The sequence below is a fragment of the Ruditapes philippinarum genome, unplaced genomic scaffold (assembly GCF_026571515.1).
Source record: "Ruditapes philippinarum isolate M1 unplaced genomic scaffold, ASM2657151v2 ctg4472_1_1_1_1, whole genome shotgun sequence".
In the NCBI taxonomy this organism is placed as follows: Eukaryota; Metazoa; Mollusca; class Bivalvia; order Venerida; family Veneridae; genus Ruditapes; species Ruditapes philippinarum.
In genome coordinates, this window is record NW_026858907.1 from 87687 (window position 1) to 140019 (window position 52333).

The window sequence follows — 52333 nt, forward strand, 5'->3', positions numbered from 1 at the left end:
AAATAGTATGCATGCACATTTTTATTTCTAAATATCCGAATTTGGAATATCCGAAACGAGCCCCGTTTATCTTTTATATTAGTTTTGTGACACAATAGTCTAATTTTAACTAAACTATATTTTTGATTACAATATAAAAGAAATATATTTCTATCTTTATGAGTTTAATTCAGTCAAACACACTAATTTATTAGTCTTGCATAAAAATTGTCGTCAAATTGTGAAGGGGAACGGTTCCACTCTAGAAAATGTGTCATAGATAAGTTTTGAAATTTATTTTTTTATTTCGATGAGGGAACGGTTCCCTCTTACCGTTAACATGGCTCTCAATTTCTATATTACTGCATTTTATTCTATCAATTTGTTATACATATACCAGTTTTGTTAAGGGGGAACGGTTCCACTTTAGAAAATTTGTTATAGATCAGTTTTGAAATTTATTTTTTTATTTTGAGGAGGGAACGGTTTCCCTCTTACCATTTTACATGGCTCTAAATTACTAAATTATTGCATTTTATTCTATCAAATTGTTATTTATCTATTTTGTTAAGGGGGAACGGTTCCCCTTTAGAAAATATGTTATGATAAGTTTTGAAATTTACTTTTTATTCGATGAGGGAAAGGTTCCCCCTTAATGCATCTCTTATTACTGCAAAATTGCTTTTTATTGATCAAAACATGTTGTATTCTGTACATGGCTTTTGTTCTTCGGGGGAACGGTTCCCCCGAAAACATTTGCAAAAGAAACAAAAAAAAAATTAAATTTGGATGTTTACTTTAGCTGTTTGTCTTTTACTTTTCACAAAACAATACCATTACTTTAGCTGAAAATAATGCAAAAATAGTGCCTTAAAAAGGGGAACGAGTGTATTTCCCCTTTTTAAAATATATCGAGTTACATGTTTTTGACATTTTCTAACAGTTTAAACATATATCTTATAAAAGAACCATAGTGTTTGGCTTTGAAACATTGTCTTTTGTCAAATTCTTTTGGTATTACATTTTTTTTGTTTATAGAACACATGTGGGGGTTATAACAACACTATTTTCCTACAAATTATCAAATTTTTAATAAATTACGTCGTATTGCTTGCAACTAAATTGTTTTTAACTGTATGCAGTATGTTCATTTTCAACTTAAATGCAGTATTATAACACAAAAAGCAACTCACCCGAGACCCTTATGATTTTATAATCCAAGGTTTAAAACAATAAAGCATGTGAAAGTCACAAACATTGAACTATGATCTTCCGCAAATATAACTTTCAAGAACAAAAGCATTTTATCATGTAACACAAAAATGAAGTAATCATGTTTGAAACGGACAGCCTGAAAACCGAGATGAACTTTTTGGGTTGGTCAGCGTATATATCTAGATATCGGTTAAAAAGTTCGTAACGATTGTCGATATGTTTTACCTAGTTGTGATTTGTATTGCCATTATAGCATTGATATGAAAATAGCTGTATGTTTGCTATTTGATATATTGACTTTTTTAATACACGATTTAACATTTGGTTACATACTAAAAGTAACAAGTAATAAATTAATTACTTCAAAACAATGTATAAAATGAAACTATTTAAAGTAAGAAAGTGATTTAATTTCCTCTATCTAAATTCTTTTAATACTCTGACGAATTTAATTTTACCTGATTTGTTGCAAAAAAAATATAACAACATATGTATCATTCACATCATTTTATACAATCATTTTCGCTAACGTCAATCATCAGATTTATCTAAAGATCGCCTTATCAACTATATCTGTAACTCAATAAATGCTTGCATGTTCGTTTAATAAGCTATGTTGAATTTATGTTATTCTTTCAGAAATATATTACATAATATTGCATAATTGTATTTTGACATCAGACATTTAAGGAAGATTATCTTTATCATTGAGTGAGTAAGTGAGTGAGTGAGTGATTATGTGGTTGAGTGAGTGAGTATGTGAATGAGTGAGTATGTGAGTGAATGAGTATGTGGTTGAGTGAGTGATTATGTGAGTGAGTGTGTGAGTGAGTATGTGAGTGAGTGAGTATGTGATTGAGTGAGTGAGTGTGTAAGTAAGTGAGTGAGTGAGTGCGTTAATGTGTGAGTTAGTGAGTATGTGAGTAAGTATATGAATGAGTATGTGAGTACGTATGTGAGTGAGTGAGTCAGTATGCAAGTGAGTGAGTGATAAATTGAGTGAGTATGTGATTGATTGATTGAGTGAGAATGTGAGTTATTATGTGAGTGAGTGTGTGTGTGAGTGAGTGAGTGAGTGAGATAGTGAGTGAGTGAGTGATTGAGTGATTGAGTGAGTGAGTGAGTGAGTGAGTGAGTGAGAATAATTCCACTTATAGAAAAAAAATAAAAAAAGCAAATTTGGTAATACATGTATTTTCTTTTGCAAACTTCCTGACTTTTCAAAATCTAAAATTCATTAATGAATTGTATTTCCTTTTCAACTGTTTAAAACCTATCAAAATTGGGACTTCTAAATTTTCAAAGAATCAACACGTATAGGAATCATATTATCGAAGCTAGATCAAAGAAAATAAACAATCAGAGGACCGTGACTCAGGGCTCTCGATTGACACAGGGATCTGGGTTTTGACTCGTGAAAATCAGGAAATACACAAATTTGACACGTGATAAAATCTGCACAAGAGTTAATTTGCCACATGGGATTTTTAGCTATGCAATAATTACCTTACATCCACACCTAATTACCTATCAAATCCTATATATGTTCAAATCACACTCAATAAAAATGTCACGTTGTATTACACACAGCATTGTTTATAGCGTGTGCACTGAAGCGTGATATCAGTGGATGTAATTTCACAGCTCTAAAAATAGCTCTACACAACTGATAAGAATTACATACCTGAGGTGTCAATTATAGATTGCTAACCCCTGACGTATGTTCGTCAATTTAATTTAATACGACGAAAAAGCCTAAATACATGATTACAATACAAGTTAATTAAAACATACATAAAATACAACAATACAACAATTGAACGATGCAAAAAAGAATTAATTTCAATTAAATTAATGAAATGAACATATCCTTACCACAGTGTCTCAATACAAAAAAGTAAATAACTTATTAATAATAAGTTATTTCCTATTAAAAAATCTATTAAATTAACTTATAGAATAATTGTAAGTACAACTGTATAATCTTAACTGGTAAGAGAAAAAACACGAAGTGAAGTCGAGAATGAAAGTTCGCGGGAATTGGGAAGAAAGGAAATGTAACTAATCTAAAAAATTCTCTCAAAACTCTTTCATACAACGTACAAAACGATTGGACATACAAAATGAGTTCACAAAATTGCACGAGATACAGACAGAGTTGAATTGCTTCGGCCGTTTCCGTGAATTACCGCTAATAAGCGTACGTTACGGAACAATCCGATACAAACAATAGCAGACGATAACAGACATCACGGAGACCAACGATAATCGAAGCATGCGTGAACATTAAAGATACATTTCCGCGACTAAATGACGAACAGTGCACGGCAAAATGAACAATTAATATAATAAATAAAACGGCAAGTGACATTCTCCCCTGCTAGGGGCAAAATGGCTTCTGACATTTTATTAACCTATTAAATAGCTGTCTCAAAACTGCAGAACCCATAGAATTAAAAACAGAACACAATTTGTATTGCATTTTTAAATCAGAACTGCATTTGAAAATAACATGTATCCATTACATGTGAAACATATGACTTTATAGAAAGGAAGTTTCTACTGTAAATATGTGTCTTTCAAACACAATGCTGAAATAAAAATAAGTTTTATCATCTGAAACATTGCTGATGAATTTAAAGGTACTTGTTCAGCTGGCAACTAAAGGTGCTTAAAAATAAAGGAATATACACAAAATAATTGATTTAAAGGTATAGGCTCAATATTGCTTAAAATAAAGGTATAAGCTCAGTTTATCTGAAATTGAAGGTTTGAACTCAGTATATCTGAAATTAAAGGTATAACCTTAGTTTAACTGAAATTAAAGATATAAACCCAAAATAGCTGAAAATTAAAGATATTCGAAATTAATGCGAAAATACATAAATATCTCCGGTACGGTAGAATTATTACTATACCTGCAGGAACAAAAATGTCATAATAAATTGCATTATAATAAACAACGTTAAAAGAGAGCTAAAAACAAAACACTTTAGTAATAGTACATAATCAACACTAATAAATGTTTACACATTTAAATTGAGTAAATTTATTCAGAATCAATGTTAATTTAAGCTGAAAAAAGCTGAAAATGGGAATAATACACATTCAATTGTTTATGTTAATACCCGTGACATTCTCCCATGCTATACAAAATAAATTTCACCAACTTGATAACTTGTTTAGTAATTTTTACAACAGCAGTGATTGGTGTTACCCACTCTTCATATATTATCAGTGCTCTCCGGACTCTTTGAGGTCTTTGAATGTCAATTGTGGACTGGTGCTGAGTCTGAATACTAGTATTGACACTTGGAGGCTCGGACCTAAGACCTAAAGAAAAAAATATTATTATCACCTTAAACATGAGATTCAGAATTAACATGAGAATTAGACCTAGAGAAATGAAAATTTTCTTAATGTAATAGGGGTGGTTCGGCGCAATTATATATAACTATCCGAGCCCCTGAGGGTCAAGTAAGTTCGGGATTATTAAATCATTTCAACAACAGCTGTGAAGTTCTTATATATTTATATACCAATCCAATCTTCTAATAAGGTTGTTACATCAAGTAGATTTGATAAGTACAAACCAACAACACTCTGAAATAAGTATATAACAATATGTAAATATAAAGTAAAATAGAGTAGAAACAATGCATTAATTATTATCATATCTTACATAATCAATTACATGTCTAGTGGCCAATTCAGTTCTTTACACTCAGCAACAGTCCTTAAATATCATATCATAGCTTATGGAATTATACACACAATTAACATATTTTATCTTTTAAACAATACACAATACATCACACATGTAACTTACCATCTGAGGGATGAGTGCAGTACATCAATCTAACTATTATCTCTTTGACTATCACACCAGTGACTGTTAACTGCAAGGTTAAATATTAATAGTGAATAAAAGATGAAAGGTGATTTGATAGATACATGTCATTCTGAAACTCATACTTATTTACAAATTTCACAATCAATGGACTGAACCAAAATACAACAGAATCACAATAATGCAATTCTACATATTTACAATAAAGCATTTAGCAGCAGTCAGGATAAATACATACCAACTTATGAAATAAAGAACTTGACCACAAACACTAATTTTTCTAACCTTTCCTTTACAACATAACAAAGACACAATGACTTTTCCCACCAAGAAATCACATGACATAAAAATAGCTTAAAACCAATGATCCATGAACCAATCATTTGAATTCTTAGAATACTGACCAATGTAAACACAAGATAAAATCAGTTAAAACCAATAGAGTAATCTCCCTTGAAAAGTATCAGACAAGACCGACGGATTTGTCTCCCTTTGCTACATTATAAAATCCAACAGTAAAGCAAGAGTATTGTTCCTTAGACCTGATCCTAAAAATAAGACCCTGTTACATTAACTAGGTGTACCCATCTGAAAAGATAACCTATTAGTATTAAAAACACTAGGAGTACCATCACAAATAACATAAGGAATGCTAGATGGCTGCCCCGGTCTGGCGAACGTGACATGGGTCTTTGGTACCGGTCTACTCCGAGCTGGGATAATATATTTCTCAGTGGTTTCAGATTCATGGCTTGAATCTGACTCTGTTGAGCTGTCCGGATCATCATACTTATCCGATGTTGTGGATACTTTTCTGGTTGTTTGACTGATCTTTGGTGAGTCAATCTTGGTATCTACATAAGGGATACTGTTAAGAGGAAGTAAAAGATTCCTGTAAAGGGTCTTGGGGTTGGTCCAGTGCAATTATATCTCTTTACTCTTTAGACTGGAACTTTCTGGTCTTGGATTGCTGTCACCAAGTATGTATCCCTTTGTTACTTGTCATCCAGCTTTCCAGTAGGCGTCACATTCTTGACTAGGACTCTGTCTCCTACTTGAAGAGTTGAATGGCGCACCTTACTGTCATAGATCTTCTTGTGGCGACAAAACTGCTTGGTTGAATTTTCTCTGGCAACTTGGTAAGCAAAATCTAAGCGCTTCCTGAATTTGGCAGCATAGTTGTCTCTGCTACTGGCTTGTGGGGTGGTGTGTCTGACTCCCAAAAAACGTCAATAGCAAGTCTAGGATGAAAAATTGGTTGTCCATCCATCTCGTATCTTCTGTAGAGTACGCTGTCTCTGGTGGTAAAGGATGGTCTATGTCTTTACAGCTTCTGTACTGCTTTTGGCTCATGGCTGAATTGGTGTTTGTTGAGATGTATCCTGTTGTCCACAATCTCATACAACCTGGAAATAATGGGGTTTTTGGCCTGTTCTCCCTTCCAGTTGATCTTGGAAATACCTGAAGATGAAAATGTGTATTCAAAAGGCTCTGACTCTAACACACCATTACCTGTAAGAAAAAATACTACAAATACCAAACAAAAATATCCTAAGACGCTGTGTTGTACTGAATATAAACTCTATCTAGATCAAAATCAATGACAAAAAATACAAACATATATCCATAATCGATTTACTCAGTAAAGAAAAAAATCGGAAAGAGAAAAAAATATCTCACGAAAATATATGACAGTTCAGTATACATATTCACAAAACAAAGTTTACAAACCTATATAAATATATATCACATTGAATAAAAGTCTAAACAATATTTACACAAAATAAAGTCCTAATCCACTATATAGCAAGAGATACCTGGTAAATATTCATTCAACATGTCTCACTGTTTCTCCATTTCCTCATCCCCGCGTTAGTCATCCGGTTCCCATAACTACACTTTGTAGATATTCCTCAATCCCGTAAAGTATAGATGTTGATCGATACTGAAGACGCCAGTGTGCACACTTTTAAGCAAAACTTTTACTAGCGCTAGACTTCACAAAAAATAACTCCTGATGCATCACATTTTCACAAATAAGGATCCTCCAATGCTCTGAAATAAATCCTTCCTGGTATCTTCATAAAATCGGGGTTCCTAACGGCTGTGCTGAAAATTCCTCAACTCTGGGAAAAAACGTGGTCGGATTCACGTCCGTGACCTGTAGAGTGGCTCTCTCGCTCAATCGCTACCGATGGACGTAAACACTTCCTCTGTCCAGACACTGTGGCTTCTCGTAGACCACACTGGCCACCAATGTCACAGGATAAAATAAATAATACAAACTCCTGGCGTAGATTCGTCAATTTTATATAATACGAAGAAAAAGCCTAAAAACATAAATACATGATTATAATACAAGTTAATTAAAACATACATAAAATAAAACGATACAACAATTGAACGATGCAAAAAAGAAATAATTTGAATTAAATTAATGAAATGAAAATATTCTTACCACAGCGTCTCAATACAAAAAGTTAATAACTTAATAATAATTTGTTATTTCCTATTAAAAATTCTATTAGATAAACTTATATAATTAATGTAAGTACAACTGCATATCTTAACTCGTAAGAGAATAAAGACGAAGTGAAGTCGAGAAGGAAAGTTCGCGGGAATATGAAAGAAAGGAAGTGTTAAAAAACAATCTAAAACTTTCATAACATTTATAAGTTCAGCAATGATTATTTTCTTGACTCAGTGTTTTTCCAATTTTGTGGTGGTAAATCATATACATGATAAATGAACGAGTGAAAAATAATACCCAATTTATAATGAACAGTTCTAAATGACAAACAAAATCAAAGGCGATGATATAATTGTGGTTTACATTATTATAAAATGGTGTGCACACATGTATATTTCAATATAACAATAGAATGTGTGAAAAACACATCTGTTTTTACCAGTCTTCTCTTTTATGATGTTCACGTATCAAAAATTACGTATCGTTCAAACAAATATGTTTAAGGATACAAAGTTTTTCTATACATCGACTATACGCCGTGAGATCCGCAAAGCTTGTTGCAAAAAATATTTAGTAAAGTATTTATTCACCTTCATTTTCTAAATTTCGCCCTTAATTCTGGATTTGGTGATAAATAGTGTATTTAAAAAAAAAATGTAAATACTCCGCATCCTTTAAATATTGAGGGAACATGTGTTTTCTCAGCCCAGTGTTGGGAATATTTCGTAATACATTAATTAAAACGACACACATCGTAGGTTCTAACTTTACTTTGTAAGTGTCAGCGGGTCTTTCCATAAATTTATAATGACGTCAACGGTCAGATAAGCGAACGCTCGGACTGCTTCAAGGACAAACACATATTTTATAAAACAGGGACATTTGCCTTAAGCTGCTAAATCAGTTAAATTTTGCTTTAACATCACCTGACAAAATGCACAGAAGTAAGAGTGTGTTCCTCGGCCGTCGTTATCGACAATTTCTTTGATAAACATCTCATCTCAAACCACTTAATGGATTGTTTTAAGGAAAAAAAACAAGTTTAAGTCTTTGTTATGTACAACATACACATTTAACAAGTAGTATAAGTTAATGCATATTAAGTTATTTTAGTTCGATTGTGAAGGATATTTATGCGTATAGACAACGTTCATGAATAAACCAATACTGAGTAATGAGTGAAAAGAGTCTTCCTCAAGGAAACAACGTCTTGCCCCTGACGGGTTTGAACCAAAACGCTAGTGATTATTATATAACTAGTCCGACGCGTTAACCACTCTGGTATGCCACAAGACCCTCCCCTAGCTAGAATTTAGCATACCGTTGTTGTCCTCTGCATCTGTTGTGATAATTATGCTTTTTGGATCAAAATAACCCGCCCCTGGGCCATTCAGTTTATAAAGACTTATGCAGAAAAAACAGTTAAGTCGTCCTTTGCGAAGAACTGTTATTTGGCATGAGGCATTGTCCAGTAAAATAGAGAAAGCAAGAATCCCTAAAGAAATCCCAACACGGCAAAATTGAAAACGTTAAAGGCTCGGTTTGATTGAGGCTTTTTTGGACGGTAGTGGTCATTTCAAAAAAAAAATCTGGAAACAAAGTTATCCCTCGGAAGCATTTATCACAACAAAATAAAAATTGTAGACTCGATTTGATTGAGTCTGTACATGAGTACTAATGAACAAGTGCAACATCCCTCACGCCCCCTAGCATCGGCTTGAGCGGTACACACTTCTCAAAATTTAATAGTCTGTTATCATTGATCCCGAAGGACCAGACATATATAAAAACCTTGAAGTGAAGTACGGGGCACACTTTTTACAGCTGCCACACGGTACTTGACACCTGCTGTAGTGAAGAATTAAAATCTGGAAACAAAGTGATCCCTCGGAAGCATTTATCACAACAAAATTACATTAACATTGCAGACTCGGTTTGATTGAGTCTGTACATGAGGGATAATGAATAAGTGCAACATCACTAATACCCCTACACACCGGCTTGAACGGTTCTCAATTTTCAAAATTTAATAGCGCTGGTATCAATGATCCCGAAGGACCAGACAAATTTAACAACACTGAAGTACGGGGCAAACTTTTGATAACTGCCACACGGCACTCGACAAGCCAACGTCTACGCCCCCTAGCACTGGATGTAATAGAATTTAACATTTTATCATGATAATGGTGAATTTTTGATGTTCAGTGATTGAAACATTGGCATATGTGTTCATAATTATGTCGTTTTATCATGGAACCTTCAATAGGACAAGTTATCGCAATTCCATGAAAAGCGGCATATGGTCCCACGTACAAATGCATGTGCCCTTAAGGAGAAAAAAATGGGCGGAACTGAATTAAATGGAATTTTGAAGGGGGATGTAAGGTTATGAAGGCTGCATAACTTAGATAAGCTGTCAAAAGATGAAAAGTGAAAGCAGGCTACGTATACTGAGGGTGAAGTGAAATATATTGAACCACCCGACTAGGAAATCAAAGAAACTTTAAGACTTTAAAGTACCAAACACTTGCACTCACAGCAAAAATGTCGTGCTGAACGATGGTCAAGGATGGAATATATAATATCTTTGTTTAAATATACGGGGGGACTCTAGTTCTGCAAATAATGCATCTAGGGTCAGAAGTGTCCCAGATAGGGGTCACAAAATTAACAAATTTTGACCATTAACCCATTACGCGATATACACTCCTTTTAACGCCTTTTTCACTCCCCCCATTTTGTTGTCTAAATGGTGAAAAATTGCCTTATTTAGGTCCCCAACACTTGTTTTTGTTTCAGAAATGTTGTTAAAAATGTGACCACTTTTTCGGCGCGGCCCCCAACCAAAAGATACATTTATAGTATTATAGTAATTTGAACTTGTAACGGGAGACTTTTCAATGAAAACAGCCATTTTTTCACAAAATGCTCATGAAGTGATGAGTTAAGGTATACGTTTTATTTTGCCGTCTAAAGCTACTACATTTAGCGAAACGCGTCAATAATAATGTCGAAGATAAAATACTTTGTTGAACGTTTTATGTATGTATAAGGTATAAATCATAAGCACAAATATGTTGTTACTTTAAAATAAAAAAAGAACGATAAATGAATAGAAATATTGATAACTTAATCAACAGAATCAAATAAAAGCTGTTGTTTTTAGTGTGACTATTCAATTATATGAAAGCAAATATGCCTGTGAACATTATCGTGGAAAGGAAAGTGGAAGTATATACAAGGGTCAATAGAGGGTCAAACTGGCTTTGATGATGATAGCAAAACATAGTACTTCATGTTAAGGCTGTTTTATGCTAAATAAGATGTAACGTAAATTACATATATAAATATTTTCAATAAGTCTATAAGCCACAAAAACATTATATAAATACTTTCAAGGGAGTTAAATTGTGTTGCTTAATGTTGCTGTGCCCGAACATATTCACAACAGTGGTCGAAATTTATTTAGTTAGATATATAGTGGTATACTGCAGTCTGTAGTAACGTGACACCGTATTACGATATATGAGACTATCCAACGTTGGGGAATCCCTAGAAAAAAGAGAATATACAAAATACAAAAAAATTGTTCGTTTCCCCGTTTTTTTTCTCTGTTCCCTGGGAAGGCCCTTTCTTAAACATAATTCATCAAAAACTAATTTTTACCTGGGTTCACTTACAAACCCTTTAATTAAAAATGGCCTTTTTCAAATTTTAAAAAGAGTTTTTATATTGTTTATCTTTTTTACCCCCTAAAATCTTCCGGCCTAAAGGGTTAAAAAAAACCCTATTTATTACAGTTAGTTATTGTCTTAAAATTGGGGATGTCAGCCTTAGTTTCCCTTTATAAAAAAACTGGTCGTTTTTTTGTTTTTTTGGGGTTTTTCTTTGCCAAAGGTAAAAGGCAATAACTGATAAACTTCAAGATCAACAATCGACATTCAATGTCAAGCTAGACAGTCAACATTCAGCTCAACATTCGATCTATAATAATAATCAAACAATTCTCAAAGTGAATGTTGAGCTAGACAATCAACACTCAGCTAGACATTCGATATTTTTTTTAATGTCGAGCTAGACAATCGACATTCAGCTCAACATTCGACATGTTATACTTATCAAAGTATTCTTAAAATGAATGTTTAGCTAGATAATCAACAATCAGCACGACATTCGAAAATTTCTTATGTCGAGCTAGACAATCGACATTCAGCTCAACATTCGATCTATAATAATAATCCGACAATTCTCAAAGTGATTTTTGAGCTAGAAAATCAACAATCAGCTAGACATTCGATAATTCTTTATGTCGAGCTAGACAATCGACATTCAGCTCATCACACTGCGAAAATCATGTGGATATACGGAAGTGAACGGAATTTCGTATATCATTGATATACGGGTAAGAATACGGGAAACTGGAAATACGGAGATGTACGGGACCGTATATTATGTCAGTCCGTATATGACCAATACACGGTGATCCGTACACTCGTAATATACGGGACCTTTGATGATATACGGATTTTTATAACAAGTCCGTATATTACTAAAATACGAAATTCGTATTCGTTCAAATACGGATTCTGTATATAGAAATAGCGAATGAAGATTCTAAATCGTCTATTACCTATAAGAGGAAAGAAATAGTCTGATCTAATGTTTGTCAGACATTTGACAAACAACATAAAACAGGAACGCTTTTACATAATGTTATCTTTTCTGGAGAGATTAACACGTCTATTTCATACTAAAAATATCGTCAGTGCACAGAACGTGTAAGACATCCACCTGTAGCATGCAGACAAAGAACGACAACGTATATTGAATTATCTTCTTTTGTATACAAGACAACTCGGTATTCTAGCTCAATACCGCTTGGTTTGCTTTTTAGCATACTGCCACAGATAAATAGCGAATACTTTACAATCTAGATTGATTTTAGATAGTACTGTTTGTGTTCTGCGTCTATGGTGAAATATGTTGTTTTTGTAATTTCTTTATCATTAACATTATAATGATTAAAAATGATAAGCCAAACATGAGAAAATGAAAAAGTTAAAATTGTGATGTTCAAAACATAAATTAATTATATTAAAATCGTGGATCTGTGAAGTTGAAATCGTAAAAGGTAAAATTGTGAAATCACGAAGATGAAATCGGGATTGTCCACACGCAGTATTTAAATTTTACATTTATATATATCCTATAAATAATTTAATACATGTACTTGCATATGTAAAAAACAACAACAATCATCGATATCGCATTAATTCATTCATTCATTCATTCACATTATTTCATTCATTCATTAATTCATTCATCCATTCACTCAACCAATCAAACAATTAATCATTCATTCATTCCTATTATTTGATGCAAACAATTTAGAGACTCCGCTCATTTAATTTATATTCACTTTTTTTTTAAAGTTTCTGTACACATGCTGTTATATTTCTTATTTATATTAACCTTCTCTTAAATGAATAAAAATCTGAAACAAAAATAGCAAACAAATATTTATTTTTTCATTTAAATCATTATACAATAAGATGAATCAAACACTTGAAAATAGTTGTCAGAATGTATTATTTACATTGATACAAAGAATGACAGATATATCTGTATAATTGCATGTAATATAGCCGACAATTGGTAAGTTTAACAGTTAACTGTTAATTCACTTACCCTTGGTGTCAAAAAGATATGTTTATTTCTACATTGATACTAAGCTCAGATCACAAACCTGTTGTCGGTGTAAGAATGTTAAAACTCGTGAATATAAAATATCGCAACGAACTAGAAGTTTTAAAAAGGTTTTGTTTGTATTGTTTTAGCATTAGCAAGATCGAATTTACTCGCAATTCAGGACAGACAATTATTGGTTTTCATTCGATATTCTTGGTTATTTATCTACGTTGTTCAAGATTACCCAGATTTTAAATTGCATATACATGAACTGTGTTTTCAACATTCACATTGGATTTTTTATTGGACATATTAAAATTTGAATATTTTTTCTTATTATAATCAAAACTCTTTGTTTAGTTTTTAAAATAAACATTACGCATAAGGTGATATCACATTAGAACAAGCGTCTGTTTGACGAAACATTTATTTAATATTTCGTTATACATAAACTTAAACGCTTGAAAAACTTTATTGAGCCTTTGTACATCACAAAATTTTCGACTTTCCAAATTTTGACTTAAATTTCACATAAAGCGATATTGTAACACACGAACTCACGCACGAACACACAAAAATACATAATATACGTACATGCACATAAAAGTGGACACGTTTCTACAGTATAAACACTCTCGCACATGTGATCACTTATAAAAGTGGACACGTTTCTACAGTATAAACACTCTCGCACATGTGATCACTTATGAAATATTTCCAATGTGCTCTGTATATTAATTATATATATAAGTTATATTATGATTTTTTTAGGACAGTGTACAGCGTGTTTAAATTTTCTAGAAATGCATTTGTGCCCTCTTTACAGCAATTATAGATGAAGCAAAGTATGGTAGCAAGTTATATAGATGTATGTTCACGTATATACATTGTTGTATTTTGTGAATAAAATAAGACAATACACGGATTGGCAGTTTCCGAACTAGCAGAAAAATTGCGAGTAAAGATAACCAATTGCGTATCTCGCTCAGTATAAAACGCATGTAAAATGGCCTGACAATTGGTAGGTTGAACTGTAAATTTAAATACCTTCAGTGTCAAATAATTTGTTAAAATATACATGTATACCGAGACGAAGCTAAGATCACAAGCTTTTCATTGATGTAGTAAATTTTAAAATCGGACATTAAATCACATCAAACTAGCGGTTTAAAAATGGCTAAATTTGCATTCATTTAGCATTAGAGATATAAAATTTCCTCGAAGATAAGGGAAACAACTTGTGTAGTTCATATAGAGACTGTCAATGGGTGTATTACACGGAGGTACTGTCTGTAAAGAAGAGTTACCCAGACTCATATATTCCCATCCGTACTGACAGCATGTGTTTTATTCTTTCTTCAGACAAAGCCCAAGTCAAATTTCCTTAATTACACGCATTTATTTTGATATGAATAAATGGGGTTATTATAAATACATTGGTTCTCTTTTATATGTTATTAGAATCAATTCTTACGTGGAATGATGTCACACTTCAACAATGACGTCAATTATGGCATTTAAGCATTGTGCTGCGCATTTGAAAATGCTAAAACATCCTTGCTTTTAATATTCAAAAATCAAATGTGAAAAATATAAAAAAACAACTCGAACGCACACAATGGTTTGATATAGATGCACTGTGCATGCCACTTTATTTTATTGAATTAGTTTTCTTTTCTAAAACATATTACTGTATCAAAAAGACGTGTATTTCTTTCAGTTTGATCACTTTAATATATGATAATGATAGTATTTTTTTTTATTTACTACGTGCGTAATCGATAAGTACGCCGCTCGCTTTGATGATGTGAGAGTGACGTTACATTTTCTATTGTATATGTACACTAAAGTTAACAACATTTGTCTGAAAAGGTATAACAGGGTTTTCACAAGCGAATATAATGTAAGATTAGAAACAGAATTTGAAATGTCTTGATGGCAAAGTTAGTAAAGTCATTAGAATGTCATACACATTAAGTTTTATCACGAGTTCGAGCCTCACAAGTTTTCTTACTTTTTTGCGTTTTTATTTCCATATATTTTTTTTTAATTTTACATTAGGAAAATGAATTGAGATATAAAGGCAGTTTTGTTATGGTATTTAATAATTAAGATAATCATATACGGATGATAATGATTTTACACTGTATAGTGTGTAGTATGTAGTAGTCATAGTACTTTTGCAGTGCAAGAGTATTTTGTGCAAACTAAACTATAGTTGAAACAGTCTGTGCACATTATCATGCATACCGTATAAGTTTGCACCAAATTATTAAATAGGGCATAATATAGCTACATTTAAAACAAAATGAGAGGTTAGTAGAAAATAGCACAATATTTATAATGTTTACAATATATAATACAACATTTTCTTACTTGATTGATAATTATAAAGCAATATTTTTGGGAAAAATGTGCAATCCGAATCTAGCTGTCTTGTATTGATATTTATCACAACCTTACCTACTGCATTACGCTGAGAAATGGTAAATTTGTTGATAATTTAACTTATATAGCTAGCCTGTTTGAATATAATAAACACAATATGATAGCTGTTTTACACCTGGATAGTGGAATTGACCACCTCGTCACTTAATTATTATACTAAACGCACAGTATTTGTGCGCACGTGAAAAATATTGCGTTGCTATGTGAATGTTTCCTATGTAATTGTATGCGATTGTCACATATGATACGTATATATTATTATCTGAATTTGATTTCATACTATCAGATTAATGGAGGATAATTATTTTGATTTTTTTTGGTGAGAATTATCACTTTATTTTTAGTGATGGCACACTGTTAGAGATTCTATTGTTAACTCACCTAGTAAAACAGTCTTAACAAAACAACCTATTCATCTTCACTATTGTATATTGAAGGTATTCATTCGTTGCTGTGAAATTGTGATGAGATAGTTTTTGAAATAATTGAAACTGAAATAAATAATAATTTGTTAAGATTTACATTTTTATATTATTGAAAGGTATAGCTAGACAATCGACATTCAGCTCAACATTCGACCTGTAATAATGATCAAAGTATCCTTAATGTATATGTTGAGCTAGACAATCAACAATCAGCTCAACATTCGATCTATAATAATAATGTCTAGCTCGACATAAGAAATTATCGAATGTATAGCTGATTGTTGATTGTCTAGCTAAACATTCATTTTAAGAATACTTTGATAAGTATTACAGGTCGAATATTGAGTTGAATGTCGATTGCCTAGCTCGACATAAGAAATTATCGAATGTCTAGCTGATTGTTGATTGTCTAGCTCAACATTCACTTTGAGAATTGTTTGATAATTATTACAGGTCGAATGTTGAGCTGAATGTCGAATGTCTAGCTCGACATAAGAAATTTTCGAATGTCTAGCTGATTGTTGATTGTCTAGCTCGACATTCACTTTGAGAATTATTTGATTTTTATTTTAGATCGAATGTTGAGCCAAATGTCGATTGTCTAGCTCGACATAAGAAATTTTCGAATGTGAAGCTGATTGTTGATTGTCTAGCTAAACATTCATTTTAAGAATACTTTGATAAGTATTACAGGTCGAATGTTGAGCTGAATGTCGATTGTCTAGCTCGACATAAGTAATTATCGAATATCAGCTGATTGTTGATTGTCTGGCTCATCATTCACTTTGAGAATTGTTTGATTGTTATTTTAGATCGAATGTTGAGCTGAATGTTGATTGTCTCACTAGACATTGAATGTCGATTGTTGATTGTTTAGCAAAGTTATTGCTAATAGAGACTAATACATTGAGAACATTATTGTTACCTCATTATGCCTTAAACAATTCTGCATTCCTATTTACATATACTGTCTAATGTACGAATAGCCAAAAATGTATATAAGCCGATTTGTCCAACTGTCTTTTGTCAATTTTAAATTTATTTACAGAAAGGTTTTCAAAAATGACTTTAATATATCTGTAAACAGTTCGTGTTTTTGTCCTTTTCGTTTATTTAACATTTTAAGCATTTTATTTCTACAGAGAAATTCATTTTCTCCCATTTATTGTTAATTTGAATGATTAGTCAAGCATTTTATTTCTCGCTGTTTTTTAACAATTATTGTGGTCATGTGATATAGTGTTGACTTGCACACGTCTTGTTACTGAGCAGTCAAAAGTGTACTTTGCTGAATTTTACTTTATTATTGATTTTCGATATCTTGGTGTTTCTTGGAAATTAAAGGTGGAGGTTGGTTGGTCTTATCTATTATTATTGATTCATATTTTTTGGAGTCACAAATGAGCAATTCCTTATCTGTATTAATTCAGTATTTGTATAAAAATGTTTACTGGACATATCGATGTAATCAAGATGGCAGCTTATATTTTAAATAATTTGGTAATTTATACCATCAGTATTTACCATCTTATATTATCAACTGCCATTTAACCATTTACAGTTGTAGAGCACCGTACGAAACAGAGAGTGACAGAGGTGTATTGTTTATATATAGCAGCACCTGATCAACAATTGGTATGTAAATATAAGTGTTGTTTGTGTAATTTCATTTAAGGTTAAGGTTTTTAAGGTTGTTTATATGTTTATTCATTATTTCAAGTATGGACTAAAGATATATCTAGGCTGGCTGACTTGACCATAATGTGAATTTATAATATAATATGGTTATATGCGTCTAAACTCATATATGTATGTATTATAATGTTGTTATATAATAATACGTTGTATTTGTTTGATTTACAAGGCTTAAGAAATATACAAAGTCAATTACAGCGGGACTTTGTTGTTTTGGGGCCAGTGTGGTTGGCAAATAGTATACTTATATATGTGCTGAGGCCAACTGGTCACATATCTTTTTTACAATTTCAGTAAATGATAGATTGATGATTATACTTTATGAATAATTTAAGCGTATATGTATGTATCGTTATACCTCGTTACCCTTACTTGAAGTAAAAAATGACATATACCGTATAGTAACGATCTGTTTCCACTTGAAAATAATTGATATATAATCTTGACACTATTTTAATGTCTTACAATGTCCATGGAATGTTGTTGTGAATAATATTTCCAGATTTTATACGTCACAAAAGCAGGTGTCATACGGTAGCTGTAAAAAGTTACCCGTTCTTCACTTCAGTGTTGTTATATTTGCTTGTCATTTGATATCATTGCTGCCAGCACTATTAATTGTTGAGAATTGAGAACCGCTCAATCCGGTGCTAGAGGACGTGAGATTTATTGCTCGTATTAATTATCCCTCATGTAAAGACTCAATCAAACAGAGTTGGCAAATTTGATGTTATTATGTTGCGATTTATGCAACCGATGGATCAATTTGTTTCGGATTTTATTATAATTAATAACAAAACAGTGATCTTGTTTTTGAATAAATTTAAGTTTTAATACATTTACGATCAATAACGCAAGACATAAACGCAATTATGAAATTTGTTTAATATTATACAATTATGAATATGTTTTAGCGAAAACTCTATACATTTTTTTTATTACACCGTGCCATTCATTCTCAAACATAATATATATCAACCTGAAGTTCAAAAGAAATTGAATAATTTATTGTTTATTGTTTTGTTTTTTTTTGTTTTTTTTTACCAAAATGCAACAAATAAAAGGCTATGACAAGTACATTGTGATTATAAGAAAATTGACTTACGGATATAATTATTGTTACCTTATTCTGGCTGAAATGATTTTTTATTAATATCTACTTATTTTATATTGTAGAAAATATTTAAGTTAGAAGGCTTTTTCAAGTGGATAGTCATAATAAGAATATTACTTTTGGAACCCAGTTTGCAGATGTAACCACTGTATAACCGTAATCATTCTTTAGTTTGGTTTCTGTATATTTTGTTTGTTTTAGAGTAGAACTAGTAAAAGTATGTTATTAAACCTCTACTTACTGTGTTTCAAAGATCAAATTAGATGAGAAAGAAAATAAAAACAACTTCTTCAGAATGTTTTAAGCGTTTAGCTACTACCTATTTTTTCCACACCCTGTTTAGCAAACAAATGAGTAAAAAAAACATGTAACTAACAAAGTAATAAAATTGGGACAAGTTGTGTACGATAAACGCCGGCAATGTTAAAACAGTAATAAAAAAAGTAAAAAAATTTCCCTACCTGTTTGTTGGGAAAAAAATTTGCCTTATTTTCGCCGTTATTTTGGAAACTTCATATTTTGAGTCTTTATGGAATGTTAGTGCCCATTAATAATTTGCGCAAATTGTATCCTTTTGGTTATCTTACTTACTTAAAATTTTCAAATTGTTCATGGAAAATTAGCCCTGACCAAAGGCTGCTGCAATACTAAAACATTACTATTTTTTATTACAATTTTTTAGTTTTTAACGCAAGGGCTGAATATTATATACATTTTGAAAAGCCAGTGAGTTCGTCTATCAGGTTTTTAAGAAGCTGATTACAAGTTGTTTAGAAAATTATTTAAATTTCCCCCCCCAGGTACAGAAATTATGCAAAAATGAAGTTTCCGACTTTACACTATTCAAAAGTGATACATAAATTATCAACTTTGCGTAAGTCTCCAGTACTTAATATGGCCGTCCAACAGTATAAGAAAAAACAAACAACAAAAAAGCAACACACAGTTAACGATCTCCTTAATATCACTTTATTATGGCACCTTTTAATCATAAAAAAAACATAAAACCTTTGATAAAATATGAATTTATATGGGACAAAATAACCAAAAACCCTCGTGTATCATTCTAATTATGTGAATATGGGATAATTTTTAGTTTACACGAATTAATTTTATTTAAATTGTGTTGGAACGCTATTAAGCCGTATTGGAACACTCTTTGAATCTGTTTCCTAGAACCAACCAATTCCTAAAGCAAATGAATTAAGGTTTCTTGCTAAAGGGAAGGAACGGTTTAAAGCTCGGGGTTTTCAGATTCCTTCAGTTTACTTGTCCGCTTTTAACAATTTTTAAATTTTTACCCATTAAGATGAATTTAAATTTGCTTTTTTTTACAAAACAAAAAAACCCCAAATTCCACCCAAAACTTATGGGTTTCATTTTTTGCATAAAACAAAAAAAAATTCCTCCAATTTAAAGGTTTTATTCAAAAAATAAAATCAGGGTGGAATGGTGCCAATGAGTAAAAAAAATTTAATACATTTATTTCAAGGAAATTAATCCTGTTTGAAAGAACTTGAATATCCTCTCTTGATTTTTTGTTCATCTCTTTATACAATTTGAAATACTTCTCTGCAAATGGGTATATTGGCTGAAAATAGAAGGAGACCGGCAAGACACCAGTGAACATACGGAAATATGTTTCAAGGCAGAGAAAACTTAATCTTGAATGTGAAAAAAGAAATATATATGCAAGAGTCGTGCTAATTAAGTCACGACTACCATACAAAATCGGAAAGTGTGTCCAAGTGTAGGTGTTATACATGCACAGCTTTGTCTCTGTCCCATACCGTTGAATAATTTTTTAGTTTTTGGGGCTACGAAAATTTCATTTCGGAATAGTTTTAAATTCCCCCCCCCCGGAAAAAAAAATTTCCCCAAAAAAAATTTTTTCTCTACTTTTCATTTAGATTTTGAATGCAATATATAATTTCAATTATTATATTAATCAAAAGAAACTCTATTCATCAAACTAAATTACACTCAGTGAATAGTTTAATCTATAAAGAGTCCATACCATTCAGTTTCAAGCTTTAATAAGGAAATGTGTAGCATGCACAAACATGCCATAAACGTTTTCAATTGTTCATTCAATAATTGTAGCGAAACAATTCATATGTGTTCAATTTTCTTTTCGTACAAAAATGTCTCTTCTGCACAACAACAACATTTAATGGTGCTCAACCGTCCACTTTGTTAATTGCGAAGTACAGACTAAGCATTCATCTAGCTAAGGAACGCTCGCAAGACTAGCATTATGTTCTTCCAATCGAATGCAATCTCTTACAGGTTCTTACACGAAAGCTCGCCAGAGGTGGTATATTTGTTGCCATTGTGGTATGTGTTTCATTCAAGTTTTCATTCAACCCGCCAGTGTTACAGATGGAAACCGTCGTTGACTTTACAAGCAGAGATTCGTCATATATATCTGGAGAAACCATTAAACCCAAACACACATTGAACAATATCGAGGTAGACAAAGACAGAAAAAAACTGAATTCACACCGTGTATCAACAACGGATGTTTGGATACCTGACACTACACGTAGTAGAAACTTCTTACATACTTCAGAAAAAAAACAAACAACAGTTAGAGAAATTAAAACATTAGATTCAGAAAGGAAATATACTTCCCATCTTAAATCGCGCATTTTTATAACAAAATTCAGTGATGAAAAACGAATAAAAGTAAAATCGTCTAATTCAGTTTTTATATCGCAAAATTGTAACTTAACTGTTACTTCTGCAAAACAGAAAGAACAGAAAGTGTATAAAAAGCATCCAAACGAAAGGGACTTTCAGGTGATAGCGTCGGGGAAGTTCATAGTAGAAGATCTAATGAAACAAGTAAATTATTACAAGATAAATAAAATACATCGTTTCCTGCAAACATGCAAACATTAGTTAAGCAAAATATAATTTGGAAATATATATATTCCCCCCCCCCCCAAAAAAAAAAAAAAAAATATTGCTTAACTATGTGTTGAATATAATATTGAACGTAGCGTGTATATACGCTACGTTCAATATTATATTCAACACATAGTTAAGAAATATATTTTTTTTTTGGAATTCATTACTGGAAGCATTATAAATAACAAGCAGGTGCATCCTAGGGCATGTTTTATATAAACTCTATAAAGTTCTAAATGCTTAAAAGTGTTGTTCAATAAATACCTATGTTTCAGAGGAGATACTTATTGTATATTTCCATATTTATTTGTTTACGAAAGTTACTAAAAGAAAGGCATGCATGTATTAGCGATTAAGAAAAGTTTATTTTATGCTTTTCAGTGAGTTATTTATTTATCCGTGAAATTATTTTTATAATTTCACAGTGAAATTTATCAAAACTTAAGTTCACACCTTTAAATGACGAAACAACTTTTCTAAGATTTCCCCCATGTGATACCTCGCCACTCGTGAGAATACTGTTTTTTAAAGCCAAATTGATGAAATAAAGTTTCATCTTACAAACAAACAAACAAATATCCTCTATATATTTTTATTAACGTTAATATTAAGAACATTTCGTTTTAACTTGTTTTTAAGAAAACAATAGATAGAAAGTGCGTTTGTTTGTTGTGTTAGATGTAATTTTATATCATCTCTTGAACTTAAAAAACAGTATTCTCACTCGTGGCTACGCCACTCGTGAGGATACTGTTTTTTAAAGCCCACTCGATGTAATAAAGTTTCATCTTACACACACACAAACAAATATCCTCTATATAATTTGGAGATTGGATATACGAAAGATATATATCACTTTTGATAACAATAAATTAGTTTAAGCTGACATTAAAACTATTTAAGATCTCAGGGATGCTCGGATAGTCGGTTATCCATTAACTTAACACTTTTATTCCCAAGACTTTAAGCTGTATTATCCCTAAAAGAGAATCAATTTTTATTCTTAGGAAAAGGCAAACATGAATTTTGATTTTTGTTTTAGAGCGTATTAGAGTGTTTGTCATACATAAAATAAAAGTAGGAAAATGCTATAAGCAAATGATGGATTAGGTAATTCGCAAATTACTTGATTTATTATTTGAAACAGAACATCGAACATGAAATGTTTTGAGAAATAAAATGAAACAAAGTGACACAGCATGCCTATTGAAATAAGTAGTATGCTTACGTTATAAACCGCATAATTGTTACCAATCTAAGTTCCTAACTTAAAAGGGTTGTTTTTCTGAAAGCTATTTTGCTGTGAATTTCTAAAACATTTTAGCTAAAATGCTACAATGGAGATACATTCCATAATCAATAACCATTAACAATTTCAGGGTCCGTTTGAAAATTTGAAAAACTACAGAAATCCATGTTGGAAGTATGACGATAAAAACTCTTCAGAGCCTCCAATCCGATGTCTGCCATACTTTTATTTGATTGGAGCCCCGAAGTCAGGTACTACAGATATGCACCGGCGTTTGATCAAACATCCGGAAATATCAAAATTGGTGATAAAAGAACCTCATTGGCTTACCAGGAAACATTACTGTAAGTGATCGACTTAATGTTTGCAACGTAAACATGACACATGTATCTAATTGGATGTACTTAATATCAAATGAAGTTGTCAACTGATATTTATTAGACCCACATCCTATAAAACGTTGATATGTATATACAGTACACTGTTATTAGTTTTAAGTACTTGTAAACAAAGATAGTACAGTTCGAATTTTTAATTATCAAATGAATTTCTATCGATCTAAATGACAAATATATTGCGACCCATATATAACAAGTGTTTCGTGTTAAACTAGTCATAATATAGCATTTTATCAGAAAAATTAATCACGGTAAACACATGAAAACTTAAATGCATACACTTACCTCTTGTTTGTGTAATTAAATAGATAATATGTGTAAAATATGCAAGACGTTTAAACAAGATTGTTTTGTATTCAACTATTACTCGAGTTGCTTAGCTTTAACGTGGCAAGCAGCAACTGATAAGATAAGCGGCCTTTTGTCTTCATCCATTACACTTAGTCCTGTGAAGGTTGAGATTCCTCAGGTCCGTGATCTTTTAAATCTCAGGGAAGGGTGCTTAAAAATGTCAGAAGTGAGAAACGTAGGTTAAATGTGTTTAACTATCTTCAAATTTCAGCCATTTGTCTCAATTCTTTTTTTCTTGAAACAATTACCTCATATGATGGCATGGAGCTGAAAGAGTAAAAATACCACTTTTAGTTGGACATATTTATCTACCAATCATCGGCTTGTGTTCCAAGATTACTGGTTAACTATTTTTTAAAGGCTATTTTGTGTGTAAGTTATGACGGCCACTTAAGTCTTCTGATGATTGTCCCTTGTCATCATCTACATAATGACAAAGTTAATAACTCTAGCATATCTCAGCAAGAGAAATCTTCTTTTCAACTAAGAATGACACTTCTTCTTTTATCATTTTTGTAACTAAGGTGTTTATTTAATTTTTTAAATTGTAGTATTTTCAATTTAAATTGCAATATCATTTTTGTTGATATTTTCTGTTTCACTTCCATTCAAGTATAAATTGTAGTGGAACAACGAAAACACCTGTAAATACAAATTGTATGTTAATAATTAATATGTTTTTTTGCCATAAGATTTATTTTACTTTATTTAGTTTGTAACTAGCTATCTCCTCTGACTTCTCTTATTTTTACATGACATAAGATACTTTCATGTGAGGTCAAAGAATAAGACGCCCAAGAAAGTGCTGAGGAAGTGAAAAACATATGTGACGACTATTGTTAACGCATACAATATGTTTGGGTATCCTGATCCTTCTTTAGCTCTTTGAATTTCATTTAAACGGTCTTCTGCGTTATATTGCATATTTTCATTACACTTTAAGGGTATAAAGGGGGTATTTTTTCGTTTGAGTGAAATATAGATTATATACTTTCACGGAAGATGACAAAATGCCACATATTTTCACGAGTCGGGACGAGTAAAAATATATACCATTTTACAGGAAAAACGAAAAAAAATAACCTATTCATTAAATTCAATTATCAAAGTAAAATGGTTACAAACCCCCTTGCTTGCTACGCAACTGCAAATGTACAGCGCGCAGTATCTTAATTATTCTTTTGTATTGCACGCGATATTTAGCGTTACATTGTGACGTCACGTAAACAACTATTTAAACGTCTGTACAGCGTTAATGACTGAATAAAAGATATTGGTGTTCGGATTTATTTTCTTAGACCATTTTCTATCATTCTAGATAGTTTTTAAAACAACATTTAACAGAAAATGTTCTGTACTTATCAGATTTTTCTAACAAAATGGCAGAAGAAGTCCCTTAAAATAAATATGAGTTTTGACTGCGCCCACTTTCATATTTATATTTCTTTCTAAAAACTATGAAATATATTTGACTGATATAGCACCGTATTTCATGTGTAAAATTAAATAAGAAATCTATATCTAATGATTTTTTTAGATAGAATTTATCAACAGTAAAATAGCATTGGTTCTATTTTTGTGCCCCCTTCGAAGAAGAGGGGGTATATTGTTTTGCTAATGTCTGTCTGTCTGTCGGTATGTCGGTTCGTCGGTCTGTCTGTCGGTAGACCACATGGTTTCCGCTGATTATCTTTAAAAGTATTCACCACAAAGTCTTAATATTTCACCTTCTGATTGGTCATAACTAATAGATTACCCCTACTGACTGTCACTAGGTCAAAGGTCACGGTCAAACGGGCTTTAAATGTAAAAATAGTTTCCGCTGATTATCTTGAAAAGTATTCATCACAAAGAAGTCATATTTCACATATTGATTGGTCATAACTAGTAGGTAATTTAGTTTGGTTTTGGCGTCACTAGGTCAAAAGACAAGGTCACAGGGGCCTTAAATGTGAAAATTGATTCCGGTGATTTTCTTGAAAAGTATTCAATACAAAGTATTCATATTACACATAGTGATTGGTAATAACTAGTAAATGACCCCTATTGATTTTGGGGTCACTAGGTCAAAGGTCAAGGTCACAGGGGTCTTAAATGTCAGAACGGTTTCCTCTTATTATCTTGAAATGTACTCATCACAAAGTCTTTATATTTCACATATTGATTGATCGTAAGTGGTAGATGACCTCTATTGAAATTGGGGTCATTAGGTTAAACGTCAAGGTCACAGAATCCTTGAATGATTATATGATTTTTGCGTATTGTCTTGGTTACTATTTATCACAAAGTCAACATATTTCACATATTGATAGGCCATAACTAGTAGATGATCCCTATTGATTTTGGGGTCACTAAATCAAAGGTCAAGGTCACAGGGTCTTTGGATGGTATAATGGTTTCAGCTCATTATCTTGAAAGATAATAATCACAAAGTCTTCATATTTCAAAGTGATTGGCCATAACCAACAGATGATCCGTATTGCTTTTGGGGTCACTAGATCAAAGGTCAAGGTCACAAGGGCCTTAACTGCAGAATGGTTTCCGCATATTATCTTGAAGATTTTTCATCACAAGTAAGTGAACCTATTGATTTTGGGGTGAGTAAGTCAAAGGTAAAGTTCACAGGGTTCTTGAATGTCAGTTTGGTTTCCGCTTATTGTCTTGAAAACTATTTATCACAAAGTTTTCATATTTGTAGTATTGATTGGTAATACCTATTAGATGACCCCTATTGATTTTTGGTCGCTAGTTCATAGTTATAGGTCACAGGGGCTTTAAATATCTCATCTTGAAACTGTTCATCACAAAATCTTCATTATTTTTCTTCTTTTTTTCATAATTGAACCCTTCCATGTACCCATTTGTGGCAAGTTTCTGTAACAAAATTACCAATTATGTGAGTCAAGGGCTAGAAAGGGGGTATATGTGTCGTTCGACATTCTTTTTGCATGGCTGATTCTCAAAAAGAGATGTAACATAGAATGTTTCGGTTATTTTACACACATGAATATTGTACGGAAACAGAATAAAATGTTCCGGAACAAAATATTATTTTGCTATTTTTAGTTTGGTTTTATCTGTTAAGCAATGAATCTGTACATGCGCCACACCCTTTTTATTGACATTTTAATTTCATACAAGCATTTCGGAAGTATTCTTTTCCTTTAATCCATAAATTATTTTCGCATCAGATATTTATCTTAATACTATACAGACATACTTCACAATATATAAGTAAAGCGAGTCATACATCTACGTCTAGGTGTAAAACTGAAAACAGAAAACAGTCGGTTCAGAAAATAATCTCATACATCTTTGATGTATTATTTGTATTAAACGGCGTTTGGAATTATAAGGACAGATAATCATTAAAATAAGAAAAGACTGATTGGATCAGTACCTGTAATTTTTCATAAACAGTAATTATGTTTAGAAACATGCTCACCACGTACAGAGGTTTTCGATTTTCCACCAAAATGATTAAACGTCGGCAACGAACAAAGTCGAACGATTGCCACTTATTTGGATATATTTGATAAATACGATATGTTGTCAAAAAAAAGAAGAAATCTAACGAAAAATGTTTATGCTCATAAATAGAACAAAGAACTCACAATTTTACCAATTTACGAGTTTATAAACACGGTGTCCAGAAAGTCCTCACTCAAGGTAGCCTTTCAATCAAACATTAAGTAATAATTATTGACATGTTCTCAATCGTTCGATAAACATAGAATTTGTATTTTTATGCGGTAACAATTGGTCATTACATTACTGATTTATCAATAAATCATGTACAGACTATTTTAATTCTTGACATTTATAATACGATTATTTATCATTTATCCATTACGCGAATCAACTAGACCAATTGACAACGTATGCGCCTGATTGAACAAACGGTCTGGTTGCAGTAAACTTCAGTTAATTGCTCATTTTTGCAAAGATATATAGAGGATATTGAATGAGTGTAAGTTCAATACTGAATTTATTGCACAAGTTGAATAAAATTATATTATGCGAGCCTCTGGCGAGCATAATATTATTTTATTCAACGAGTGCAATAAATTCAGTAATGAACTTACACGAATTTAATATTCTATTTATCACATACCCAAAATAAAGACCTTTTAAAGTGAAATAAGAGTCATTTTTCATTGATGCGCCTATAGTATAACGATAACATTTAGCGCGTCTTTACGCTATGTTTGTATAACGCTAATGACGTCACGTCAAAATATATGCACGGCCGTGCAATACCATATTTACGAAGTCGCAAAATCGGCACGGGTGTGTGATAAATATGATTTTATAAATGTGTTTTGTTTGTATTTTACGTCTTTTTCAGACGACTATGGGGAAAACGGAGGGTATTCCAATTTGACTCATTATCTTAAAGTTTTTAAATATGCAACGAAGGAGTTGTTTTTGAGGAATGATTCTGGAGGTTTCCATAACGTTATATTCGGTAAGCTTAGGTCTAATGTTTCAAAATTATCTTTGCATAAATATCTAGGTATTGACGTCATTGTTTGAAAAAATGTCCGTTCAAATGAATAGAAACATTCGGTCTTCCTATATATTCGAATAATACGTTAAATCAACAGTTTATCCCAAAAGATTCGACATTAAAGTTAAAATGCGTGCTATGCATTAATAGTCAGTTGCATCAGTATTATATGTATCTATTATATTAATTGTCGAAAATTAATGATAATAAAACCAACAGCAAATGTTTAAATTAAAACTTTGAAATGATTTCATAGCAAAAATGCAAGGAACTGCGTGTGCTGTTTATTCATACTTTATTTAGGGATATACATAAAAACATCTTGTCTAAAACTTGCAGGACGTGGCGACATATAATATAATATTTATATTCCAAAATGTAAAGTTTGAAACAATACGGACATAAGCAGGGAGGAAATAAATTGCAATTATTTATTAACAGAACTGTAATAATAATTGAAGAGAATTATCAACCGGTTTCACTCGTTAAAGGGATCTTCAAGATAATGACGTTAATAACGTCGCTTGGTAACAACGTCAATACAGTGTAAAGAAACGTTATTCTTATTACGTTTTAAAGGGACATAATGATAAGTTTTAATAAATTTTGTAATAAATATGTCAAAGGTATTCTGAATTTTATTCTGGTTTTAAAACGTTTAGATATCTCACATATGTTGTTTGTAGATCTATTATGTTTTCGTATCTTCCCCGGTGTCTCTCAGCGATTATACCAGTGAAGTCCTTAAAATGTCAAAAACGAGAGAAAATGTATATACTGAACAGAAAATTAATTCCAATCCTGTGGTATTAATATTATAATATTTTATTTGTGGCTACCATTTCCGTTTTTATGATAGATCAACAAACAGCATATGTCATACAGGCCTTTTAGTGCTATTTCATGGGAACATAAATTATATATTTATATCGAACAATAAATTGAACTTCAATTCCATACAATGTTATTAAAAAATCTTAAAAAGACGATCAGTATTAAGCATACACCGTATTGCCGATAGCAATGGTAATCGGGACCGTTTATTTACTAAATATTTGTGTTTTATTGATCTTGATAGAATCTAGAGTCTTTACATTTGTTGTTTTCTTTTCTTTTTGTTTTTGGTTACAGATCTGTACAAAATACAGTCAACTATATAACAAATTAAAGATATACATTCAGACTTAAGTATCTGCTTGTCTGATTAAATACACTATTATATTGTAGGGATTGAAAACTTTCATATTTACAGTAAGCACATAACGTAAATGCTGTCAATTTAAACAAAATTATGTTTGCAGGTGATTGTTCAGCGTCAACATTGTGGGACAATGACTATTGGACTATTTTGCCAGAATTCAGAAACCTTTCAGAACCTCTATATACAAACGCTGATTACATTCATCATTTAAATCCAAATGCAAAAATTATTGTTATGTTAAGAAATCCAGTAGAAAGGTATACAAATTTGACCTTTAAAATGATATATATCCAATTGTATAACGAAATTATGCAGAGTTTGGAAAAGATCTAAAAAAACTATTAAACAAAATTAATAAAATTAATAGAAGTAAAAATAAAATAATTATGAAATCAATAAAGACAACAGAAAAACAGATACAAAACAGAACAAGCAACATTAACAGAAGGCAAATAACAGAAGAAAAAACAACAACAACAACCAACAAATCACATTAATTGATTAAAATGTCGTAACATCTTAAGTTAAATGATTTGCCTAACTAAAATGAAATATAAACCGCTTGCGTTTATATATTTGTAAGGTTTTGTTAAGTTTTGATGAAATTTCACTGAGATTTTTAAACAAAAATAATTATTTTTTGCAATGTCAATTCGGTCATTAAATTTGCAAGCTTTTCTTTATATCAATTTTAATCCATTCAAAATTCATTTATATGCGACATATATTATGACTGGATAAAAACATCGATGCACTTTTATGAAAGTAAAAAAATTATCCCAGTATTTTAGCTTGTCAGTCGGGAATCAAACCAACAATGTCGAAATGCCGTGCCATGACACATGCTCATCACGTGTTACAAATTAATGCCATTTAAAAAAGAATAATTGAGAAATTGTTGACTGAACCACTCAGAACACTGACCAAAAATTAAATCATAAATTTAAAATACAATTTTGACATTGATTTTTGAGGTACGGACCTGCTGCATGCATATGCCACATCGGCATTATGTCCAACAAAATGTACATGTACATACTATGTTAGAAATTCTTCCAGAATGACATAAATATTTGCCGGACATCGGTGTACTTAACAATCATGGCTTTTTGTCATGCGTGTCCTTGACCTTAAAGGTAATGACTTGATACATGCATGTGACAAATCTTTATAATACCCAACGTAATTATGCATACTTTTTTTAGAATTACATAATTGCTTATTGGACAATAATATTTTCTTTGAAGTGGCCTTGACTTTTGAGCTCCAGACTAAATGATACTTTCCGAATGTGCTACACATTTAAACAATACAAGTTTAAACTATCCATTAATAACGGAAACTATGGACTAGACAAAGTTTGGGTGGAATTACAGACGATCGGACGTACACACGGATACTGCAAAATGTTCCTTTCCGTTTTGTTCATTTATTTTTTATTTATTTTTACTAGTTAAGTAATTAATAACAAATTAATTAATTTTAATTAATTAATTTATTTATAATAATACTTTTGATTTTATTTTTTGTGATGGGGGTGATTTACTTGAACTATCACAAGCTTCTTCTTTGACGACAGAAAACGTTTAAATTATTTGCAAGGACAGTGCTCTTCATTTTCTCAGTGGTTGAATACATGACTAATGTATATATTTTCAAGTTCAAAACATGTCAAAGGTCTGTCAAAATTAATATATAATTATAGTGACACACTTTTATACACCAAACTATGTTTTACGCCTAAACAAAACAAAAACAAAACAAACACAAACAAATCATTGACACGACTTTCACTTTCTCCCCTGAAAATCAGAAACATAATTGGTATTTTATCATTTTATCAACACAAAATTTGAAATATTATATTAGTTAGTATCATTTAATAAGTGGAATGATTTGTTTGTTCAAACACCTCAAGATACAACTATGTTTGTGTCTAGTATCTAACAATATGTATTTTTATGTTGCGTTCAAATTGATACAGTTTCAATAATAGCCAGATCTTACACGAAACGACTGGCACTTGATCATTTGTCTTTTATCATTATTCTCATCCAATTCAAATGTTGAATTCATAGTGAATGCAATTTATTAGATAAAGTGTTTAACATTGCATTTATCATGCACATAAGGAAACTTTTATTGACAGAAAATTGAATTTCGAATTAATGCCTTGGACCATATTCAAGAACAGTGATGTAAATTGAAATATTGTTTCTTCAACTAAAGGTTGTACTCGGATTATTTATATTTTCAACACGGAAGATCAAAGATGTTTCACGAAGGAGTCAAGAACACACTAAAACATACCTATAATTGTTTGAGAAACAACAGTTTACGTCACTGTTTATATACACCACCTAAGGATTGTACTGGAATAATGGTAAGTGATTAAACAGAACATATCACACGTACTTCAACTAATGCACCATTAGAATATTTTAAATGTGTCAAATACAAAATAATCTTAAGAACAAGAAATGTACTAAAACTCAAAGCAAATAAAAAAATAAAAAGAAAGAATTTATATATAATTATGGTCTATGCAATTTATTACTGATGTTTGTAGCATTGCATTTATCCTCCATGACACGTAATGTACTTGTTTTTTGGCATATTCTGACATATCTTTGATAATAATCGTACATTTGAAAACGCCGATTACAATGCGTTAGTAACTTTCTTTGTTCATTTGATTATATTTTACTGTTTGATAGTGTTTAACTGAAATAAATCGGAATATCGAACATTCTGCTTAGATTGAATGCTAAAAAAATAACAGTTCGATATCAAATTTGGCGACAGAATGTTAATTTTTTCAATTTAAGACATTTAGCAGGCGCAAGGATTTTATTTCGAATATTCTACAGGAAGTAAAGTAGGACATGATTGTCTTTTGTGTTTTTGTTTCCAAATGTTCTGCTGGTCGGACACTCGGCAAGACATGCAGCTGGACATGGAAACATAACCGAGTCCCCAACTGGCACGCCATGTTAAGCAGGATGTTCTTCTCTCGGAAGGACACGTCATTTGACAGAACATGCAGCTGAACATAAAACATGTCAAATGAAACAAACAATTAGATTCAGATCAGTAGTAAAACCGTTGATATTTGTTTCCACCACTGGTTACTTTGTTAAAATGTTAGGATATGCTTTGCGAACTCAAAGAAATAAATGCAACAATTAAAATAAGTTTAGAATTAAATCGTACTTACGACCTCATCATTTTGCGTGAAATAGCAACACTTGGAACAATTAATCCATTTACATTCTTAATCTTAGAAATATCACTGCTTTTACTTGTACAATTCCATGTCTCTATGTGTTGACTCGCAATATAAGGAAACATTTGAAGTTGCCATAAGGTTTTATTTTTTATGTATGCAATCCATAATGATATTAACAATGTGTAATCTAGAGGAATCTCAAGTTGGCATATTTGAGAATGTCAAATAACAATTTTCCTAAATAATAAGCAATCGACGTGTTGGAAATAATTAAAACACACGCAGCATTGAACTTGTTCGTTATTGTGACCTTATAAGTAGAACCCTTGCCTAAGTTGTTCTTGTTTCCATTCGACATACAGATATCTGTCTTAGTTGAAATGTTGACTTATTTCTTTCCAAGGGTAATTTTTCCACCGTTAGTGAACCTAGCATTGTCCTTCCGAGTGTCCTGATAAGAGGATATATGTTAAAGTTCAACGTCTCGCTGTATTTCCTGTAGAGTATTCGATAATGTGTCAATGTTTTGTCGTATTACCTATCAAATGTCGTACAAGTAAAATGGTTTCCTGTGGGGAACATTTTTAATGATATAAAGATATTTCATTTAGCTATTTTCAACATTGTTTGGGGGGGACAAATAAACGTTTTTATTATATACCTATAAATTTTCTCCCTAAAATACACGCAAATATTGAAGCGCAAATACGCTTCAACGGATAGAAATTTCCGTATTATGTTTGTGACAAATACGGTACTATATATGGAAATGCCGGACTATTTTTGACGTTGGTTCCGATCTTAGCTTTGTATAACGTTGCATTTGGAAACGGGAACCAAAAATATTAAAGGCGTGGCAAGTTTGCAAGAATTACTTATTCATCCGTCAGTCATGAATTTATTTCTTGACAACTACATTTCATTTTCTGAATAAAACGAAAAGGTGTATAATAAAAGGAAAATTATGTTGTAGTAGCTTTCTGAGACTATGTATTTTTCTACTCGCAACGTTAAAAAATTGATATCCCGCTCGACCTTCGGTCTCACGAGATATCAATGTTCCACCGTTGCTCGTAGCAAAATACAAAGTCTCAGAAAGCTACTACAACATTATATTCCGTATGTATCAGGAATATAGTTGACAATAATCGATAAATATAGAATAAGGTCTTTGGAAACTTGTGACCGTTGATGACCGGAGAAAGTCGAACATAAAACAATTATTTCTTTTTAAGAAAATGATTAAATATGCCTACCATTTTATGAATAATTCCGAGCAAAAAAAAAATAAATAAAGCAAACACTCAAGTTTTCGCAGAAAATATCTCTATTTATTATGGCAGATGCCACTACGCATATTTGAATTTTGTAGATTTTCAGTAAAAACAATTTATTATTTGTAACATTTTGAGATACATATTAAAGAAACATTGATAATTTTCAAACACATCATTCAAGTTTTTCCACCTTAAACGGTAACATAATTATAGAACATTTTGAGATACATATTAAAGAAACATTGATAATTTTCAAACACATCATTCAAGTTTTTCCACCTTAAACGGTAACATAATTATAGAAAATTAAAGATATCACGTAATAGTTTTTTGTTCTTAATAGGTGTAATTCTGACTTATTCCCTAGAGGATTATACGTAACGTACTGGCAAACGGTATTTAGCCAAGTTTTCGAAAAGGTCAATCAACCAATCATTTACGGTTTACAGATCACATGCTCCTCCATGTACCGAAAACAGGTCACGTGCTCCTCCATGCCTCAAAAGTTAAACGCGTACCAATACCCTGCGGTCTCCAGACCGCAGGGAAGGGAACAAGCAGGGTTTTAGGTAAGTTTCAAACCCTGCCAGTTGTCAAGTCATCATAATATTTGGTAAAATTCCAATGTTCTGCTAAATGATCTAAATTGTTAAAACATGTACTAGTCCAATGGGTCAATAAGATATGTAATGTTATAAACAATGTATATTTATATATGTTCGTAAGTTGATATGACTGTGTATTTTAAGGTAAGAATTCGAATTGGTGTTTATCATCTACATTTAAAAGAATATTTCCGAGTTTTTCCACGTGAACAGATACTTGTGATCAAACTTGAAGACTTTTCAAGAAACACAGCTTCTTATATGCAACAAATATTTTCATTTTTAGAAATAAGTAAGTATTTGTTGATAGGATATATTTTTATAAATTAACTTCCGGTAATTGATTCGTGAACTTTCTTGTGAAAACTATCCGAACATGTTATTAACAATGAGTAGATTGTCTAGAACCATATTTAAACATACTATAAATATTTATGGGACTCTATTAAGCTTTTTGTCAAGAAAGCACAGGAAACAATTTTAAAGACTTGTTTGATGACTGTCTCTACAATTGATTTACACAAATAATAGATTCCACACACTCACTTTGTGTTCTCGGGAAAGTAATTTTATGTAAAAAATACCAAAAAATAAAAAGCATTATAACATTATTCAAACCAGACGAAAAATCAATATTGATATTGATTTTCAATTTAACTTTGAATATGTTACTTTATTATTCTATTTATGATGTACGATTAAAGTACATCAATTGTTCTACGCAATGACAGAATTTTATGTTTTCTTTTGTAAAATTAAGCATACATACGCTTCAAAGATCAGTTACCCTTCTGTTTATTTCAGAGACATTACATGCAAACGACTTAAATAAGATTGCAAATCCAGATCTGCATGCTAATGCAAGAAGAAAGAAAGATCATAAAGCAGGGGAAATGTTACCAGAAAGCAGAAAGATGTTGGACAACTTTTACCGTCCTCATAATGATCTTTTATCGAATCTCATAGGAGAACAATTTAATTACAATAGAGATTATGTTTGAATATCTTAAAATCCCTATATGCATTTTTTTGAAAAGTTAAGGGTATCTAAATTTATGTATTATAAGAAATGCATCGGAAACAAATAGTAACATTGCATATCATTGTTATTATTTAGTAAAATATATGAATATCGAATTACAGGAGTTACAAAGTAAATGCTCGATTAAATAATGCTTCCATAACAGCCAGTATGCAATATTATGGTGAGCATGCATTATCATCAGTGTTATTAACCCACTACTGCATGAGCGTTGTGTGAAAAATGGCGGTTTTCATTGAAAAGTCTTATTCTTAGAGTTTACGAAAAGTAGAATAATCTCAATGCAAGTAATAAATTACTGAATATGTAATAAAAAAATTTTTCGCAATATTTATCACCGTATTTCTACTGTCTGACTTACGCAATATGGGTATTTCTTTCATATTGTAACCTGGAAATTTACGTGAAATATTTGTGTGGTTTGCAATATAAAAATTACTTTCTATGTTAACTCGGCAATGTCTTACTTACAAAAGTTCATGAAAATCCGGAAAAAATCTTGAGGCATGCAGCTTTTATATATTTTGATCTAAACATTTGTCAATATCAAATATTGAAATATCAATTATTGATAAGTTACCATAAAATGTCGACTTTTTTTGAAATAATAAAATTTAGTCAGCTCAACTTGACAGCAAATGACTAATCCTTGCGTGTCAACCATATTGCTTCTGGGCTTATTGCTCTGTATTTTGATAAATTGAGGGAAAACTAAAAATGTACATAAGCAGGCTGATATAACTTTTTCAAAATATATTTTACTTGGAAAATATTAATGTTTAAAAAAATCCAATTAAGTATTTTGAAATCTTTTGAAACTTAGAATATAGAGGTAGCGTTGTAAGTTTGAGCGGTGTTAAATTCACGCATTTAAAATCACTTCATAGTAATTTCTGTTTAATAGAAAAAAATCTAAATTAATGAAACTAAAAGAGAACAAAAATGTGGTCAATTTATATCTCGGATCAATCATATGATTAAAATGCAGCGTACTGATTATATAAATAGATTTCATATCAAATTGGTCAGAAAATGTTCTAAACTAGCATAATGCTGCTTCACAGCATGAACTTTTACAATTGTGTGTAGATAAGGTCAATTTACTGCCTTTCTGTATACTCATCCTATATTTACAAACACAGTTGTAATCACTGTAGTGAATAACTAACTGTACATTTTCATTCATTCAGGCATAATCACATGACATCATTTTCATTCATCATTATGGAATTATGCATAATGTCTTGTTCTTGTTGTGAGTTACTATGCTCAGTGAACTGTCTCTTGTTATGTTCTTGTTATGTCCTGTGTTGTTAAGTGATGTCCAATAAATATCTTGTATATTTGTTAAGTAAGAATGTGATTGGATGAGAGTGATTTCATATCATTTTATGCATGGGCAATTTACATTCCTTTTCTAAGAAATCATTTTCATACTTTGCATTGTAAGGTGAACTTCAGTAGTTCTTCATAGAACATTTTGAATATTGTACGTATTTATATAAATCAACTTAACGTTTGTTCTTGATAGAACGAATTTGATATTTATAATTTTATATAACAGAGATCAGCCAGTTGCACCTGGTAAGATATGTTTAACTTTATTTAACTTAAAAGAAATGCATTGAAATGTAATAATTAAATACTTGGAATTGTGTAAATATGAAATGTTGAAATGATATTGATATTGAATTTGTATTTTAATTTGTGTTTTGTATTTCATGTATTTATAATTGTTTATTCATTTTATAGGTTTCATATTCACATCATCAATATAAATATTGAACACCCAGTCAGAGTTGGTCATGAATTGTACCCAAACCATACTCTACAAAATGACTCCCGGATAAGGAATGATGTAACCAAGAAAACCAGGGCCATCAGCTGATTCTACAGTTAGGGCAGTTCTACTGTACCCGTGGTGGTGAATTTTTATCCAGACACCCCGAAGACAGCGCCGGCAACCCTTTCTGCGGAAGTCAGGAGCTGAAGTGTTCCCCTTCAGTTTCCAGGCTCTCTACATTATAGGTATATCCCCAATTCCATAGTGCACTTTCCCCTTCTATTTTTTTCTCTGGGCCCATGACAGCTGTTTACCGCGTACAACATTACAAACAGTGATTTTCTTATATTTACGCGTGGAAGGATACATGTAAAAGGAGGATTTTCGGACATAAACTGTGTTTTTGTGATATTTTGTGTTAATATATTTTAATAGTGTTTTAATAATTTGTGTTTATTTGATACTTGAATTGGACATATATGTAAGTACTTTTGTGTTTATTTCGTATTTTTTCTGAAAACGCACTATTTTTTTGCTCATCTCTATCAATATGTGATTTGGTTTATTTACATTAAAAAAAATTAGTTGAGGTAATTAAACTTTAGACTTTTATCAGTAGATTTGATATATATATATAAGTGCATTCTATTGAATTTATTTCTAAACTATTATTTTCTTTAAAAAAAGCACTTATTCTTTAGACAAGTCATATATATAATTACTGAAGTTTGACATTTTCATTTTTTAGAATTTTTAAATCTTAGGTTTTTTTCTATTAAGAAAAATCAGATTAGATAAAGATTTTAAAGTCATTCTTACTTAGATTTGAATAGTGACTTACATTTGAGAATTATACAGGTACATGTCTTGATAATATTTACTTGTTGGTATATTTCACAAAGAATTCACATATAAATCTTTGTTTCATAGTGCTAGTAAACAATTAAGGTTATATATAAAAGATCATTTGCGTAATTATGACTTTGTGGTAAAAAAAAAAAATAACAATAAAACTTTAGGGTGTTGTTTATTGTGTTGATATTAAGAATTGCTAGATAAATTTGTGTTTCCACTGCCAATTAAAATTCTTATTGTCCAATTTCATGTGTACATGTTTGTGAGTGATATGTGTTATATGTAAGTATTTTATTGTGTACATATTAAGTGTATATTCATCCTTCACCCTTCATTTTTCATTAAGTACTGTGAAATTTCAGTCTATTCTCCAGTGTTGAGGGAAATTTGACTGAAAATACACAAATTATCAAGATTTTCAAGTCATTGCTGATTTCATTTGATTCATTTGCAGCAATCCATAGTTTCAATACATTAAATTTACATTTTTGAACACCCCTGCAACATTATTAAATTGCTCAGTCTGTCCTGTTTAGCTCATTTATTGAGATACTTGTGACAAATTTTTTTTAACAGAAAGTTATTCAGTTTTAGAAATAACCTGTTGCATAAATACACATTTCGATACAGTTGATTGATTTTTAATATTAACAGGTATTTTGTTTACCCAGTTATCAGTCAGGTACTACTTTCATTAATCACCTAAGTGTAAAATGTAAAGCATTCCATGCTTTTTCCATGCTTTTCTAGCTCTGGTATGTTTTGACTAAATATTTCAGACAGGTCAAAGTACATTAGTTTTATTTTGATTTATAAATAAGTACATTGATCTTGAACTCAAATAGAATCATTTCAGTGCATCTTATTTTGTGAGTTGCGGCAGATATAAGTTTAACTTATACATTCATATTTAGGTGCAATTTTTTATGCTGCATTTTTGTTTCAATTCAGCATTTTTTTTTTACAATACACCTTCCTTGATCATTGATTTTACATCCCACATCATTGCTTAAATATGGAAAAAATTACAAAGGATGAAACTGTAGGTGCCACAGGTGAAACACAAACTTCTCTTTCAGAAGAAGATATGCTGAAAATGCTCTCCACCAAATACACTTTCACCCCTAAAGATTAGTGAACATGTTGGTACAAAACCCAAAGTTCCACCCCGTGAAACCAACCCTTTGCATGTCCCACCTGACACACCTAGTCATTTTTCTTTCACTTCTCCAAACACTCCTGTCATTGTTTCAAAGCCACCAAAGATTCAACCTTCTTCTGGTGATGAGCCCTTGGCTAAGGGTGAGATCTCCTTTTATGAATGCGGTCATGAAGTACGTTGTCTTATGAGAGACTCTTCTATTCCTAAACACTAGGTATAACAAGCCATAAGGACTTCCCTTAGAGGCACAGCGAGGCGACTTGTAGTTAATTTGGGCGATTCTGTTTCTATTGATTCTATTTTTCAGAAACTTGAGTTTAACTTTGGTGAACCTGCCCGTCAAGGAATTACTTTGCGGAATTCTTCAGTGTTCTCAACGATCCAATGAGGTCGTCACTTTTTTTTGGTTGTGGTTTGGTAACCTTTTACAGCTTTTTTTAAATGGACTTTCCCTTAGGCCGAAAAAATTTTTTGTGAACGGTTATGGGCAGGCTTGTTTTTCAAAAAATTTAAAAATAAACTGTCTAAAAGGGGGCAGCTTAAACTTGACTTTTTTTCAGTGGTTAGGCAAGCTAAAAAAAAAAAAACTTTTTTTCTAACAATACCAAGGTGAAGCTATCCCAAATTTACAAAAATTCCTTTTGATTTAAGAGTAAAAAAGAAAATAGAAAAGAGGTTAAAACCAAAAAAGCAAAAACCCAAACGGATGTAATAAGAAAATTTAATACTATTTTTGAACCTGTCTTGTGACTCTCACCCTCAACATTTGTTCAAACAGCCCCCCCCCTTCCGTCCCATTTAACCCAAACCCCCTTTCCCTTTTCCGGTTTTAACCCAATAAACGTACAAAAAATAAACATTTAGGAAAAATAAACAGGTCAAAAAACGAACAACGTTTAAATTCATTTTTTTGGGGACATCCAAATATCACCACCTCTTTTATGGCCCCGAGGAGGGGAAATTCTCGGGGAAATGTTCCCTGAATAGAAAATGGGGAAATTTAAAATTGCCCTATTGTTTTTTAAAATTGTAAATACTCATGTCTTTGTACAGGGTCAATTGGGTTCAACTGTTCAAAATCATTTTTTTAAAACTTGCCAAAAAGCCAATTTTTACCTTTCAATTTTTGTTGACCTGAGTTTTTGTTTTCCAAAGGAACCCGGTTAAATTTTTTCTAAAAAGAAGTTCTATTCCCCTCCCGGAGCCATTATTGAATTGCCAGTTCCAGTTTTTAAACGGTACCAGATACACAGGCATCTGTAACATGTCCTGTAATTCTAGGCAAAATGTTTTAAGGTACTGCAAAGCATCTGCCTATACTCAAAAACCATCAATTTATTCCAAAATACATGGGAAATTGCTTTTAATTATCTTGTCACTGACCAAGAACCTGTGAGATCAACCAATGATCACCCGGTGCAGATTGCTCCTTTTGAATATGTTACTGTTCATGACATTGCCAGAGATCTGAAACACAAATATGAGATGAAAGTAGAAAAAAGTAAGTGCAAAACACTTATAGTCATATCAGGCAATTTATACTCTCTTACTGAATAATAAGAAATTACAAGATGTTTTAAAAGTTCAAATTAGATAAGAAAAAAGTTATGTTGTTCTCTCAAAATGTGACTTCGAACCATTTCACTTTGAATATATTTACAAATATAGGAAAGTGTTAGTGTAAAATTGTTCTAAGTTACATTGAAATATAAATCTTACAAAATTAGATAAAAGTGTTTTTGTTCTATCAAAATGTCAATGGAACCATTCCGCCTTCAAGATCAAATTCAAACATAAGGCATTTTTATTGCGAAAAAGTTCTAAGTTACATTTTAAAAACAATCTTTTGTTTTAAGTATTTCCTAGAATTTTCATCTTGCTTTCATCCTTCGATATAGTAAAAACTTAAAACATTCGCATCTGAAATGGCAAGACCTAGAGCTAAGATATTGTGTGTGTAGCATTATCTTATAAAACTCTACAGATATTGTATCAAATGATAGCCCTTGGGTCCAAACTGTCTTCGCTCCAGGATTTAATTTATAGTTCTTATATGTATAAAAAAACACTTATAAAGTCATTTTCTCTGTTTAAACAAAGTTAAGAGGTTAGATATTAGTTATTTAAACCTGTGTATTACACCTTTACCAAGATTGTTCAAATTATAGCCCTGGTGTCAAAATTGACCCCTTCCTGGTGGTCTTTGCATTTCCATAACTATAAAGAATAAAAGAATATTCTCCTCGTTATTGATATTCATTAAATGTATAAAGTAAAAACAGCAAATTTGTAATCAATCCACGTACAAATTTTTACCCCAACATTTTATTGTAAAAACCCAGTAAAATGATATAAGTGATTATTTTCTATTCCATATAAATAATGTTTCGGTGCAAAAACCACTCATTTAAAGTTACAGTCTTCTTGCAGATTCATTTTTTTTAAGTATACTGTTAACAATTTTAGGCTAGAACATCTTAAATACAGACAAGCTTTTTTTGCAGAAACAATAATCTGAAAATCAGTTTATTTTCTATTTGCAAAAACCACGTGTATAGAGATACGTCAGTCTTACAGACAAAACTTTCACCTCATGATTAATATTATTTTTATGTAAAAACAGCGTAAATGATTATAAATGTTTTTTCCTGAAAATGAAACCTTTGTTGTTCTCACATTTTAGAACATTTAGGAATTCAATGCTGTTTAATTGGTTTTATCAGAGAACTCATGATACAAATGACTGATGTTGAGCGATAAAAATATGTATCTGGCATATTTCTTACATTGTCTCAGTCATTATTTTTGGGGTAATTTTAAACCGAGAGAGATCACAAGAGTTTTAAAATTTGTTTTTGGAAAAACGTTTTGTTTGTGAAGGTTTAGAAAATAATTATGAGTGCGAGAAGACAAACACAACTATTTATAAAGGATAATTACGATTTCATAAATGTTATAAAAGATATCATGTCACTGCAAAATATCGAATCGAAAAAGTACTGTTAGCACTTTCACACAGCTTAAATTTGTATGTTTATTTCAATGATATAGCGTGTTTTTAAATTATCAGAACACCCTTTCATAATACTTTTATCTAAACTGCTTGTTTATTTGGAAAATTCAATTGTGAATATGTTAGAATTAGACAATATTAATTTGTCATAATAATTTGTATACATCCGTATTTATTTCAGCTAAATTATGACATACTGATTAAAAAAACATTGTTAGACTATAATAAGATATTTATTGATTATTGAATTTTTGATTCAGTTTGAATTGTAGATGCTGTCAGACAGCAAAGATGAGTTTTCAATTTTTTGGATATTGAAACTATAATAATGTTAAATGCACATTGAATTCATGAAAATAATATCTTTTCTGAATCTGCAAATAAGTCAAACAAATATGTGGACAGTGACATAGATCATGGACAGTCCACAGTTGTCAGTGATAAAAATCCGCCTGTACATGAATCACTTTATCCTGTCAATATGACAATATCAATGTTGAATCAGACAATGTTTATATTACATTTAAAACAACCAATGAAATTGAAAAAGAACAGATAAAACAACCCAAAGCCAAAAATTGCACAAAAAACCGACACTTAAAAAGCTGAGATATATTGATAGTAGCAATAAAAGCGACAAAAATGATAGTGGAAGTGACAGTGATAATTTTCCTCTTAGCCACTTAATTCAAAAGAGAAAAATGTTTGACATGGATGCCTCTGATAGCAATAGTGGTTTAGATAAAACAAACATACCTTCCTCAAAAGATCATAATTCCACTGATTCCGAATATTCGTCCGATGCACCAGAAACCACAAAGAAAGACCGGAAACAAAAGGAGAAATTCGAACGTCTGGTGGAAAAAGCACTTAAAGAACAAACAGCGTACTAAATTTCCTAAGCAACAGGAAAAGATGGTATATAAAAAGAGTTCATCAACATCTGTTGACTTTGAAACGGACAAAGCAAATAGTTCAGCAACAATTTCAACCATAAATGAAAGTATAAAAGAAACCCTCATACGCAATGCTAGGTTCAGAACAGGGGAAACTATAATAGACGCGCTACTCACAAAAAAGTTTTAACGAGAGTCAAAGTACAAGGATATGGTAACTGCTTCTTTGAAGCTCAATTAAATTTACTCCGCCCAGGAGCTTAGGCAGTCAATATGCTTATATCTGGAGCAAAACTAGTATGCATGTTTTTATGAAACAAACATAAACCCTTATGATGGTGAAGCCTTTTTAGAGTGAGTATCTAAATGAGGTTGAAAATTTAAAACGTGATTTTTTTAGAGTTGCTGATTTTCTACCACATGCTTTGGCCAATCTTGAGAGGAAATGTGTGATGATATATACAAACAAAGAGGCCAACCTATCGTAAAGGTACAACCAACTCTTCCTAGCAAGTGAAACAAATGAAATCATAAACCTGGCATATTACATCTATTCTAACAATTATTGAACATTATGATGCATGTATCATTCAAGGACATTGCTGACACGCAGAGAACACCTGGGACACTTCTGAGAATTCAGGGAAGGACCAGAAATGACGAAACACTGTATGCAAGACATGTACCAACTTACGTATATCTATACCACATCCGGCGAAAAATCTGCAACTTATAATAGTCCTGTAAAAAAGCGTTTAGTAAGGAAACGAAAAGCTACCCCAGAAAATTGGAAGCGTAGTGTGCCTTAGATTAAAATGTAAATGTAGTTTAAAGGAATTGAAATGTAAAAATAATGCAACAATATATGAAATTAGTGATAAATACATGTGTTTATTACACCTGAATGTCATGTCTTTTAAAAACATATATAAATGGAACTTATCTCCATTTTACGTATTATTTTAAGGTATCATGGAAGCCAATTCGACACATTTGATTCACTTAGAATATGCCAGATATGATGCCATACAAAAATATTAAATAAGGTACGAGTTCTAACCTGTAACGATTGAAAAGATTGTTAAGGAAGACAAACTCGAAGAGATTATTCGCAAGATTATGCAAGAACGGATGTCTTCCAAAAGATTTAAATGAATATTACAAACACTTCAGTGCTAGATAAACTACCGGAGCCGGATGCACAAGAATCAGATGGAGATGACTCAGAATAGCAACTGTTACAGTGATTGCTTTTAAAAACTATCTTATATGAATATATATTTTATATCTGACAGAACAAATATATTCCAAATACTTTTGAAAATGCTATGTAAAGTAAAGACTGTAAAGCGATTCAATTTGAAGTCAACTCATATTCCTTATAATGTGAGAGTCGGCCAATAAATGAGAATCTTTCGAGCATGGAGTATTTTTTTTTAATTTGTTTAATCAAACAAATGTTTTTCCTATCAAATTCAATTTAATTCATAAATCGTTTAAATTGATACTCGTAGAACAACTGTGTGGTCGTTGTCGAGTTTGATAGTATATGGAAACCTGTATAATAGTACGGAATCTAGATTTTTCAATTTTTTAAAGAAAGGTTTGATGCCAAATGAAGACTAGAAAACAAAGCCTCGTGTACTTTGTTTAAGAGAAGCAAAATTATATAACTATAGAAATTCATTACATTTTATAACAAAACATGGCTGTGTGTACAAACATAAAACAATGTATCAAATACTTTATGGTATTAGTACTATTAAATGAACAAAAATATGGTTTATAATGTTTGCAAAGTTATTGCAAATCAATGCAACTCTCTTTCTTTCAATTTTATGTAAAAATATAAGCATACATGAACAGAATTTCTCAAACAACTTGATTTTTACACGTATAAGTTATGTTTGTAATTCAAATGTTTAGTGGAAAGACATTGTAAAATGCAATTACTGTGATTTTTGCAGACAATTTGTGTTAATCGTTTCAATATTATGTTCATGCTAAAATGTAGCAAATACACACACGACCTTTTTGCTGGAATTTATAACGTATTTTTTTTAATACATGAATGTGGGAAAAAATCGTATATGTTTTTGAAAGGTTTTTGCAGACACAAACAATGATACACTTTGGAATATGCTTCAAGCAAAAAATAATGTAAAATCATATACTATGATTGTGCAGAGAAATTTTACTTAAAAGTTACAATTTTCATATGCGGTAAAATCAAATATATACAGAAACGTGGTTTTTGCTCGAGAGATTTTAAAAAAAATGTATTAAACTAGCATGCAAAAAAGAAGTTGGGTATGTTTTGTCAATTTGGATAAAGATAAAAACTGGAGACTTTTACACCATTTACAGGAAACAATAACCAGTACTTCAATTAAGTAGTAACATATAATTCTAAGGCAATTACAAATAAAAAGGTTTTTTTTTTGTCATACTGAACATTTTCGAAAATTACATCTACGTGGTTTTTGCATACACCCCTCGATATGTTAATCAATAATGTGTCGTTTATGAAATTAACATTGTAGCGATATAACTAAGGTTAAAGTTTATATCCGTGTTTTTATGATTTTAAAACCATGCTTTCAACGAGTATTTAATTATTTTTTATCTCTAAAAACAATAAACTTATCTACATTTTCTGTCTCAAAACTATTTAATGTTTCTTTCTCATAAGATTGCGTATTATATGTTCACATCATATCAAATATTGCCTTTTTCGATGTCCCTGAAAGATATCGACTAATTTAACGATACGAGATATAATTAAAGATAATATGATTGCAATTGTCAAAATTTTCAGCAAAACCCAGTCATGTATAATACAAGATACATGACCAGTTGTTTAAAAGCGACTTGAACGTTTTTACAATAATTAGGAATCTAACTGTTTTCCAGTATAAAATTGAGTTCTTTATAGCGTGTAATTCATTCTCAACAATAGTAAATAGCATCCTGAATTTCCAAACGAATTCGAATAATGTATTGTCGTTCTGACCAACATTCTACACATTGATAGGTCAAGTAGAGTGTGATTATCAAAGATTGACTTCAGGATAACATGATTTCGACCTATTTCTCACAAAACAATTTTGTATTCGTATTTACTAATTTTATACATTTTAACGTACATATAGAAACAAAAAAATCGGGTTAATGGATTGTGGTTATATCCCCATTTTGATAAGTCAGTAGGCTTTGTCAAGCGGATATCCAATATAAGAAGATTTCAGGTTTAAGCACAATATAACCGAACTCATTTTTAGTTGTGTTCCCTTATTTTATTAAATAAGAGTACAATTAGTCATATATTATCACTGTCATTAAACTTGTACTTACTGTGTTACCAGGATCAAATTAAATAACAAAGGTATATGTCAGAAAATGTTGTTTGTTATAGGTTCAATAATTTAGGGTTAACATCACGTTGGTAGTTAACACAATTCTTGAATGCGACACAACTTCTTTGAAATTATTGCATTTATTTTCAACTTTTTTAACTGTGAAATTGAATTTTGTTTTAAATTAGACAGTTTATTGTAAATATTATACTGCGTATATTTACTTGGCGGTTCAATTATATATCCCTTGCATTTGAGGACATTTATATGCACACTATCGAGATTGTATCACTATCATATACAAATTCATAAGATTTATAAATAAGTACGTAACATTTTAAATATACATACCTTTGTATTGAGCATTTATTGGACATTGGTATATACTTTATGATAATTAAAGACCATTATTCCCCAAACAGTATTTAAATGGAGATTTAATGTATGAGTAAATCCTAAAAATAAAATAAACTTAGCAATACTACTGACAGATAAACGTTATTCGCTGAATAAATCATCTAAACTGTCTTCAAACTTAAAACCGGACGGTCTCTGCAACTTTTTGTTGAACTTGTGCCTTATGCTTACACTTACCGAATCTTTGATATAAAAAAGGAATATTAGTTTTATATTTGGTGTTAACATTTGGCCATTAATTGCCAATGAAGTTGCCAACATATTCTTAGCAATGTAAAGATCTTCCTCGATGCTGATATAAAATGAATTTAGTGTTTGAAATACTTTTGTCCAATAGGATTGCAGTATTTCAATTCAATATTTGCATAATTAATTTGGTTGCACGGCCGCGGCGCGCATGACCAATTTAATTTTGTATGTACATACTTATAAAGTTTAACCTATACTTAATGTTATTTCCGTTGATAGAAATGTTCGTAAAAGCAAGATAGCTTGAAAGGAAATTATATCTTAATTGTCGAATTGCCTAAAGTAACATTTTTCAGCATATGCGTCAATTTTAATTGGCGAATACATGTAAAACGTCTAATTGACTGAAAATAAACATGATATCAATGTAAATAATAATAAGAATAATAAAAAAACTGTTATTTTATTCGTCGTTCAACAATTTGATTAATAGCTTCAGTGTAATCAAACAGGATTAGACAGGATGATAATGATATGAACTATATCGTGTGTCTCACAAAACATTTTAAATGCGATACATATTTTTTTACCATATGAACATTTTTTTTAAATTTATGATTATGTCTCCTTGTATCATTTCTGTGGGTTAAAGATGCTCTCGACACATAAAAAAATCCCCCGATTGATGTTAGTCACTGATAAAAGAGACTACACCAGTGTTGATTAAGATATATAGGATATCAGATAAAATCTTTGAAAGTAACACAAATATTTTCACTAACTCAGTCATTCGAAATATAGGGTACTCCAAAATTGATTAAAACGCGATATTACCGGTGATATAGGAAATTATCGATTATGTCACTGCCATTCATAGGCAAAAGTAAAATTCTATTGATACTGTATCATCTTTTCCTTATTTTAAAATCTAATCATCTATAAAGTAATGCCGTCCTGATCAAATGTGACACTATAACTAGCTGTGTCAAGGAGACAATGTTTATGGGAAGAATGTGTTGAATGTTACGATGTTTCCGCAGTTCAATATGATCCACAATATATCCCTATGTTTCTATTACTGGTTTATCCGTTTGCACGTATTATACACATACATAAATAAATGATGAAAACGAAAAATATGTCGAACCCTCTCTTTCACTCTTTACTATTCAATGTAAAATTTATAAAAAAATAGTGAATCTTTATTGAAATGAAAAGAAAAAACATTAAAAAAAAGAAAAGGAAAATAAAAAGAGAAATAAAAAGAGAAAAAAAGAACGTACCGTCTTGTGTATATATGGCGAAGTGACTATAAGTCAGATGTTGAAGCAGCACTTTAGTATCGTAAAGATAAGTCAATGTTATTTATATTTGTTATGTTCTACTTCGTTTTTTTTTTTCATATGTGTCACCTTAAAACAAATCTTTGATCATCAATATAGACAGTTACAAATAAAAATATGTTCAGCTAACCAGTTTTTTTACTGTCAATGCTCACATCTATTACAATTATGTTCAAACTTGATTCATTACACTCAAATGAATATAAAATTATTTATAAAATCGTATTAACCTAAGAAATCAATACTAAGCAAGATAACGTTTTCTTAGTATAACTCTCGCATTGATTCGGTATCTGATAAAATCAAGCTTAATTGATTGTTTTGTTTTCCCAAAGTTGTTGCGCTTACCAATTGTTTGTCTTTCTTCATCTTTATTTCAACTATATATAAAATGAGAATATTAGATCATGTTATATTACAAAGTTTACACTTATATATCTATATATATTACAAAATAACTTTTTTTCAAGTACACTGTGTTGGGCGATTGTGAATCAGTTGCATATTAACTTATAACAAAACACTATCATATACTTAATGATTCCACGGTCCTTTTATTGACCACGTAAACAATGCAGCAATTTTTTTCAAATCACACGTAAATTGTGTTTAAAATTATTTGAAATATATTTATAATATATGTGTGTCATAACATCATGAAGTTTATAAGAAACAATCATTTTCCCTTATAGTTGTTTGTTTATTTATCTGCATTTAATTTTACTGGTCCGCGATATTTATAATATAGCTTATGGCATTGACAATGTTGAAGTTTATTCATTTAGCATGCATTTGTCTTTTTCGTTTTCGGACAAGACTGGTTTTCTTTATGGATAAACTTATTTGGACACTTCGGCCAATACATTGGACACTTTGGACCAATCATTTATACAATTTAAACCTATCTATGGGATGTATCGGACAAGTTTAGAATATCAATTTTTGTTATATTCATGTATATCATTATTTTTTACGAAGACATGGAAAAACAACAAAGTGCCGGGCAAAAATACAACCAAACTACTTAGTTGTATTTTTGAGTTTTTCGTCTGGTGCCTACCAAAGCAAAAGTACAACATGGCACAAATCAGCCACCGTAAAATTATGTACTATTTTATTTGTACAAAAATATAGAAATGGTACAATGTATTAGTTAAGTTTTAACTATACATGTATAAATAATGGAACTATCAATAAACGTCTCATATCATTCAGTAAAAAGTATATATTATAATACTCGTAATATAATTGTAAATTTTGTCAAAAGAATGTGTGCATGTATATCGGATTTTTGTTAAATGCGTGTTAATTGAGAATTAATTTACCTGCTTTTTAAAGCTATCTAACCATATCTGTCATGGGTAAGAGGTTTTTACTTTTAAGCACATAAAAGGTGTAAGCGACCGGACAGCTCAGTCGGTAGAGACGCGGTACGGTAATCTGAGGGTCACGAGTTTGGGTCCCTTTGACTGCCATATGGCCCAGAGTTTAATTCACATTGCTCTGTAACCCTGGGAAATTCAAGGACATATTTGCATATATAGCAGGGAAGTATTTTACGGTTTAGAACTAATCAGTATTTAGAGGAATAAAGTTAAGCGGCCGAATACCTCAGCGGGAACAGCCGCAGAATGGCAAATGTACATGTATTCCGAGTGTCAGGGTTTCGAGTCCCTGCCAGGCTTTTACATATCAATACAAATCTGTAAATAAGAAAACGAAATATGAAAAATGGTAAGGAATTGTCTAAATTTAATATCTTCCTAAATAGGATTTGGACAGTCTGTGTAAAAATGTCAGAAGATGAACTGGTAAAGGGGGAGGGGGGGGACTAGTCTGATTACCATCATATAATGTCTGATGAACCTGATATCGGATATATTGGTACGCATATAAACATATGTTTGCTGAATTGAATATGAAACATGTTGCAATTAAATAGTGATTAAATCCTAAGCGTATGTAAAAATGGATTTAAACTAAACTTCGGCGTAAAGCACGTCGAAATCCGGTATTCACCATGAGAAAATGAAAATATCACAATTATTAATATTTCTGAATAGTAACAGACACAAAACACGGTACTTAAACGTTTAGACGAACGTAGACGCACGCTAAACGTTTCTGGGGATATCAAACGCACGCTTTCAAACGCACGATAAACGAAAAACGATACACGAAAAACGATAAACGTTAAACGCTTGTAAACGATGCACGCTTGAGAAAGCGTTTCAGCAAACGCACGTTGCACGATATACGCACGAACGTTACACGAAAAACGGACGCACGAAAAACGCTATTTTTGACAACCGAAATTACACCTGACCTGACTATAAGAACGACAATACGAATTTCTTTTGAAAATCAGAATGATATCTCTTATGTTTGAGAAAGAATGACACGCTATAAAGAAATTTATCTTCCACTGGAAAGCAGTTAGATTCTTAATTATTGTAACAACGTTCAAGTCGCTTTTTAACAACTGATAAAGAATCTTTTATTACACATGACTATGTTTTACTGAATATTTTAATAATTGCAACCATGTTACCTTTAATTGTATCTTCTATCGTTTTATTAGTCGATATCCTTTTTCAGGGACATCGGTAAAGGCCAAATTCGATATGCCGTGAAAATATATTACACAATGTAATAAGAAAGAAACATTAAATATTGTTAGAGACAGAAAATTGGTAAGCTAATAGTATATTGACATCGCCGTGCCTTGCTGATGTATATTGTTAATCATATGTTTTTAAAGATAAAAATAAATTAAGTACTCGTTGAAAGGATGGTTTAAAAATCATGAGTACACGAAGTTGCTTGAATGATATAATTTTTAACCTTTGCAATTTTAATTTCATCAACGGCATATTAATAATTAACAAGTATGAACTGTTTAATCTATGTAATTGCCGACATTTTGAAAATGTCGACCAATTAATCATAACTTTTTTTTTCTTTTTTATCAATGCCTTATACGTTTTATGTTGTATTATTGAAGGTCATTGTAATTGATGTTATATTAATAACACAAATTTATTAATATATCTCATTTTGAGATTTATAGTTTATTTCAGTCAAAATCTAGTCACTTATATTAAAGCTACATTTCATAAATTTCATAAAATCAGAAACAGCGACATTTCATTAATAAATTGGGTTGCATATCAACTCCAGATCTTATTTTGGTGTCCAGACATCCAAAAAGAGCTTGATAAGCTTAAAATATGGGCAACCTCATTGTGGCGAAATCGGAAGTACAATTTCTGTTTGCATGAGAAACTCCGCCTTCAGATCACCCGTACATCAATACTAAATCAGCAAATATGACTATAAGTAGCAGTCCTAATTTAACCGTATATTTCAGCATTGTAACAGATGTTTTCATATAAATTTAATATTTTTATGAGATGATGACTTTTTTTCTGAACTTCAGGCCTAGTGCACCGTGAAGCTAAAACGTTTAAAGTGTGTTTGCACAAGAAAATATCATATTTGCTGTGTTGCGGATAGCAACTAAAACACTGCACTGCACATACACAAGCTGATTATAGTCTTTTTTACATGTTAAAATTCGTATACGAATTTTTATTGTTACCGTGGGGTTTTTCGTTTAAAATCCTTATTGGTGAACACGTTTTCATGAGATTTACAACA

At 31.2% G+C, this 52333-nt stretch overlaps 1 protein-coding gene across 1 annotated transcript; it reads left to right on the forward strand.

The window, feature by feature from the left end:
* Positions 1 to 17548: 17548 nt before the first annotated feature.
* Positions 17549 to 36034, forward strand: LOC132754638 (carbohydrate sulfotransferase 15-like). Its single transcript, XM_060745297.1, has 8 exons — positions 17549 to 17575; positions 21174 to 21731; positions 23177 to 23390; positions 28144 to 28263; positions 29607 to 29763; positions 31736 to 31889; positions 34762 to 34909; positions 35422 to 36034. Exons 1-8 carry the CDS (start codon positions 17549 to 17551, stop codon positions 35616 to 35618), a joined length of 1575 nt encoding a protein of 524 aa, XP_060601280.1. The 3' UTR covers positions 35619 to 36034.
* The last annotated feature ends 16299 nt before the right edge of the window (positions 36035 to 52333 follow it).

Excerpts from the sequence above, each read along its gene's own strand:
- LOC132754638 (XM_060745297.1), top strand. The coding sequence starts at position 17,549 with ATGGCAGCTTATATTTTAAATAATTTG. Across the intron at positions 21,732-23,176 it reads TAGAAGATCTAATGAAACAA|GGTCCGTTTGAAAATTTGAA; the intron begins GTAAATTATTAC and ends TAACAATTTCAG. Across the intron at positions 34,910-35,421 it reads ATTTTCATTTTTAGAAATAA|AGACATTACATGCAAACGAC; the intron begins GTAAGTATTTGT and ends TGTTTATTTCAG.